Raw genomic sequence first — 60,948 nt, 5'->3', positions numbered from 1 at the left:
CGAGTATAAAATTCATAGCATTTTGGTGAAATATATACTGAATTCAGTCCTTTTAGTGTAATGTTGTATAAATAAATTTATGTGTAAAAAATTATTATGGTTAGTATGCTAATCTTTTTGTTGCTTTTATTATTTATCATTATTGATATATTAGCTGTAATAATGGTCGATTATATTTAAACATTCACTTATTATACACATATGCTAGCTTTATTTATCATTATAGTTAAGTTTCCTGTTGTATTCTCTATAATTTTTTTTCTTATAACGATAGTACAATGTTTGTATTCAAAAAAATATTTTAATGCAATGAATAAGTTGAATATGAATACAACACTTTATAAAATGACATTTACATTTGAGTTTCATTGTTGCTATCATCATCTATAGCAGTGCTGGTCGTTCTACCAAATCCAGGCTGTTTCTTCTGCTTTGCTAGGTTTCGAAAAGAATACTGTGCTGAGGAAAGTGAACTTCTTCGCCTTGAATCTGCATAACAGTCTCGAATTTCAATGCTAATTCTATTAACATTAGTGCTTTCTAGTTCTCCTCTGCATAAGTGATGAATGATTCCTGCTCCAAATGCATCACCCAAAACATTTATTGAAGTCCTTACTCTGTCCCTATTTTTAAAAAAAATGAAAAAGAAAGACGGAAATTAAAGAATTTAAGCATTAGCGACTTGATAAATGGGATGCATAATGTCATGTAAATTTCGAGTGCATCAAAATTTGAGGGAGAAAACTGTATACGTATGAAAATGTAAATAGTTACAACTTAATAAAAGGAGCGAATTAGGCAGCTGGAACTACCCTGGCGTTATATTTCTTTGAGACCCTCTTGAAGTGTAACTAACACATATTGCTGTATATTTCGATTTGCCACTCATTACATTCTATAATAATATAGTTTTGAGTTAATTTTTATTTGACGAGTGTAATTACATTTTTATTATTAATAACTGATCTTTTAATTGTGATATTATGTAATTTTTAATTAATTTCTTTAAATTGACATAAGTATTATCGAAAGAACTTTTAGGATTTCGCTGTAAAATATAAAATGTAAAATAATTTTTCTTTTCAAAATTGCTTTGGATATTTTTATTAAATTATTTATTTATAAATTTTCTATTAAACGTTCAGAAAGGTAGAAAGTTCAAATGAGAATTAATACATAGCTAAATATTACAGTATTATGATATGTAAATGAAAAAAAAATAATGAATGTTATTTTTAATATTCGAACTAATGTAATTTATTTTCATTTTTTAAAATTCATTTTCCTGCATTTGCGAAAACCAGTTTTTTACAAATTATTTTATATTTTAATCTTGCAGCTTAAAGGAAAACTTTTTGAGATGAGAATTCATGTCTTTAGTGAAAATGTTCCGAATAATATTTCAAAATTGTACTTTTAAACTGAATATCGACACCAAATCAGTCTGAGTCTGAAATTTTTTTCTGATTTCATAATTCAACTAAAGTATAGAGTCAGATAACTTATTAATAGTTGAGTTAGAAGTTCCTTTCTCCAGCATTTAAACTTAAAATTCGAGATTTAAAAAACTCGGAGCAGTATTTGAATAGAACATGAATGTGACTTTAATAAAAATATACAAATTATGAAAGGCATATATATATATATATATAGAGAGAGAGAGAGTTAGATTCAACAACCTTGATTATATACACTTGTAACTAACGCAATGCTTTGAGGAATTCATAAAAATTAATGTTGTAAATAAATTCTAAATTGTTAAGAATTAGTTATAGTTTTGGAAATGACCTCATAATTCAGAATCCTAATCAGGTGATGGAGACGATGCATTAGCCGGTACCCATTCTTCTCCAACTTCAGTGCCGCATCAGTTTCTAGGACATTTACTTATACGTGACTGCTTAGTGCATAAGAGAAAGTAAGTTCTTTTTACTGAGATATTATTTGTTTATTTTCGGTCAAGTAAATTTTTACAATTAAACATTGGAATAAATGTAGAAGATAGGCTTTCCAAAACCAGTTGTAAATGACTCAAGTTGTAGAATACGATTTAGAAGAAATTAATACCATTGTAATACTAGACACGAATCGTTTCTATATTTGTTTACTGTATGTTTATTTTGATCAACTTGTTTATGACTTTGATATCAGGAATGCAGAAATGCGTATTTTTATCTGTTTATTTTGTTATACTTTCAGAATCTTATCTTATTAGTCACCCAAATTTGTGAATCGCGTTATATTTCCATGAAGAGCGATTGTTCTCTATATTCTTATTAATAATCTGATAAATATCAATCTAAGATATGTCTTTCAAAATCTCTTGTATTAAGATAGCAATACACCATACCAATGTGGTATGGTGTATTTAAATGGTTTGGGTTTTATATAGTATAATAAAATCCTTTCCCAGTGATTTTTTTAAATTTTTTTTTTTTTTTTTTTTTTTTTACATCTCGTGCATACTTAAAAATTTTATGAGTATTATAACATAAAATAATGAAGAAAATTATATTCACAATAACCAATCAACAGCAACAATCATGGAGATATCTTCAGTTGGTAATCCTACAGATGTAAGTACAAATTTAAATTCGGCATTGAATGTCGACGATGATGATGATTTGAGCATAAGTATCATTCTGAGTTTTACAATTTTGTGCATTATGTATTACATCATACGAAAAAATACATTGTGTAGGTTTAACTTATGTTATGTAGTTGTATACATTTTAAAAAGGTAAAAGAAAAATTTTCGTTGCAATTCTTCGTACTTTATTTCACCCTTTAATCTTCAATCAGATCGGAAAGTAAGCTTTTTTTTCTTCAGAATTTGATGTTATTTAATGTATGAAAAATGTTAACTAGTTCAAAATTTTTATCTTCAGTTTTCTCAACAGTTTTCTTAAGATTATTTCAACATTTATTTCATCGCAGATAAAGTTTTGAAGTTTACGGTTGTGTTATAATATCTTTTTCCAAAGTACAGGGAAAGCACACACCAAAAAAACGAAATTTTCATTCCCTGGTACCTAGAACACCAAAAATGCTTCAAAAGGGTCATAATTAAATTAACTATAAAAGATATCAATACTGAGAATTGATAGAACTAAGTTTTCAAAATGATTAAGGGCAGGTAGCATTTTCCCTCCTTTTTTTTTCTCTGCTAGCCGAAACAAAATGATAAATGGTGCCGATCTTAATCACGAGAAAAGTCATATAGTAAAAGCGAAAAATGCCTGTTCTGTTGTCAGGAGGTACTTACTGAGAATGATTGAATTTGAGATTTAAATTATTGTCTTCAGTTATATTGTTGAGGGAATATTTAATTAACTCCATTACAATATTATTATGGCATACATTTAAAAATCAGCAGATCACTTACCTTACATATATAACTTGTCCAGCTGTCAAGTCAATACCATTCATCAGAGCAATAAAAATAGCAGCCACAGCTTCATAAAGGGCCGTACCGTCCATATTTACTGTGGCTCCAACTGGTAAAAAAAATCTAGTTACTCTCTTATCTATACCATTATTTCCTTCCAAGCATCGGAAAGTTACTGGTAGTGTTGCTGCACTAGAAAAATAAACATGTTGATAAAATCATCAATATAAGCAACACAGGAAAATTAATAAATTGAGTGATTCTTCAATAAACTTGCATGGAAGCCGTGCCGAGGGCAGTTACCCAAGCTTGTAACATGCCTTTAAAAAAAGTGAATGGATTTTTATGTGTTACAGCAAAATACAAAAATTGTAGTGTTACACAGGTATGAATCGCGAGTCCAGCTACAACGGTCAGCATATATAAACCTAATTGCTCGGCAGTCTTTGCTAAGTCGTTAATAGCCATGATTTTGCCATCTATCAAGGACATAATGCCAAAAGGAGAATACCTGCAAAATAAACCATAACAATGTAATTTGTCATCATTATTAAGATTCAAATTAGAGAGCAGTATATACACATTTAGGGTTTGATACAATATAAAATATTACTACCACATAATTATAATGACGATCCTCATTATAATTTCATTTAGAATGACGAAGAAACGAACCATTGGAGCTCCGAATTCTCCTAGTTGCCCACCAATTATCCCAAACGCAATGCAGAAGACAATGAGGCCTGCAAAACAAAATCGATTGCTTTAATTATTAACAAGCATTTGAAGCCTAAAAATATTTTGTTTGAGATAATATCAATTTGATTATATAAAATATATTCCATGAAAAATCATATTACGCTAAACTTAATTCCATTGAAACCTAATGAATCTGTCTTTTGTAGTACAAGAATTTTTGTGGGCTTAACTATTATTTGTCCTGCAAAATTTCAAAATGAACAATTGTAAAATATAGTGGTCTATTACATAAATATAAAAGACAAAATGTAAGTTTAAATGAAAAATATAAGTAATAAATGGCCACAAAAATTAATAAATTTTTTAACAAATTTTGGTAAATAAAATATTTCATATGGATTAACATTTTTTTAATGACTATGTTATTAACACACAAAGATAAAATCCCTATTCATGTACGTGTACAGTATCGGAAGATATCGTGGCTGGCGAGCGAAGCCTTTTAATTATGAAGAGAAAATATTTAATGTAAAGCTCTTATATTTCAAACATATAATTGCTATAGTTAGTGGAAGGGAGAAGGGAAGAAAGCTACGTAAATGCATGACTTACCTAAAACATTAGTGCCGTCTTTGTATACTTGCTCTCTCTCGAAATATGTAATGATCTGAGAATCGTTTGCAATAGTAACCTCGCCATCAATATTTTCCATTGGCGCCACAGTAACATTCTTAGAAATTTTTCTAAACACAGTTTCAACTTGTTGAAAACAAGCTGTCAACAAATTCTCTGGGAACATATTTCTGGAAGATGAAATAATTATAATAATAAAAGAATAGATGTATATGTTAAAAAGGTACGTAATTTCTAAATAGCATCGTCATTTAATTCGGTATCTTTTAATTCGAAACTCGTGAAAAAGAAGGTAGAAAGCATTTATAAGTGTTTCAAGTAATTAAAAGGCTCACGAAGTTTATATGGAGAATGCGCAAGTGAACTGTCATAAATTTTGGTTCAACATTTCCATAAACCAAAATATTTTAATTAAACTTTTGTATAAAGTGTATAAAAGTATTTTAGTCATATATTTAGGATGGCTTTAAAAATTTCTCAAATGTACTGGAAGTAGAACATTTGTGAAATTCTTCCTGAAAATTTGTGCACATGGAGAAAGGATGTATAAAACTTTTATGAATAACGTTTTCTGAATTTGGTACAGATATAAATCGCAGTAAGTGTGACTCTTTTAATTTAGTCAATTTAAGATCTTAAGTTCTTTGCAGGAGCATTAGAGAAAAAGAGAAATTTCCATCGCCAGAGTGTGAAAATTTTTCTATATCCATAAAAGTGTTTTTTTTCTTCAGAGTTATAAAGAATGAAGTTATTCATATGACTATTATAAACTAGCATATCATCTAATATGTAACTGTACTTTTCTTCTGCTTTGCTCTGTCATCATTTTCTTCCTGAAAAATGCATACTGTATTACGTAATTAAATCGGCGCTGAGCGTATGGCATGTATAATGTAAGCATGGATGTTCATTAAATCAGTATACATAAACAGTGCAGTCAAACAAATGTCTTACCTTTTCTTGTAGAAAACACAACAGTTTACATGTTAATTATTACATACACGAATTTCCGTTTACTGTTTTAAGCAAAAGCAGAAAATCATATATAATTTAAATAAAAAGAATTTATTTTAAACGAAGAAACTCATTAATTACTTTCTAAAGCACATGAAATGAAATTAGAATGATGGTGTAGAAACGGCAGTCTTCTTCTATAGAAAATATTAAACACTTTTCTTTAAATTTCAATTGATCAATTTTCTTTTGTTTTATTAGACGTCAAATTAAATAAAATAGCTTGAGTCACTCGTGTAAATTAAAATTTTAGAGAAATAACCACAATAATTAAAAATGTTGAAAAAATTGACTTATGTTTCAGCACCTCATTGACTTATTGACTGAGCAGCATTGACTTATGTTCAGCAGTTTAGTTCTAAATAGATTTTGATAACAAAAACAATTTTCCTATAAAAATTCTAAAGTTTCTACGAAAATATGTTTTAAATTTAAAGATGTGCTGTTTAGATTCATCGCCCTCACGACATGTCTGAAATTGATTGATAACGACACTCAATGAACAGATATATCTGGACAATCTTTAAAAAAATAAGAAATAATGAAAACGAAATATTTAACAATTAAAATGTATTATTTTAAACTCCGCATTATAAATAAATAGAGTAACTGAAAATATAAGCTTTAAATTAAAAGGGGAAATTAGAGATAAAGGGGAAATTAGAGAGCAATATTTATTAGAAGCAATATTTTCCCTTAGAGGATGTAACCTTGTATTGTGTCTTATCTACTAATTCACCTCGTCCGTACATTCCAAATTCTTTTCGTTCAATAGTTTTTGAAAATATTAACAATCTTTCTCACCCTGGCATTCGAGCAACAACAAAGCTGATTACTAAACGTTATTTTTGGACAAACATGAATTCATTTATTAAAAATTCTGTTCAATCTTGTCATAATGGCCAACATTCTAAAATTCCAAAACATACAAAATGTCCTATAGGCACTTTCGCTTTGACAGATGCTCGATTTGCCCATATAAATATCGATTTCATAGGACCACTCCCAGTATCTGAAGCTTATTAATATTTTATGACAATAGTTGACCGATTTACCAGATGGCCGGAAGCTATTCCTACTTCAGATATAACTGCTGAAACAACATGTAAAGCTCTAATTCATAATTGGATATCTCTTTTCGGTTGTCCAGTAACTATAACTACAGATCAAGGTAAAAATTTTGATTCACATCTATTTAGACATTTGAATAATATTTTGGGTACAAATCGAATTCGCACAACGTCCTACCATCCCCAATCCAATGGACTTGTAGAACGTTTCCACAGGGATCTTAAGAGTTCTATTATAGCCCATTGTCAACCAAACCGGACTGAAACTATTCCCATAGTTTTACTCGGAATTCGATCTGTAATTAAACCAGACATAAATGCCACATGTGCTGAATTAGTCTTTGGTACAACCCTCAGATTGCCTTCTGACATTTTAACCTCAAAAGTAGATCTATCAATACCAACAGATACTTATGGATCAAAATTCAAAGCACTAATGCAATCTATAAATCCTATCTCTACGTCTAGACACTCGGTTAAGCCTATTTATATTAATCCATCCTTAAGTACTTGCTCTCATTAATTTTTGAGAGTGGACAGTGTTAAACCTCCTCTTTCACCTCCTTACACTGGTCCACACCTTGTAATCAGCAGGAAAGATAAAACTTTTGTATTAAAAGTTATTAATAAAAATGTCACAGTTTCCCTAGACCGTGTCAAACCTGCATATGTGTTGACAGGATCTAATGACTCGTTACCTTCTATAAATGCATCTATTCATAAAACTGAAGCTGAACTTTCTTCTAAAAATGAACAATTACCGACAAAACCAACTACCACTCGTAGTGGACGTCATGTCCATTCTCCAACGAGATTAATTACTGAGATATAAATTGTCGTGTATATATATATATATATATATATATATATATATATATATTGTAACTGTAATTTTATGTATTTCATATATTATTGCATCAATTTCTATTTTCCATTTGAAATCATTATCCTATATTATACTTATTGTATTATGTGATGTTTTTTTATGCACGTATACTATCTTGTACTATCACATTTGTCGTTCTCCTTATTCACTAGTAGGGATGACGAATATTTTACGAGCGGTTATTACGTAACTGATATCAAAAAGTCACAAATACAACTGATCAATACTTTTCAAAGAGGGGTGTGATTCAAATCCTGGATACGATCTTACTGGTGATATTTCAATTACAGGTTTTGGATCACGATAGAAAGTATCAATCGATACGATATCACTGAAATTTGCCGTAGTGGTGACTTCACTGGAAAGTAACAATCAATACGATCTGTCCAATCGAATCTCTCGAAAGAAATCTGTGATTGAATTGAAAAGTGAACGAACCGCTTATTGGAATTATCGTATCGTATCATTGAATTGCATATCACCGAAATTTTCGGAGCAGTGATTTCACCGGAAAGTGCGAAGTTACCGCTCTACTTTACAGGAGTGACCGATATTCGTATTTGATGATACACTATTCCATACAGATCATTTTTAATTGCTCGTGACATGATTGACTTTGATTACATGTATTCTGTTTACTGCTGGCGCCATCTATTGGTAGAATATAGGACTGAAGTAAACATTTTAAATAAATGACATACATTTTTAACTCACCTTTTCCAGAAAATGGTTCAATCTAATAAATAAATTAAAAAAATAGTTTTGAGAAAAAAAATAAAATTTAAGAAGTAAGCTGAAACAGATAAATTAATTCAATCACACGTTACTTAAATTAGTAAATTAAGTATTAATTACAATTAATAAATTTTATATTTAATATTAAGTAATAATTTTTAATTAATAATATGATTGAAATAACAGATATTTGGAACGCATATTTAAAAATAACAATAGCAATATTATTTGTTATTCAAAAGATCTCTACTAGGGGGATACTCATGTAGTGATCGTAGCGCCATCTTTTATAATGTCATTCTAAAGCGCAACCTATCTACTTTCCCTAATACTATCTATGTTAATACTTCGCCCGAGGAATCGCCATTTTGTGTATACGTGCACTAAGTAGCAATGTTTCGATAGTTGTTAAGCCGCGGTCCAACGATCGGAGGATCATCACAGATGTGGTCGCATAACTTTCACCCTTCCGGACCCATGACCGGAGAAATCTTCAGACGGCACGCGATCCCCTTTCGACCGCTCAAAACCCTCAGTTTCTCTGACCCCCCCCCCCCCATAGCTCAAACAAATTTTCTGGTGCTTTGATGTTTATCCATTTACTGACATTTTGCGTGAAGCTACAGGCGTACCACGGGGAAGTGTGATCCCCCAGTGGGTCAGATGTCATATTTATGACCGAATCCGTGAGGTAGCAGGTCGTTGGACCGCCCCTTTAGTGTAATAAAGACTTTATTTTTCTAATAGCGATGAAATGCTTTATACAACACTCTACATGAACATCACCACAAAAGCTTTAATTAAAATATTATTAATATAAATGAGCAGGAAAATATGCAAGAAGTAGATTGGAGTAAAGATAAACAAAATATAAGTTTAGATTATTTTATTTTAGTTCATATTTTAACAAAATAGAAATCTGTTATTTGCTATATTGAAATAGTTGAGAGAAAATATGAGGAAGCTTTGAATATTTTTAAGATATAATTTATAAGGAGAAATGAAAAAGGAAATTTTATTTTCCCACAAGAAACTGTCTGTTATGTCATTGATGAAATAAACATAATTGCGACGCTGCATCCAATAGTTAGATATAAGTATATATTTTTTTATTTGATTTGGTTTTTATGAATATAAAATAAAACAAATGTTGTAATTTTCTGTGAGCCTTAGGTATGTAAGTATATTTATTAACTTTTTGCAACGTTTTGAAAATTAAATCTGAATTTTCATTTTCAAAAACATACCATATCCTTAATTCATGTGAAGGAGGGCATTTTTCTTGCTAATGTAATTGGTTTACAATCCAAAAATTTTAATTATTGCTGTCAAATTTTTGTTTTTTTTAATTTGTTAAAATGTTATTCTGAAAATTCCCATATTGTTCCTGTGGAAAATAATTTATGAGAAATATTTTTGTTAAAATTGTGCCATATTTCCCTTACATGTTGTTCAAAATATAATTACTCTTTAACGGCAGAAATAATATCATGTTTGTGATCTCACATATTCAATTAAATGATAATATTTACTCCTTCAACTAAAATACTTTTGTATTTAAAAGAAAGATTTAGATTCATATAAAAGTTTGTATTCTCCATTTCTTATTTTTTCTACGAGTTTTTATATACAAATATTTGTACATTTTCTGATTTTAAGAGTAGCATTTTGTGTCTTAATTTAGTTCATTATGGGGGGGGGGTATTGTTGTTTTCTATGCATGCTACTTTTTCACCTTTTTGACTTTTTTGAAAATACAGTTACTTTACATTAGCTTTTTCTTCTGATCATTATTTAATCATGAATATCCTTTATTATGTACACATTTATAATTTTGCATCTAAACTAAATAAGATTTCATAATGTTGCTTGCTTTGAAAATTGCTGTCATCCTTATTATTTTTTAAAGCATAGTTATTTAGAAATGTTATTGTATATTCTTAATTTAAGTAGCTAATGAATTCGACATTTTATTTTATTGTTGAAAGACATATTTAACCTATTACATGTCAATAACATTTAATAAATGGGTTAATAATGTATAGGAGGTTTCCTCAGATTCTACAAAATGTATTTGAACAAACTAGCTATTGTTAGTAGTTGACTCTGCAGGGATGAAACCAAGGAATGATGAATGCAAGGTCTATATAGCTTAGATATGTTTAGTTATACAGTGATTTCTTTATTTTCAAATTAAAATAAATAGTCGGTATTCTGTTTCTCTATCATGAAATTAGCATTTAATTAATGAGAACTTCAAAATTAATTTCTAACTTTTTAATTTAAAATATCTTATAACTTGATAAAATCATATGCTGGGTGATTCAAAACTCCGTTAACATTTGAAAATTCACCCTATCCTTTCGAATGCCCTTCTTATGGTGATAGGATCATAAAACTGCCATAGCAGATGCTCGATTCTGAAGTACAACTTCATTAACAGAGCCTTTTTGGGTAAAGGCGTGATTTCTAGTGTACCATATTTCCTTACTCACTGCAGCTCATTATCTCATACCGCATCACTGACATTTTCCTATCCAGTGCTCTTTTTTCCACTTTTTTTTTGTTTGTTTGTTTCAATAAAACCCAATAGCATTCCAAGCATGTGTCAATTTTTACCTAAATACTATTGTTATTTCTTAAATTATTAAATTTTCATATGTTAACAAACTTTAGAATCACTTGTTGTAGCTGTCTTGGAGATTCTGTTTTACTTGCAAACTCTTTCACTTAATAAAATTGAAATTCTCTTATTTGTTTTAATGCATTTAATACAATTTTGTTTACAGTGATGAAAAAAATATGATATTTTATAAAGATATTTTTCCCTGTTGTTAAAATAAAAACTTTATGTATCATTATTTGTCAAACTGATATAATTTTGTTGTATACATACATATATATGTTAATGTACGTTTTCAGCCTCTCCTCCTTTACCTCCACCACCTACTGAAGATGATAGTTTGTATAATCAAAATTATAATCCTCCATCTCCGCCTTTTCTTCACCGAAATCATGATCCTGATTGGGTTCCAAAGAACTATCTTGAAAAGGGTAATATCTTTTTTTCAGATTATTAGTAAACATTGTTGGAAACTATCAGTGTTATTTTTAATTTATGTGATAGATTTCATTGTAAGAATTATCTGATATCATTAATTTTTAAAATTTCATAATTTGGAGGATTTTTTAAAAATATTTGTTGTTTGTTCAGCTGTAATAAAAGTGCAATTTTTTTATACTCTCAATTTTATTTTATTTATCTAGATAAATAAAATTTTTAAAAAATGTATCAGTAGCATTAATTTAAGAATCTTCGTTCAGAGACATCAGCTAAAGAAAAATATTTTTCTTTAAATTAATATCCATACCTTTTTTATATTATTTCATAATAATGCTGTAAATAGGGTATTTTCTATACTAAACATTTTTATATTTGCTTTATGTACTTTCATTAAGAGACAGTGACCTACAAATTTCAAAATCTTTAGATCTTATTGTATAATTTAGAATCCATGTTAAAAATTGATTCTCATGATTACTCTGATAACTCTTTGACTTTTTTTGTTGCTGATTTAGGTTTCTCAATTTTTATTGAAAATGAATAAGAAAATATGAACTTCATGCTTACCTAATGATGTTTACTAATAATTTTCTCGCCAAATATCATTTCCACATCTTCAAATGTAGATATTAAAGTGAAGAATTGTTGGGATGTATTATGAAAAGTTTCTTTTAATAATGTAAACTAAAAAGAAAAAATCCTGTTTCTCATTCTTGATATCAGTTTTATCTAATATTTTGTTGTCTTTTATTTTTAAATATAATTTAACATAATCTTCATTTTTGTCCTTTTTTAATATAATATTAAAAAAGTAATGTACAATCCACAACCTTTACAATAAATCTGCAATGATTGAAAATAAAATTAGAAATGTATTGTTATTAGATTAGGGCTTAGACCTTATAGTTATTTTATGTGTTAAACAGAATAAATGATAACAAACCTCATAATAGATAACTTTTTTTTCTTTTGTGTTGATATGAAAGGATTTTTTATTTTCGCGAAAACAAAGAACACTCAACAATAGCATGACTAAAAATAGAATAAATTTCAAAATTTTCAATATGAGTATCGTATGCTTTTCAGAAACGAGTCGTTTTTCACATATGTGAACAATGAAACATATTATCGGAAACTAGACTCTTGAAAATCGAATCATGAATATTAGAAAGTATATTTATGATTGATATGACCAAGGTATATATTTCAAAATGTGCTGAGTGGGACTTACTCATAATAAAACTAAATTTCCTAGCTTTTCCTATTTGGAATATTAAAGGAAGAAAGACCAGATTAATTTTCATTTATTGAAACTTTATTATTCAGCAAAAAATATCAACGATATTCTGTACGACTGAACTTGTGGAATTCGAGCTAGTGTTTTGAGTGAATATCCGGACATAATTTTCATAAAATATACAAGTGCTTATCATGGAAAGTATATACAACAAAAATCTATATTACGATTTAAGATCCTGTAGATATAATTACTAAATATCAGTCTGATTTTTTTACCACATAAACACATCTATGAATTTCTTTGTTTGTAGTTTATTTGAACCAACTCTGCTGATACTTTTGATGATAACAATGTCAAGTACAAGCTGAGAACGATCTTTTAATCTATGGAAGATACTTAATTTGTTGTAAATCTCACATTATACGTACAACAACAAAAAATAAAAAAGCATTGTGATTTAGTTTTTATGAACTGACTTCAATGAAATCATAAATACTTTCGCACCGATAAAAACGAGGAAGCGGAATTTATAATATTTCTGAAGTTTAAAGCCTTCAGAATTTTCAGAAGTAATATCTCCCTTTTTATATGTAAGATAATTTTTACTAAAATATTAGAAAAGTGCAATTTTATGTATTATAGACAAGTTACCAATTCATATTTGAATCAGATCTTTCATATTTTGTATAATTTCATACTTTTTTTTTATTTCATGCAATGCATTTTAATTTTGTGACAGGGTACTAGATATATTATTAAAAGTTATTAATTGTAAATTTTAATCGATAAATTTAAGATTATGCTTGAATTAATTCTATATAATATTGTAAATATTAACGTAATTACTAAAGCTTTTGAATGGTTTTATAACAAAGGATTTATTTCAATATTCAGAGTTTCCATATAAAGGTAAAAAGGTAATATAAGTTTTTCATTATTACTTTCATGTATATTCCTTTTCAATGTATTAAGAGATCTGTATGAAAAGATATTAAGAGATCTTTGGGAACGCTATGTATTTTTTTAAAATATGATATAAAAAGAAATCCTTTTAATTTGTATTTTTCTTATGCATTAAAACTTCTTCTCTAACAATTATTTGATTTTTTTATTTGGGGCTTATTTGAATTATCAGAATTCGAATGGATTAAATTCTCTGTTAATTTTAGCATTAAACTTCGGAAATAATTTTATAAAATTTGTTTCACATGCAGTTAAAAAAAAATTTCATGATATATTTTATTTTCAAGGGCTGCCCATATATAACGATCATTGTGAAGTTATTTGTTTAGATAATGTTAATTACAAAATATTTTATATATTATTATTTAGTTGCACTATTTTTTATATTATTATGTAGTTGCACTTTCAATCTTAACACTCCTCAATTTAAAGAATCAGAAAAAGAATGAGGGTAGTGTTTCAAATATATATATATATATATGAATAAATATATATATATGTAATATTATTTTATGTGAGCAGAATGCAGTTGTGACCAGCAGTGAAGAGACTTTTTATCTTTTTAACTTCTTTTTAATCCATCGGGAAAGCATAATTATTTACAAGCAGAAACGCGGACAAGACGTCCGCCACAGCGCAGTACAAAAGCCAGAGTGGGGAAAAAAAGGGGCCGAAATAAATTATCCCTCGCCTTATATAACCTTAGATTTTGATAGGGAAAATATTTCTTCACAGTGCCAATATATTAATAAGATTCTCATAGGGATTTCTGATGCATGTCAATCACATGTAAGGGAAACACAGGGATCTTTTAAGAAAGAATGTGCTTACTGGACATTTTTACCCCTTCACGCCGAGCGTGTGAAGATATCGGCGTTTAGCTGACTAAGCAATTTTATGAAGCTTCTCTTGAATTAATTAAGTAGAGAAAGTGGAATTGGATCTCGAAATAAGAGAATATTTTTAGAATGAAGTTACTATGAGCTAAATTAAGATAAAATCTTGGAAATTAATTAAATTGAAATTGAGAGTTTAAAATATCATTACATTTTCCCCCCACTGCATGACGTGAAAGTATGTCGGGCCCTTGACACACAGCCTTATCTTACAGTGGTGGTCAAGTAAGAAAAATTAAAATTTAAAAGCATATTATAACTGATACCAAAGTTTCCCTTACCTTCACATTATATAAACATTAATTCAGAAATCCCATTCATCATTTTACATTAGAAGTATAAAAAGAATTATATTTGTGAAAATAGTATATAAAAATCTTAATAATCATCAGTAATAACAAAAATTAAATGTTATAGTGTACAAATGTATTCTTGTTATTATTCTGCATTTCACTTAATTTGATGAAAATAATATGACAGTCTTGCTTATATTATTCTTAAATTCTAGAAAGTCTGACTCAACAAAATTATTAATTTAGAAATAAAGTATTAAATATAATTTCAATCTTGTTATGATTTCACCCAATTGAAATATCAGTATAGTTATGATTTTAAGTTAAGTATTTTAGCAGGAAATAAAAACACAAGATTCAAAACTTCAGGTAAAACTTGGATATGAAATTAATACTTGCAAAATTGAAATATTTCATATTAAACACTGGGAACTGAAACTATAAATATAAGATTCAAAAATATATAATGAAAATCTTGAAAATGAGAATACTTGTAAAATTGAATGGTTTCATATAAAACTTTTGAAAATGCAAATAAATGTAAGATTCATATATTTCAAATAAATCATTTGGAAATGACAATAATAATAATTGCAAAATTCAAAAATATAAAATGAAAAACTTGAAACTGAAAATAAATGTGAAATTCAAAGAGTTCAAACAAAACACTTGTGAATGAATGTAACAAAAACACAAGACTCAAAATACTCTTATAGTATTTGGAAAAGATAAAAAAAAATATGTAATATAAAAAATATTTGTATTTTGTAAAAAACAAGTATTTGGACACAGTGATAACAGACAGCAGCTCAATAACTGTCAGAGGTGCAAATATTTCCCCTGAGGTATTCACTACATTTGTCTAATCATCATGTGCCATTAATTATTAAGTATATAAGAATCTTGGTATGTTATTTTTTTCCTTCACAAGGTTTGTATGCACAATTTTTAAAAATCTTTCAGTTAGATAAATTTAATTAAATTGGGGAAATCATTTTTTCTTAATTATTAATAGCAAGCATATAAATTTCAAATTCAACAAATTATAATATTATGAATAAATTTTAAATAATAAATATGAAAAAATTAAAAAACTCAATATTTTAAACTAAAACTCATGATATTTTGAATAATAATATAAAAAGATTATTTGCAATTGTATTATAATAGAAAAATGCAATTTAAAATCAAATCAAAAATACAGTATATAAATTTTGAATTTCATTCGTTGAGTCAGTTTATGGATGATTTTTTTTTCTTTAAACACTGATCACTTTTTGAAAAATAATCATTTTTTTTAATTAATTACAAAATGCAATTTTGAGCACTGGAACTGGAGACTGAAGACTACGGCAGGTGACTATTATTTTGGCAATGGCGTAAAACACGTGATGTTTTGAAAATCTGGTTGATTCAATTTAGCACTGGAAACCACTGGCGAGTAAAGCAGGCGATTATTATTGTGATGATGATGTAATAAGGAAATGATGTTGATATTGGAATTATTCAGCACAGGTAAGGAGCCAGAAAATTTTTACGATGACAAGGAGCCCCAACTCCTTGAGGATATAAGGAGCACTCACATGACGATATGGAGCACAAACACAAGCAGTGTCGGATGAAGTCACAGGTTGTGGAAGGCATAGGATTCAACGGGAACTTGACCGGATCCCGGACTACGGTTTGCGTGAAACGATATGGCCGGCGGCAGCCGAAGGAGACGGCGGTGAAAACATCGCAGCTGGGCGAACCTGGACCGAAGTCATCTTTGGAGCACGGCGAGCGCATTGCAATGTTGAAATCTGGCAAGCGAATTAAATTTTAATTCTTTTAGTTCATTTCATAATTTTTCACAGGAAACTATCCTTGTCGACTTTTTAATATGTAACACTTTTCGAATCCTGTCGGCTTTTTAATATGTAATATTTTATGTGAGCAGAATGCAGTTGTGACCAGCAGTGAAGAGACTTTTTATCTTTTTAACTTCTTTTTAATCCATCGGGAAAGCATAATTATTTACAAGCAGAAACGCGGACAAGATGTCCGCCACAGCGCAGTACAAAAGCCAGAGTGGGGAAAAAAAGGGGCCGAAATAAATTATCCCTCGCCTTATATAACCTTAGATTTTGATAGGGAAAATATTTCTTCACAGTGCCAATATATTAATAAGATTCTCATAGGGATTTCTGATGCATGTCAATCACATGTAAGGGAAACACAGGGATCTTTTAAGAAAGAATGTGCTTACTGGACATTTTTACCCCTTCACGCCGAGCGTGTGAAGATATCGGCGTTTAGCTGACTAAGCAATTTTATGAAGCTTCTCTTGAATTAATTAAGTAGAGAAAGTGGAATTGGATCACGAAATAAGAGAATATTTTTAGAATGAAGTTACTATGAGCTAAATTAAGATAAAATCTTGGAAATTAATTGAATTGAAATTGAGAGTTTAAAATATCATTACATATATATATATATATATATATATATATATATATATATATGAAATTTATTAAAGTGATTAAATGATTTGCTAGAAAATAAATACCCTGTAAAACGAATCTAAAATGTTATTGTTTTTTGCATGCAATCTTGCGTAAAATCTTGCCAAATCTATCCTATTCTTTTATTTTGATAAATGTGTTTTACTTATTTTGTATAATTCTTTTAATTCTACATGTCAGTGATGAGCACATTACAGCCCACAAAACAAATATGTAATACTTCGAATATTTAAAACTAATAGTATAATAATTTAAAAAATCTCATCTTGATTTGGGCCAGATTATGAGGAACTTTTAGAAATGCTTCATGCATCGCAACAGTGTTAAAGAATTTTTTTTAAACCCTACTTTTATTTTGTCCTTATTAGGTTTTATGACAAATTATATTGACTTAAAAAATTAATACATTTTTTAATTTATTATTAATTTTTTTTTTTTGGTGGAGGACACGCCTAAAAAAGCAATCCTGCTCTCTGCTTTGATATTTGTCTTTTGAAGTAGCTTGCACAAGATCTGTTGTGCATGCATTTAAAGTACTAGGGCACCTTTTGTAGATTTTAATTCGACTAAAAACTATATTAAGTGAAAATCTAGTCGGAAACTGCAATGTTTTTTTTTGTTTTTTTTTTTAAATCGTGTACATGCTTTTAATTGCAAAAGAGAAATCTACTGTGATGAGTATTTCATATTTATATAAATAAAATATGTGGCTCAAGCTACAATGAATTCTTTTCAAAAGGTGTTCTTTGTTTATTCTTAAAATGATTGTAGTTTCAAATTTCTAGATGCGATTAAGATTTCTATACTTGAGAAATTTTATTATTAATCAACTCAAAATGCCGATCGTTTTTACTATTTATTGGTGTTTATGTATTTATTTATTTTTTCAGTTGTGGCTATTTATGATTATGCAGCTGATAAAGAAGATGAGCTTTCTTTCTCTGAGAATGCAATTATTTATGTTCTGAAGAAAAATGATGATGGATGGTATAAAGGTGTAATGAATGGAATAACAGGTCTTTTTCCTGGAAACTATGTTGAACCATGCTTATAAAAATATTGATATAATGGAGTGTTTTATAAATGATGAAATTGGAGAAATTTCTGATACCAAAGGAACATTTGCATATATTTGAAAAAGAAATTTTGAGTTTATGAAAAATTATATATTATTCTACATATTCAATATATAGTAATTTTTCATATTATTCAAAGAATAAGACATAAAATAATTCACATTATTTTCATTTGCAGATTTATGAATAAATCATTCATAAACTTCCCCACATCACCAAGTTTGGATATTTAAGCTGTCTAAAATAATTTGAAAATTTTCATATAGGTTGACTTTAATATACTGTATAATCTTTCAGATTGGCACTTTTCTTGATAATATAAAAAAATAGATAATTCTGAGATTACTTGAAAAGTAATATCTTGATTAATTGTGATTGTAAATTTATGTAATGTTCAAAACATTGTCTTTTCAAAAAGACACTTTTCCATGTATGAGGCTTATCAGAGGAAGAGTTTTTTGAAACTCAACTTCATTTCACTTCTCTAATATCTCTTGAACGATTAAGAATTCGTGTCATATTTCAATATGTCATTTTCCTGTTTTACCAAAGTTTTTAGTTTTTTCCATTCAATTAATTGGTTTTCAATTTATATAAAACGAATGCATATGAATATTTTACAAAAAGTCATGTTTGTAGTATTAAATACTTCACAATGGATATTGTTTCACTCAGTCGCTCTTTACTAGATTATCTTGTTGGCTCAATGAAAGGTATTTTTAATATTTTATGCAAGATTTAATTATGACTGTAATTTATATGTGTGAAAATTTTAAGATTAATTGTTGTACCGCCTTATTCTTTAAAATTGTATTTGTTATCTCAAAGTTAGCTGCAGATTTTCAAAATTACGTTTTTAGAAAATATTTAATATTGATTTTTTTTTATGATTATGTTAATACAAGGTTTTTGAATTTTTAGAAATAACCTGTAAGTTTCAAGAAATTCTTGTTTTAAAATTTGACTAATTTTAGATTTTTTTAAAAATATATTTTAATATCTTAGTTTAAAATAGGATAGTCTTTTAGGGAATGTGAGAGAGAAGGATCTCATATGTTATATTGTGCATTATTATTTTTTTAATCAAAAAGAATATAGCTTTTAATATACTGATGCGCTTTTTCAATCTAAAAATTTGCTAGTAATTGAAATTAATTTTATGTCTTGAAAAGAAAGTGGTCTTGCTTCCTTTCAGTTTAACTAATCCATTTTTTTGTTGTTCTTGCATAGTGTATGGTTATATTTCTTTTGCATGTCTGTGTTCATTGCCGAAGTATTGTAAATTTAAAAATGGTTTTGTATGTATTTTGAATTTTTCTGGTTTTTAACTTGCTTTATTCTAAGATTATTGAATGATATTCAGATTATTATGGAACCATGATTATTATATTTTCTGCTGCTTTATATGTGGAACTACTACTTCATTATAGCAAAATACTTATGGGTTTTTTAGAATTGTGCCTCATGGTAAACAATATGAAAAAAAAAAACAGGATTTCCAATAAAAGAAACCAAAATAATACTGATTGATTTTAAGGATAAGATCAGGTGTCATTTGAAGCCACATTAAAAGCAGATTTAAAGTTTTTGTTACGAACATTTCCTTCTGTGATGCTCCCTTTTTTATATTTGTAATTTTAAGAGCACAAATTGTGTATTCAAAAATAATAAGTTTAATTTGAGAACTGCTTTAGTATGCACTATGAATCTGGCAACTCTAACAATCAAATGGAGTATTTTCTCTAGCAAATTTCCAGCTTATGTTTTTTGTTTAACTGTGCACCTACTACATGAATTTTAAGAGAATTGAAAATTAAAACTAATTAGAAAAACATTATTTATCCAAAAATTAAAATATGAATTTAATTTCGAGGCAATTTCATTACTATGCCAAAAATTTAAGAACATACATTTCGTGAGGCATCCATTGTGGAAATAAATTAATAAGAAACGATATCAACATTTTAAAATTTCAGTAATATCCTCATCCTAGTAAAGAGTGATTGGTTCAGTTTTTGAAAATAAACCATTTCTGTGGTAAGAAATCTGTTTCTGAAAAGAGAAATTCAAACTTTTTCTTGATATCTCGAGGACTTTTCATTAGTTTGATAAACATTTAACAACAGAAATTTCATGTGCATGTATTGTGGATATAAATTAAGAACAAGCTGTATCTGTATATTTCCACTTTAATCATGATATCATCGTCCTAATCGAAAATGATTGGTGCAGTATTTGAGGACAACAATCCATTTCTTTAGTGAAAAACAGGTTTCTCAAAACAGAAATTCGCACCTTTTCTTGATATCTCGAGGACATTTTATTAGAGGGTCAAACATTTAACCACATATATTTCGTGTGGCATCTATTATGTATATAGATTAAGAAAAAGCGATATCTGCACCTGTCCATTTCAATGATATCATAATCGAAGGTGAAAACGATTGATTCAGTTTTTGAGAAGAAGAAGCCGTTTCTCTGGACAGAAACAAATTTCGCAAAGTAGATATTCGAACTTCTTGATATCTCGAGTAGATTTTATTAGTATGCCAAATATTTCGTGTGTCATCTATTGTGGATATATATTAAGAAAAAGCCATATCTGCGCCTTTGCATTTCAGTGATATCATCATCCAAGTTGAAAATAATTGGCTGAGTTTTTGCTTGAATAGAAAGCGGTTCTCTTGTAAGGAACAGGTTTCGCAAAGCAGAAATTTGAACTTTTCTTGATATCTCGAGGTCATTTTATTAGTATGCCAAACATTTAACAACATACATTTCGTGTGGCATCTATTGTGGATGTAATTTAAGAAAAGGCGATATCTGCAGCTGTCCATTTCAATGATACCATAATCCAAGGTGAAAACGATTGGTTCAGTTTTTGAGAAGAAGAAGCCGTTTTTCTGGCCAGAAACAAATTTCGCAAAGTAGATATTTGAACTTTTTCTTGATATCTGGAGGACATTTTATTAGTATGCCAAATATTTCGTGTGTCATCTATTGTGGATATATATTAAGAAAACGCCATTTCTGCGCCTTTGCATTTCAGTGATATCATCATCGAAAATGAAAATAATTGGCTCAGTTTTTGATTGAATAGAAGGCGGTTCTCTTGTAAGGAACAGGTTTCGCAAAGCAGAAATTTGAACTTTTCTTGATATCTAGAGATCATTTTATTAGTATGCCAAACATTTACCAACATACAATTCGTGTGGCATCTATTGTGGATGTAATTTAAGAAAAGGCGATATCTGCACCTGTCCATTTAAGTGATATCATCATCCAAGTTGAAAATAATTGGCTCAGTTTTTGCTTGAATAGAAGGCAGTTCTCTTGTAAGGAACAGGTTTCGCAAAGCAGAAATTTGAACTTTTCTTGATATCTCGAGGTCATTTTATTAGTATGCCAAACATTTAACAACATACATTTCGTGTGGCATCTATTGTGGATGTAAATTAAGAAAAAGCATCTGCACCTGTCCATTTCAATGATATCGTTAGACAAGTTGAAAATGATTGGTTCTAAATTTGAGGAGTAGAGGCCGTTTCTCTAATAAAGAACAAGTTTCGAAAATCAGAAATTCGATCTTTTTCTGGATATCTCGAGGACATTTTATTAGTGGTGATTCGAAGTGAGAAGTAGACTGTACTTTTGCTTGAACTTCTTTATTTACACTATATACACTCCTTTTGCGGTGAGTAGATCATATAATACATGGCTGATTGCGGTATTGCATTGCGGTGCGCTTTGTTAAGCCTAACAAACTGAAGTTTTCAGCTTCTGAGGGGGCTGAGGAGCCGATGCGGGTCAACGTTCTAATGCACCCCTTAAAGACTCGACCGGAAGGGCGAGTAAAGGGGTTGCCGTAATTTTAACATTGCCAAGTTTGGCGTTAAGCGACATTCGCGTGAACAATTAGTATGCCAAATATTTCGTGTGTCATCTATTGTGAATATATATGAAGAAAAAGCTATATCTACGCCTTTGCATTTCAGTGATATCATCATCCAAGTTGAAAATAATTGGCTCAGTTTTTGCTTGAATAGAAGGCAGTTCTCTTGTAAGGAACAAGTTTCGCAAAGGAGAAATTCGCACTTTTTCTTGATATCTCGAGGACATTTTATTAGTGCGCCAAACATTTAACAACATATATTTCGTGTGGCATCTATTGTGTATATAGATTAAGAAAAGGCATCTGCACCTGTCCATTTCAATGATATCATAATCCAAGGTGAACACGATTGATTCAGTTTTTGAGAAGAAGAAGCCGTTTCTCTGGACAGAAACAAATTTCGCAAGGTAGATATTCGAACTTTTTCTTGATATCTCGAGGACATTTTATTAGTATGCCAAATATTTCGTGGGTCATCTATTATGGATATATATTAAGAAAAAGACATATCTGCGCCTTTGCATTTCAGTGATATCATCATCGAAGTTGAAAATAATTGGCTCAGTTTTTGATTGAATAGAAGGCGGTTCTCTTGTAAGGAACAGGTTTCACAAAGCAGAAATTTGAACTTTTCTTGATATCTAGAGGTCATTTTATTAGTATGCCAAACATTTAACAACATACATTTCGTGTGGCATCTATTGTGGATGTAAATTAAGAAAAAGCATCTGCACCTGTCCATTTCAATGATATCGTCAGACAAGTTGAAAATGATTGGTTCTAAATTTGAGGAGTAGAGGCCGTTTCTCTAATAAAGAACAAGTTTCGAAAATCAGAAATTCGATCTTTTTCTGGATATCTCGAGGACATTTTATTAGTGGTGATTCGAAGTGAGCAGTGAACTGTACTTTTGCTTAAACTTCTTTATTTACACTATATACACTCCTTTTGTGGTGAGTAGATCATATAATACATGGCTGATTGCGGTATTGCATTGCGGTGCGCTTTGTTAAGCCTAACAAACTGAAGTTTACAGCTTCTGAGGGGGCTGAGGAGCCGATGCGGGTCAACGTTCTAATGCACCCCTTAAAGACTCGACCGGAAGGGCGTGTAAAGGGGTTGCCGTACTTTTAACATTGCCAAGTTTGGCGTTAAGCGACATTCGCGTGAACAATTAGTATGCCAAATATTTCGTGTGTCATCTATTGTGAATATATATGAAGAAAAAGCTATATCTACGCCTTTGCATTTCAGTGATATCATCATCCAAGTTGAAAATAATTGGCTCAGTTTTTGCTTGAATAGAAGGCAGTTTTGTAAGGAACAAGTTTCGCAAAGCAGAAATTCGCATTTTTTCTTGATATCACGAGGACATTTTATTAGTGCGCCAAATATTTAACAATATATATTTCGTGTGGCATCTATTGTGTATATAGATTAAGAAAAGGCATCTGCACCTGTCCATTTCAATGATATCATAATCCAAGGTGAAAACGATTGATTCAGTTTTTGAGAAGAAGAAGCCGTTTCTCTGGACAGAAACAAATTTCGCAAAGTATATATTCGAACTTTCTCTTGATATCTCGAGGACATTTTATTAGTATGCCAAATATTTCGTGTGTCATCTATTGTGGATATATATTAAGAAAAAGCCATATCTGCGCGTTTGCATTTCCGTGATATCATTATCCAAGATGAAAATAATTGGTTCAAGTTTTGTTTGAAGGCGGTTCTCTTGTAAGGAACAGTTTTGCAAAGCAGAAATTTGAACTTTTCTTGATATCTCGATGTCATTTTATTAGTATGCCCAACATTTAACAACATATATTTCGTGTGGCATCAATTGTGGACGTAAATTAAGAAAAAGCGATATCTGCACCTGTCCATTTAAGTGATATCGTCATCCAAGTTGAAAAGTATTGGTTTTAAATTTGAAAAGATTAGGCCGTTTCTCTAATAAAGAACAAGTTTCGAAAATCAGAAATTCAGTCTTCTTGATATCTCGAGGACATTTTATTAGTATGCCAAATATTTCGTGTGTCATCTATTGTGGATATATATTAAGAAAAAGCCATATCTACGCCTCTGCATTTCAGTGATATCATCATCCACGTTGAAAATAATTGGCTCAGTTTTTGCTTGAATAGAAGACAGTTCTCTTGTAAGGAACAAGTCTCGCAAAGCAGAAATTCGCATTTTTTCTTGATATCTCGAGGACATTTTATTAGTGCGCCAATCATTTAACAACATATATTTCGTGTGACATCTATTGTGTATATAGATTAAGAAAAAGCATCTGCACCTGTCCATTTCAATGATATCATAAACCAAGGTGAAAACGATTGATTCAGTTTTTGAGAAGAAGAAGCCGTTTCTCTGTACAGAAACAAATTTCGCAAGGTAGATATTCGAACTTTTTCTTCATATCTCGAGGACATTTTATTAGTATGCCAAATATTTCGTGTGTCATCTATTGTGGATATATATTACGAAAAAGCAAAATCTGCTCCTTTGCATCTCAGCCACTTTTATAATTAGGAACAGGTTTCGCAAAGCAGAAATTCGAACATTTTCTTGATATCTCGAGGACATTTTATTAGTATGGCAAACAGTTAACAACATGTATATTGTGTGGCATCTATTGTGGATCTAAATTAAGAAAAAGCAATATCTGCAGCTTTCTATTTCAGTGATATCCTCATAATAGTGAAATATGATTGGTTCAGTTTTTGAGTAGTAGAAGCCATTTTTCTGGTGAGAAACTGGCCTCCCAAAACAGTAATTCGAACTTTGTGTTGGTATCTCTCAACAAAATAAAAGCTGAAATTACCTTCAATTTAACATAAAATAATAAGCAGATTGTTGAAATGCTTTTTTTGTTACATTAATTTTGAAACTGTAAGTCGAATAATTTCTGAAAATATTTTTAGACATCTATCATAAAATGTTTATCTGGATTTAAATTTTAATAGATTTGTTTAATTTTTAATAGATTTAAGAAAAGTTCAAAAATGCGGTTTGTTCATTGAATTTTAATCATCTCAAATTTAGTAATTGTAGATGAAAATCAAATTAATGTAGAATATTTTTTAAATTAAGATGTAGAATAATTTTAATTATGAGGAATTCGATTAATATTAATACTTTTTTTTATAAATGTTTATCTGATTAAGAAATATCTTATTCATATTCAGTATGTGAAATATGTTTGTGTTTTTTATATATGGTTCCCATAATTACAATTGTCTGTGGGCTGTTTTTTTTTCCTCCGCAAGAAAATTTGCAAAACTATTTTTTAATAGTTTAATTTAGCAAAAATTGTTTTTAAAGGATGCAGCTTGAATCTTTTTATTTCAAACTCCTATTATTATTTGTATCGTATTCGTATTATAATATTACGATATCGAATAATAATCGAGTTTAATATTTGTAATAATCGTAATATTATTTGTGTAACTTTTTTCTATTTAATTTTGAAGAAAATATTTTGCTGTCATCTAAAAAGGGTTTGAAACATATGTATTATTATTGTAATTTCGCAGCTATATGTTGACCGTGCTATTTGTTATAAATATACCTATATTTCTCTGAGGATATGAAATATGTGTAATGTTAGTCTATGCTTACTGTATAATTGAAAATTCAAATAAAAAAGTAGTCTTGCCTATTGTTTGTTTCATGATTTTTAGGGTATTTTGTCTGAAACTTAAATATAGTTTATTTTTATAATGACTAATGTTTCCACGTTTTTTCCTAAAGCAAGCTTAAAAAAAATAATATAATTGAAAGTACAAAAGCATTTTATATGAACATTACTGGTAGATTTCGTGTATAGAAATATTTTTAATTCTTTGTTTTTAAATCGTTAAAAATTATGAAATATGATGTAGAGTTTCTGAAAATAAGCTTTGGTAGAACTATAAATAAATTTTGCTGTATGAAGCCGTATGCTGTAATACTGGAATTTATAATTTTATTCTAAAAGTCTCTAATGATTGTTATGAAATCCTAAGCATTGAATTGTTTATAAAAGTTTTTAACAGACTTTTCATTGTTTTGTCTTATACAGTTAATTAGATGTGCAAATAACTGTTTTGTGTTATACGTGTTGAATGTTTTGATGGCTCATTGGATTATCAGTTAAAGTAACAGATGTGTTTCATGGCAAAAAAGTTATAATAATACACTTGATTCAAAATCAAAATGGCAGGAGGTTACCGAGTATATTGTCGGTAAGAAGCATTACTTTAAACAGGATTTGTTTCGACTGGCAATAGCATTCGTCTTCGAGTATAAAATTCATAGCATTTTGGGGAAATTTATACTGAATTCTGTCCTTTTAGTGTAATGTTGTATAAATAAATTTCTGTGTAAAAAATTATGGTTAGTATGCTAATCTTTTGTTGCTTTTATTATTTATCATTGTTGATATATTAGCTGTAATAATGGTCGATTATATTTAAACATTCACTTATTATACACATATGCTAGCTTACTTTATTTATCATTATAGTTAAGTTTCCTGTTGTATTCTCTATAATTTTTTTTTTCTTATAACGATAGTACAATGTTTGTATTGAAAAAATATTTTAATGCAATTAATAAGTTGAATATGAATACAACACTTTATAAAATGACATTTACATTTGAGTTTCATTGTTGCTATCATCATCTATAGCAGTGCTGGTCGTTCTACCAAATCCAGGCTGTTTCTTCTGCTTTGCTAGGTTTCGAAAAGAATACTGTGCTGAGGAAAGTGAACTTCTTCGCCTTGAATCTGCATAACAGTCTCGAATTTCAATGCTAATTCTATTAACATTAGTGCTTTCTAGTTCTCCTCTGCATAAGTGATGAATGATTCCTGCTCCAAATGCATCACCCAAAACATTTATTGAAGTCCTTACTCTGTCCCTATTTTTAAAAAAATGAAAAAGAAAGACGGAAATTAAAGAATTTAAGCATTAGCGACTTGATAAATGGGATGCATAATGTCATGTAAATTTCGAGTGCATCAAAATTTGAGGGAGAAAACTGTATACGTATGAAAATGTAAATAGTTACAACTTAATAAAAGGAGCGAATTAGGCATCTGGAACTACCCTGGCGTTATATTTCTTTGAGACCCTCTTGAAGTGTAACTAACACTTATTGCTGTATATTTCGTTTTGCCACTCATTACATTCTATAATAATATAGTTTTGAGTTAATTTTTATTTGACGAGTGTAATTACATTTTTATTATTAATAACTGATCTTTTAATTGTGATATTATGTAATTTTTAATTAATTTCTTTAAATTGACATAAGTATTATCGAAAGAACTTTTAGGATTTCGCTGTAAAATATAAAATGTAAAATAATTTTTCTCTTCAAAATTGCTTTGGATATTTCTATTAAATTATTTACTTATAAATTTTCTTTTAAACGTTCAGAAAGGTAGAAAGTTCAAATGAGAATTAATACATAGCTAAATATTGCAGTATTATGGGATGTAAATGAAAAAAAAAATAATGAATGTTATTTTTAATATTTGAACTAATGTAATTTATTTTCATTTTTTAAAATTCATTTTCCTGCATTTGCGAAAACCAGTTTTTTACAAATTATTTTATATTTTAATCTTGCAGCTTAAAGAAAAACGCTTTGAGATGAGAATTCATGTCTTTAGTGAAAATGTTCCGAATAATATTTCAAAATTGTACTTTTAAACTGAATATCGACACCAAATCAGTCTCAGTCTGAAATTTTTTTCTGATTTCATAATTCAACTAAAGTATAGAGTCAGATAACTTATTAATAGTTGAGTTAGAAGTTCCTTTCTCCAGCATTTAAACTTAAAATCTGAGATTTAAAAAACTCGGAGCAGTATTTGCATAGAACATGAATGTGACTTTAATAAAAATATACAAATTATGAAAGGCATATATATATATATATAGAGAGAGAGAGAGAGTTAGATTCAACAACCTTGATTATATACACTTGTAACTAACGCAATGCTTTGAGGAATTCATAAAAATTAATGTTGTAGATAAATTCTAAATTGTTCAGAATTAGTTATAGTTTTGGAAATGACCTCATAACTCAGAATCCTAATCAGGTGATGGAGACGATGCATTAGCCGGTACCCATTCTTCTCCAACTTCAGTGCCGCATCAGTTTCTAGGACATTTACTTATACGTGACTGCTTAGTGCATAAGAGAAAGTAAGTTCTTTTTACTGAGATATTATTTGTTTATTTTCGGTCAAGTAAATTTTTACAATTAAACATTGGAATAAATGTAGAAGATAGGCTTTCCAAAAACCAGTTGTAAATGACTCAAGTTGTAGAATACGATTTAGAAGAAATTAATACCATTGTAATACTAGACACGAATCGTTTCTATATTTGTTTACTGTATGTTTATTTTGATCAACTTGTTTATGACTTTGATATCAGGAATGCAGAAATGCGTATTTTTATCTGTTTATTTTGTTATACTTTCAGAATCTTATCTTATTAGTCACCCAAATTTGTGAATCGCGTTATATTTCCATGAAGAGCGATTGTTCTCTCTATTCTTATTAATAATCTGATAAATATCAATCTAAAACATGTCTTTCAAAATCTCTTGTATTAAGATAGCAATACACCATACCAATGTGAAGTGACATTCTTCTACATCCTTATTAATCATCTCCCAAACAACAATCTCTGATTCGCGTCGCATAGAATTCCTTTAGAGAATTAGAAATTGCCTGTTGAAATGGAGTTTATTCATGATCACATGTAAAATGTGGGGCTTTTTTTTACTGCCTTTGATTTTATTGCAATGCAGTGCAAGACAATATGCACTTCAGTGTTACATGATGAGCATAATTATTTTGTGACATCATGGGGATTGATTCCATTGAAATAAAAGTAGTAAGTGACAGAGATTTTTGAGATTAATACTAATTAATTAATGAATCATGAACTTACTTTAGTGCATGAAACTTGTACTTTTTAAACGGAAACACATTTCGCACATATGTATTACGATATTATGTATATTTGGGACCATTTTTCTAATTTTAATTGTTTAGCGTTCTACTAAAGGTTGGCAAATTTACTTAATGCATGTTTAAATGGTTTGGGTTTTATATAGTATAATAAAATCCTTTCCCAGTGATTTTTTTAATTTTTTTTTTTTTTTTTTTACATCTCGTGCATACTTAAAAATTTTATGAGTATTATAACATAAAATAATGAAGAAAATTATATTCACAATAACCAATCAACAGCAACAATCATGGAGATATCTTCAGTTGGTAATCCTACAGATGTAAGTACCAATAACATTGTAACCAGACCAGCGCTTGGAACACTAGCTGCACCTATGCTAGCGGCGGTCGCTGTCAAACTGAAAGAGAAAATGAAAAAAAAAAAAAAAAATCAAAAATGTATAACTTTTTTTATATTTTCAGTTTATACACATTTACAAACATTTATCGGCCCCTCGTGTTTGTCAATGAAACCTCGCATTCTTTAAATACAAAGGAATGTAATTTATTTAATGAAAATAACTTCCCTATTTATTTAATAGTTTTATTTGTTACAACGGCTTTTCAATAGTGTTGAAATTTAAGTCTCACATATTATGTCTCTTTATTATTAGATTAAACATAATGATATATGAGGTATATAATAATATTCTCACAACATTTTGATAGATTATACAGTGCCGGATTTAAATATAAGCTACACAAGCTATAATTTAAGCTATCACTTTTGGGGGCTCCAAAAAAATGTTTAAGTGAACACATGCCAATATAATTGATGTTTTACTTAAATGGACTTATAAAAGACTTCATACTTCATATGGTCTCGTCAAATTTAAATTCGGCATTGAATGTAGATGATGATTTGTCCAGAAATATTCCTCTACAGCAGTGGTTCTTAACCTTTTTAAGCCGCGACCCAAATTTGAGAAATATATATAAAAAAATCTTCAATCCTACGATGATGATTTTTTTTTAACTTACAAATTTTTTATTTATTTTTTTAATAATAAACAAAAGTACTTTTCGATCCAAGGAAAATTTAATTAATAATCAAGTGTTTTTAATAATTTTTATTGACCAAATTAAAATATATTTATAATTTTTTGAAAATAATTAACTTATTCCTAAAAAAAAAGAAATATCAATACATATGTTAAGTCTTTTAAATTTTAAATGCAAGTCTTACAGTTTTAATGAGAACCTTGTGCTTGAATACATTTTGAAAGATCTTCAAACCTCGGTTGAATGCTTGTCAAGGAGCACCTTATATCTGTTTCAGGATTTAACTTGTTCCGGTAATTGTTTTGCTGCCATGTCAATGGCAGCAGGTTTTATAAGTTTTTCAGCAATATTATGGGGTTTCTTTTGTCTTGCAATATGCCAAGCCACATGAAAAGAAGCAAGTGTAGCGTGTTTGGCAGAATTTATAAAACCACTACTACTTGGTGCATCCAAACGCTGTCTTTTTAAATGGGCTTCTTTTCTTTCAAAAAAAGTACGATCTTTTCCCTCAAAGGAAAAATTTTCATGTTTTGCATCAAAATGTCTTTTAAGTTTGTTCGGTTTCATCGATTCATTACTTAATATTTCACTGCACAACACGCATTGCGGCTTGTTCACTCCTCGATCATAAATGCAAGTAAAACCTAATTCTAAAAATGCATCCTTGTATTCACGTTTTGCCATTATTAGAGTGATTACAATTTTTTTTTGATCTTGTTAATCACATTCATTTTCGATTGTTGATATTTATTCAAGTCGTCATTTCTAAAATGTCTGAAATTTGGTGTATTACTAACTTTTTTGGTTCGACTCAGCGCGACCCAAGAAATATGCTTCGCGACCCAATTTTGGGTCGCGACCCATAGGTTAAGAACCGCTGCTCTACAGCATAAATATCATTCTGAGTTTTACAATTTTGTGTTTTATGTATTACATAATACGAACATCAGACGAAAAAATACATTGTGTAGGCTTAACTTATGTTATGTAATTATATACATTATAAAAAGGTAAAAGAAAAATTTTCGTTGCAGTTCTTCGTACTTTATTTCACCCTTTAATCTTCAATCGGATCGGAAAGTAAGCTTTTTTTTCTTCAGAATTTGATGTTATTTAATGTATGAAAAATGTTAACTAGTTCAAAATTTTTATCTTCAGTTTTCTCAACAGTTTTCTTAAGATTATTTCAACATTTATTTCATCGCAGATAAAGTTTTGAAGTTTACGGTTGTGTTATAATATCTTTTTCCAAAGTACAGGGAAAGCACACACCAAAAAAACGAAATTTTCATTCCCTGGTACCTAGAACACCAAAAATGCTTCAAAAGGGTCATAATTAAATTAACTATAAAAGATATCAATACTGAGAATTGATAGAACTAAGTTTTCAAAATGATGAAGGGCAGGTAGCATTTTCCCTCCTTTTTTTTTTTTTTTCTCTGCTAGCCGAAACAAAATGATAAATGGTGCCGATCTTAATCACGAGAAAAGTCATATAGTAAAAGCGAAAAATGCCTGTTCTGTTGTCAGGAGGTACTTACTGAGAATGATTGAATTTGAGATTTAAATTATTGTCTTCAGTTATATTGTTGAGGGAATATTTAATTAACTCCATTACAATATTATTATGGCATACATTTAAAAATCAGCAGATCACTTACCTTACAGATATAACTTGTCCAGCTGTCAAGTCAATACCATTCATCTGAGCAATAAAAATAGCAGCCACAGCTTCATAAAGGGCCGTACCGTCCATATTTACTGTGGCTCCAACTGGTAAAACAAATCTAGTTACTCTCTTATCTATACCATTATTTTCTTCCAAGCATCGGAAAGTTACTGGTAGTGTTGCTGCACTAGAAAAAGAAACATGTTGATAAAATTATCAATATGAGCAACACAGGTAAATTAATAAATTGAGTGATTCTTCAATAAACTTGCCTGGAAGCCGTGCCGAGGGCAGTTACCCAAGCTTGTAACATGCCTTTAAAAAAAGTGAATGGATTTTTATGTGTTACAGCAAAATACAAAAATGGTAGTGTTACACAGGCATGAATCGCGAGTCCAGCTACAACGGTCAGCATATATAAACCTAATTGCTCGGCAGTCTTTGCTAAATCGTTAATAGCCATGATTTTGCCAACTATCAAGGACATAATGCCAAAAGGAGAATACCTGCAAAATAAACCATAACAACGTAATTTGTCATCATTCTTAAGAATCAAATTAGAAAGCAGTATATACCCATTTAGGGTTTGATACAATATAAAATATTACTACCACATAATTATAATGACGATCCTCATTATAATTTCATTTAGAATGACGAAGAAACGAACCATTGGAGCTCCGAATTCTCCTAGTTGCCCACCAATTATCCCAAACGCAATGCAGAAGACAATGAGGCCTGCAAAACAAAATCGATTGCTTTAATTATTAACAAGCATTTGAAGCCTAAAAATATTTTGTTTGAGATAATATCAATTTGATTATATAAAATATATTCCATGAAAAATCATATTACGCTAAACTTAATTCCATTGAAACCTAATGAATCTGTCTTTTGTAGTACAAGAATTTTTGTGGGCTTAACTATTATTTGTCCTGCAAAATTTCAAAATGAACAATTGTAAAATATAGTGGTCTATTACATAAATATAAAAGACAAAATGTAAGTTTAAATGAAAAATATAAGTAATAAATGGCCACAAAAATTAGTCATTTTTTTAACAAATTTTGGTAAATAAAATATTTCATATGGATTAACATTTTTTTAAGGACTATGTTATTAACACACAAAGATAAAATCCCTATTCATGTACGTGTACAGTATCGGAAGATATCGTGGCTGGCGAGCGAAGCCTTTTAATTATGAAGAGAAAATATTTAATGTAAAGCTCTTATATTTCAAACATATAATTGCTATAGTTAGTGGAAGGGAGAAGGGAAGAAAGCTACGTAAATGCATGACTTACCTAAAACATTAGTGCCGTCTTTGTATACTTGCTTTCTATCGAAATATGTAATGATCTGAGAATCGTTTGCAATGGTAACCTCGCCATCAATATATTCCATTGGCGCCACAGTAACATTCTTAGAAATTTTTCTAAACACAGTTTCAACTTGTTGAAAACAAGCTGTCAACAAATTCTCTGGGAACATATTTCTGGAAGATAAAATAATTATAATAATAAAAGAATCGATGTATATGTTAAAAAGGTACGTAATTTCTAAATAGCATCGTCATTTAATTCGGTATCTTTTAATTCGAAACTCGTGAAAAAGAAGGTAGAAAGCATTTATAAGTGTTTCAAGTAATTAAAAGGCTCACGAAGTTTTTATGGAAAATGCGCAAGTGAACTGTCATAAATATTGGTTCAACATTTCCATAAACCAAAATATTTTAATTAAACTTTTGTGTAAAGTGTATAAAAGTATTTTAGTCATATATTTAGGATGGCTTTAAAAATTTCTCAAATGTACTGGAAGTAGAACATTTGTGAAATTCTTCCTGAAAATTTGTGCACATGGAGAAAGGAAGTATAAAACTTTTACGAATAACGTTTTCTGAATTTGGTACAGATATAAATCGCAGTAAGTGTGACTCTTTTAATTTAGTCAATTTAAGATCTTAAGTTCTTTGCAGGAGCATTAGAGAAAAAGAGAAATTTCCATCGCCAGAGTGTGAAAATTTTTCTATATCCATAAAAGTGTTTTTTTTTTTCAGAGTTATAAAGAATGAAGTTATTCATATGACTATTATAAACTAGCATATCATCTAATATGTAACTGTACTTTTCTTCTGCTTTGCTCTGTCATCATTTTCTTCCTGAAAAATGCATACTGTATTACGTAATTAAATCGGCGCTGAGCGTATGGCAGGTATAATGTAAGCATGGATGTTCGTTAAATTATTAAATTATTTATGATTGATCAAAGCTTTTTAAAAAAAGGGTCTCTTGTAATATAATGTAGCATCATAGTATGAAATGTTTCAAAAGTATTCATATAGAATTAAAGAGCTACTATGTCCTTTAAATGTGCATCCTCACACATAACTGAATAACTTGTATAAATGAATTCAATATTCTTAACAAAATAGATCCTATTTTAAGGTGCATCTCAGATAGTAAGCCTAGCCGTGGCCAGGTGATACTATCTATCACTCCGTTAATCAGTTGCTAGAGGAAACGAGAACTCACTTACATGATGACTCATCCTCCAATTTTTACTCTATTTTCCAATATCATGGAATTTTTTGCATTTAAAAAATGATAAAGGATTTTCCCTCGTAATGCAGCATATACTGGAGATTTAGACGTAATCAAAATTCTACAGCTAAATATAAATAATGCTTGCTGCATCTCATTGAAGATAATAAATTGATGGTAAAGTCCTGGCATGCATATGATTCATCTTTTTCAAAGATAAATTTTCTGCTTCCATAATATTTAAGAAACTTAGGAATTCAGTGTCAGGAAAATGTTTCGAAGAGAATCTAAGCAAGTTGTTGCAAAGGTTAAATAGTTTTTCTTTCTACTTCAATACTTACAGAAATGTTACAATTTCTTTCTTTCTTAAGGAGAAGCTTTGTATTGCAGTAAAAATTAGATCTTTAAAAAAGGAATGATAATGAAAGCCAAAGAAAAAGATTCTCTGTTGCACTGACTTGGAATGAACTTTTGCGGGAAACTCCAATGACAAATGATGTCAACATGACTCTTTGCAGAGGTATTTGCTTCTCTGCAATACAAAGCTGTTTCATTCAGAGTAAACAAATTTTATTCAAAAAAATTAAAGAAAAAAAGAATTTTTATCTGGACCATATTTTTTACGGTTTTATAATAACATTTGCAGAAACCCGAAGAAAATGCCCTTTTAACTATTTTAAAGTTACAAAAAAAACCCCCTCTTTTTATTGATATTTACTTGATTTTTAAATACATTAAATCGATTTTAGGACAAAAAATTAAACAGGAATATAATGCAAATTTTATTATAAAGTTTCCTTTAATTTCTTATCGATTGAAAAAAAACTTAAAATATTAGCAAATATCCATATAATATTTATTTCATTAAAGGAAATCATAAGAACATATTAATACATAATTATTAAGTATAATAATTAATCATCATCATTTCAAGAATTTAAAAAACAAAAATAGACATTTATGTGCTTAAAGAAAATGGAGGGCCCTCGTATGCATTTCTTTGAGTTGCTTGTAAACACTCTGACTTTAAAACTAATTATTTAATAATTAAATGATATAATTTGACGTTTTTAATTTTATTTCTTTTACAAACCTTATCAAATCCAGAAAGGCATCCAGGGTGGAAACATGCCTGGAATCTCCTCTGTAATCGATCATCTCTTTTATGGTAGGATCACCTGGTTGTATAGCAAGAACCAAAATAATACCCAAAACTGCGGCAAATATCGTTGTAGATATATAGTACAGAAGGGCCCAGGAACCCATTTTCCCACAAGCTTTTGCATCTAGTTGCGCTAAGCCTTTGAAAGAAAAATAATTGTCATAAATTTCAAGCAAAAACCTAATGTATTGTTTAAAAGAAGATATTTGTTACGTAAGCATATTATTAAAATCTCTTAAATAAAAAAAAAATTTGAAAAATTATTCTTAGAATAAACTTGTGTTCAGTAAGAATTTAAAGGATTTGAGTCTAGAGAGTAATGAATCATATAAAAACCAATGGATTATTAAAACGTTAGTGTCTGGACCATAAATGGCACAAAATAACATTCCAGAATTTAATACGTCTGGCTTATTTTATAATACTCAGCTCAAAAAATATAGATTTGCATTTTTTCCCCCTCACTATTCTTTATACATCAGTATTTTAAACTCAAAACCATGATTAATGGCAAGACTTTCTTCTTTATTCTTCAGACTCTGTTTTCAATATAATGGGAAAGAAAGTATGGTTTTCCTTGTTCTTTATTATTCACCCTAGGATCTTCATCTAGACAGTTTAATTCTTGATAAAATAGTTATTCATAACAACTATAAACTAATTAATGTCAGTAAAAATTAAAATATGAAGTTTGTTTCTTATTTTAAAAAGGATATTTAAATTTTTAAAACAAATTTCGAAAATAATATTTAATTTCTGTATCACGTAACGATTTTTTTTTTTTTTTTTTTTTTTTTACAATTCTGAAATAAAAATTTCTAATATGAGTATTTTAAAAAAATGTATGTATAAGTTTCACAAATCATTCAACATTAAAAAAAATACTTGAAAAATCAACTAAATAATAATTAATTAAAATATATATCTTTAAAAATCGGTTTTTGAAAACTATACAAATTTATTTTACTTTTTCCTGAAAAGAATGCTTGTATTCTTTAGACTTTCGAACTGATTCAATGTTTCATTTTAACCGTCTGAAGTAATAAGCCGTCATATTCAGACTCTAGTGTCTTTGACACTAGAGTTTTATTTCTCTATCTTGGTGAAATCTCTCACTTCATTGCTCATTCAACGCACCAAGAGTTTCAGGAAAGTACTCAAAATGAGCAAAAATGTATTTTTAAGCTCATATTAAAATAGTGCTTTAAAGTGTTGTGACTTTTTTCCTACTATCTTATCATAGTTATGATCCTTGTAATTGTCTAAAAATTTCTGAGAGATATCTTTTGAAACTAACCCATACTTTTGACGCAAACGATTTTATTTTCTTCAATTTTTTTATATTTTACTAACCGACTTTTATCTAAGCCGATAAACACGCATTCTTTGATTTTACCTTCCGATTAAGCGTGGAAAATAAAACAAATACCCAAAACGATCACTATTTTTATCCAAACTTTTGACAATTTGTTTCATGAACTCTAATTTTATGCAAGAGTGAGAAGTTTTGGACCACTAAGTTGTACTAAATCAGATTTTTTGATCACGGATTTAAGTCTTCCTTAAGGGCCCTTCTTTCTTTATCCATAGTTAGTTCTTAGATCTATTGCCCCATTCACATCGGAAACAGAAAAATTTTGTATAGCCAACTTGCTGACCTTAACATTTTAAAATCCCACAAATTTGCATTTAAATTCTTGATATCTTAATCTAATAAGGATAAAATCAAGATTTTTTTATGCATGTTTTAAAGTTACTTAAGAAGCTACAAAACTGAACCAAAACCATTACCAATATGCAATAAGTATAAATCGTATAAATTTTTGTGTTTCAATATTCATCTAAATTTGTGCACACGAATTCGGTTTCATTACTGTTTAATTCTTCAGAATTATATTGTAAATCGAAGTATATAGAAGGTACAGGCGCAAATAAATCTGGGCTATGCAATACATGTCAAATAAGCTGAAATTATTTCTGAGTACACAATTTTTTCTTTGTTTTTGTTATTGTAAACATTTATTTTGGGTTTTTTTATATGTCTTATTATCATTTTACTCGGAAAATAATTTTTAATTTTGTTAATAATGTATTTTATTCGCTAATATTTTACATTATTTTTTTAAATATATTCCTTTCTTTCTTCTCTTTATTTGTCGAAAATCTGTGGGTGATAGAGGGGAAAAAACATTTTTATGATTAGCGTTCTGATTTACTAAAAAACATCTAACGTTCCCCTAGTTTCGTCTAGATTTGTGTAATCAAAATACAATCTATATTCCTACTTTCTTTTATTCATTTATAATTATACAAATTCAATTGGTACGACGATTTTTTTTTTTTTTTTTTTTTTGCCATGTGTGTGTGTGTGCATTTATGTATGTATGTATATATGAAATTGAAATAATGATTTTTTCATGACTGCTACGAAAGTTCTGTAGATTTAAAACTTCCATCAAATATTTTCAGCACACAAAGTACAATGGTATGCCTTAACTGGCAGTGACTGGATTTCGAAGATATCAAATAAGATATTTTTCTTGACTGCAGAATATGTTTCTAGAACTTACCTGTTGAGATTTTGAGAAGCCATTCGTAGAAACTGCCACATTGAAATCTGTTGGCTCTGTTTTTTTATCTATCGGCGAATCATAATAAATAATATCGATAATCATATAGATTATTTAAAATTAAGACACGTTCGTTTAATATTATATTCCAAGATAAGTAAATTAAACTGTATCCTAAAAATATATACAGTGGCGTAATTCAAAATGGAAGGCAGAAAATAGATAAAAGAGACCGTGGAAAAGTATTCTGAACTTATGAAGCTTTCAATGAGAATTTTGCTGGGTCAGCATTTTGGTTTTAGCGCGCTTATAATCGGAGGATGGGAACTGAAAAGCCCCGCAACTCAGAAAATAAGTCAAGTTTGAATTCAAATGAATAGCAATATAAGATTATAAGAACACAGATAAATTGAAATTACTACATTATATTTATATATAATTTTAATTCATTCACGTTGTAAAAATAATTATTTTTTAATCGCTTGAATTCTTGTTTCACTTTAAAGTTTCAGTTGCGCAGGCTTTTATTTTTCTCACGATGACACTGCATATGCTGAAATCAAAAATGCTTCTTGCTCTGCGATATTCCATTCTAAAACTATACAAGTTCAAAATATATATGACATTTCTTAATCTAGTGTAAATATTTATTGATTTTCTCATTTTTATCTTAAATTAGTAAATATTACTTTATTCTAAAATTTTCTCTTATTTCCTGATCCGAATCTCACTTTTTTTATTCAATTTTTTTTCTAATACAGGTTCTAAAAAGTTGATGCCTTTGGCAATTTCTCACGCTCCGAATGACGGGATAAAAATCCCTAACACCTAACTATTTCTTTCAAAGATACCTAAGATTCTCTTTCCTAAGTTCACATATGTCAAAGAAATCCTTATCAGAATTTCTTAATAAAATCACTCAGGGTAAAATTTCTTTCTCTTTTGCTCTTGCGTCGCGTTTGAATAGACTCTTACTCGGACATAATTGCTTATCACTCTTATTCGTACATAATTTGTGCAAAAGTTAGAATAAAATAAATAGTAAGTAAATAAAATAAACTAAGTTCATTTCAAAAGTTTCTTTTCGACCACGCATGTGCACAAATTATGTTTACACATACATTCTGCTTTTTTGAAGAATGCTTTCCCACGATCTCTTTTATCTGTTTTCTGCTTTCCTTTTCGAAATACGCTACTGTGTATAATTTTAATATACAGTTTAATTTTGTTTTCTTGGAATATAATATTAAATATATGCGTTTTAATTCTAAATAATCTGTATGACTATCGATATTATTCATTTTAAATGAGGCCGATAGATAGAGAAACAGGACCAATAGATTAGATTTCACATATGGCATTTTCTACAAATAACATCACAATATTATATATATATATATATATATATAATATATATATATATATATATATATATATATATATATATATATATATATATATATATAATGATATTTTAAACTCTTAATTTTAATTTAATTAATTTCCAAGCTTTTATCTTAATTTAGTAACTTTATTCTAAAATATTCTCTTATTTCGTCATCCAATTCCACTTTCTCTACTTAATTAATTCAAGAGAAGCTTTATAAAATTGCTTAGTCAGCTAAACGCCGATATTTTCACACGCTCGGCGTGAAGGGGTAAAAATGTCCAGTAAGCACATTCTTTCTTAAAAGATCCCTGTATTTCCCTTACATGTGATTGACATGTGTCAGAAATCCCTATCAGAATCTTAATAAGATATTAGCACTGTGGAGAAATATTTTCCCTATCAAAATCTAATGTTATATAAGGCGAGGGATAATTTATTTCGGCCCTTTTTCCCAACTTTTCCGGCTTTTTGTACTGCGCTGTGGCGGACGTCTTGTCCGCGTCTCTGCTTATAAATAATTATGCTGTCCCGATGGATATTAAAAAGAATTTAAAAATGATAAAAAGTCTCTTCACTGTCTTCAAAACTGCATCCTGCTTCACAACAAATAATATTACATATTAAAAAGCCGACAGGATTCCGAAAATTGTTACATATTATATATATATATATATATATATATATATATATATATATATATATATATATATATATATATACACACATTGTGCTATATGCTAAAACGCCTTGATACATCATCCACGGTCGCTTAACCAACACTTTCATCTTCAAGACATATCTCAAAATAAAATTTTAATGTAGCCCCTAGCTTCAACAACTGATCAAATGACCACCATAGTTAACAAAAAATGCTCAACGTTTATTGTGCAAGTATAATTTAAAATATCGCTTTCGTTAGTTGTGATAAGATGTAGTTCAACATAATTGGTTCTCATTATTAAATTGATGCTTTGAATATGGTGGGAGAATAATTGGTTGCTGAAGGCAGTTAGATTATACTGTGCATAATAATTTTTTTTACTTTTATCTTCTCCTTTAAAAATATTATTCACTATCTGAACATGGTCGACTGTTCACAGTGGACTTTGTCAACCTCTTTAAAATGTTGAAGTAGCAGTTTCTTATCTATTGCATTCCAAATAAATGATACTGGTGTGGTGAGGAAGTTTGGAGAGGGGCTGCCAGCTCAGGTGTCGTCCTCGTCATCTTTCTGACCGCGGTTCAAAATTACGAGGTCCGTTCCAAAATAATCCTAGTGTTGCTTTAAAACGGTACGTTATTACAACTAAACTAAACTAAACTGAAAAAAAAATGATAGTCATTTCGAAATTGTACTAATTACTGCTCCTCATTCTGAGATTTGATCTCACTAGTTTCGCATCCAACATTCCAAAGAGATCATGAACTAGAATAATCTAAATCTTTGTTTTAAAAGTTTTACCCAATTCTCCCGATATTTAAAAGTGATGCAAAACCTACAATAAAAATTTTTTAATGCTTTTTGAGGACATTTTATGTTTTAGAGACGATTCTTTTAAAAATTGTCAATACTACGAGATTATATGTAATATATATTATAAATCGATAAAAATTAAGTCTTACCTGAAATCATTGAAGATATTATAAGAGGGAGAATCAACATTTTGAGCATTCGCATGAGTAATTCCCCTGGGAAAGCTACTACAGTAACTGTTTCTGTTGTATATGAGAACATTCTCGCAAAGAATCCTAATGCGATTCCCACAAGGACCGCAAGGACCGTCAGGACTAAAAGTAGATTCTTTTTCATCCACCTATGTACCTTTAAGAAACATCCTCCAGCTTAGTAAATGTATAATACCTCTGAACTATAATACAGGATGTAAGAAGAAAGATTGACTTAATATTAACAGAAGTGGTAGAACATGGCAAATGTTAAAAAATTTCACGGGAAAAGGCAAGCAAATTGTCGTACAAACAACTTATAAAAGAAGCTACATAAATGATCCATTTTTTAACTGATAGATTAAGATCGATGGACCCATTCTTTTTTGATCTCCGGATTTGTCCTGTCTGATTTCTTCCGGTGCAAACATCTGAAAAGCCCCATTTTCGAAACAGCCATCTAATCTCCTGAAGACGTTGTCGTCAGAATTACTTTTGCTTTTAAAGACGCATGTGACATGCCGGATACCTTCCTAAGTATGCAAATCACTGAATTGCAGTTGCGATGCATGTAAAATAGTTGATGGTCATTTATTTGAATAATTCTGCAAATTATTTGCGATTAAAACGAATTTTCGTTTTCCATGACTTTATTATTGAATGTGTTTCAGCGTCGAAATGTGACCTCGAAATCCTCAAAATGTATTGCAATAAGTTTTACTTTTGCCATGTTTTATCACCCCTTAAATCTCTACGGCCATCTTTTCCGTTATATTTTGTATGTATTAATACTTAAGGCATTGCCTTATATTATATATTACACTAGATTACAAGATAATTTTTTTTTCTAATTAAAGAAGTTAAGGAGATACTTTACTGTCAGTTTTCTGAAATAAAATAATAAATAACAGTACCGCATCTTTGCATTTGTTGGAGTCACTGGATATTCTGATGACAGTTGAATCGGGAATCATCGGCGTCCTGACATTAGTGTCTGGGGGAAGCGGGTCCATGGAAATAGCCAATCAGCGATGTTTCTAATCATAATTCATGTTCATTAGTACTTATAAAAAAATTAGGATGCCAGAGAAACCATGAAGAAAAGATCTATTGCGATGACAAAATATATACAAAATTTCATTAATTTCTTACTAGTTGTTACTATACAAATGTCAATTAACATTAACTGTTAATTTGTGAAATGATAATATTAAAAATAAAAGATACGGAAGCTACGAATACACAAAAATAGTGGAAGCTCAATACAATACGTCAATTACACACTAAAAATATGTTTTAAAAATATTCCAAAGGAATAGAAATTGTTGTTGGGTTGGGATATTTATTTAAAGCATAATCTTCCTGCATTTATAAAATTAGTGGTTGAATCGGGATATGAAACTTCTTTTAAAGATCGTTATTTTGTAAGATTCTATGAATTAGAATATTAGTTTTTTAGATTTATCATAAGAAGAAATGTTTTAGAATTTTTTTTAAAGGAAAATTTATTACACGTGGTTATGTTTCTTAAGATTACAAAAATTATAAGCTTGCGCGATTTTTTTCCCCCAATTCGGCTTTCTGGTAAATGAATTGTGGTGCAAGTAAGGAATTCTTAGTGTCAAGAAGACTTACACTGGTGCAAAGTGACAGCTATAAAATTTCAAAAATTGTTCAATTAATAGAGGAGTTTAGTTTCATAATTTACATTGATTAATATTCAATTGTAAATTTAACTAATATGGTGAAAAATTTTAGAAATTTCTATTTTTTGTATGCTTTACTCTTCTTATTTATATATATTTTTCAGCTAATATTACTTTCATAAAAATTATTGTATTGAATTTCTGGTAAAATTATCTTTATACTAATATATTATACACAAACCATCACAAAATAGAACTATCAAATATTAAAATCCCATTTTTGACAAAGACCTAGTCTAGTTGTATTTAGAACTTTCAACGACAAGTGATCCTTTCGTTAGAAACTGATTCTACTTCGTTTTAAAACTTACATTGAAGAGCAACAACGATCATTTCTGAAGATAAACTTTCTAAAAAGTAACTTTACAGAATATTTTACACCAGAAAAATATTCATGAAAATGTTTGTTCTTTCCTTTGGAACATTTTTAACAAAGTCGTTTGACAGAATAAAAGTCATTTTATGAGTGATTTAACTTTTTTTTTTTTAAAAAAAAAGAAGCAATCTAATCAGTTTACTGCATTGTATTAAGATAAACAAATTATTATATAATTCTTTATCGCCCTATTGAGCGATGTTAAAATTCTTAAAATTAAATTTATTTTTGCAGTCCAAATAAAACTTTTTAGAAATTATAATTGACAAATAATAGAGTTTCATTCTATCTCTTTGATAGAATAAAATAATAAGTTTCAATAACTTCTTAGTATTTCTGATACAGATTGAAAAACATTGCAGAAAGATCTTAAAATTTATCTCCAGGAATATTTTGTTTATCCAGTTATACAAGAATTATATTCTTTCCAAAGGTTTTGACACTTGCCATTTTGCCATCTTTCAATTAATTTTGTTTAATTTAATAATTTATTATCGAGGTCGTTTATTTGGATCACTTTTTACTTGAAAAGGAAAATAGTTTTTAATACAGAAATTTTTTGAAACAATAAATTTATTTAATTAATAACAAAATATTTTGAATATTTTTGTCGCATTCCTTGCACTTACTTTCATAGATCTGAACTGTTTCTATTTGAAAAAATTGTGCTGTGTTGAATTGACGTAGAACTGTGAGAAAGGAATTAAGTGTTACAAAAAGTGCTTATAAATTTAATGAACTTAATGAAATAGAATTAATATATCAGAAAAGATGTAGAAAGCTTCTATATTTCACGAGCACATAGAACGAAAAATAGTGGTCTAAATCAAAATTCTTTTGAATTTTTAACTTTTCAAACACCAGCTGTTAATGTTTCTAAAACATATTTAAGTACAATGCAACGAATTCGAAAATAAGTTGCTCTTCCACAGCTTTTAAGTTATAACCATTAACTAATCAACGAAAAGAAATATAAAAGAATTTTCATTTGAAATAAAAAGATGTGTGCTATTCTTTCAAGAACGAAGCAAAGCATAATTTTAATTGTTTTTTTATTTATTTATCTTTATGATCCGTAAGCGCGTTGAAAAGTGAGTAATACGGCACAAGCATTGATTTTATTTATTGAGCATTAAATTTTGAATTACAGTACCGCTTAAGAAATAAATGCTTATAAGCAAAGAAAAATTAAAGTAGAGAAATTAATGGAGGAAACTCTTACTTTTCTCACGGTTAGATTCTTTGGATTATTAAGGTTGATTTTCCTAGTAAATAAATTTCGAATTTTTTAAAAAAAATATTACACCTTAAGTGTTTCAAGTACAAAAAACAGATTAATATTGAAGAACACGCCATTAATATTTTTTCTGAAATCAAAAGAATTAAAATTTCTTTAGCATTATTTTAAGAATATTTACAAGAAATGAATTAAAACTAAGTTCATATCCTGGAGACAAAAAAAAAAAAAAAACACTTATATTTATGAATCATTTGAAAACTTTTCAAAACTATAAATAAATGCATTTAGATTCTTCAAACCACTTACCTGTAAAAGATTCCCACTAGAAACACGATCTTCATATCCTCAATCATTACTGTTACATTATTTTTGATTCTGAAAGACCAAGCTTTCAGGTGCGTTGGAAATACTTGTTACTTTCTCACGGATTTCTAAGACATGAAGCGATGTTTCGCTTTCGCAAAATATTTTCGTAGTACAACATAGCAGTCTAGGTCGGCATGCGGGGTCATCTTTCGAGTCACGCTCGCGTGATGTGACCACCTGCGCTCGATGCAAGTGAAGCCTTGCTTTAAAAAGGCGAGGAAAAATTATTTCCCGATAATATAATACAAAATTTTTGCAATCATCATTGTTACAGAAAGAAATCTAAGATTTTTAATTTTGAAGTAGATTCTTTTAATATCTTGACGTATTAAGGCCAGTTAGACACGTGCATCGAATTTTAAACTTGCATGGTAAGGGAAAGAAATAGATATCCTGAAATTGCAACATAAAATTCTTGATATTGCCATTGCTGTATAAGAATAATTCAGTAGTTATTTATTTTAGAGTATGATCCCTTAAGAACTTTCGTCAAATTAAGCACATCCATCCCATTATAAGGATTTTGAATTTGTAAACACAGAGGAATAGGTATACTGATATAATAATAGCAAAAACTCTGAGTTGCAGTGACATAATCTCAGTTTTGGAATCAGAGGATTTCAGGTAGAAAACTAAATTTCATTGAAGATCAACCGTATACATATCTCTTATGCAAGCTAAATCCATCAGGACAAAACGTAACTTCCTACTTGTGCAGCATAGAAGTTTAAAGATGAGGATGCTAGCTTGGGTGTCACCTCCCTCATCAAACTACGTTTCAGAATTAAAATGTTCGTTCCCAAATAGCCGTAATTTTGTTTGAAAATGGAATGCTAATTTAACTAAAGTAAGCAATTGTAATTCTTGAAATCAACATTGCCACTATAAGATCTCTTTTTTAATCAGAGATTCTTACACCCTTGGTGGACATTGAATATATAAATTTGATTAGTGAAATCCAGTTTGTTACAGTCATTATAATTTAAAAGCCGAAAAAGAAGTATAATACAAGCATCTGCAAACTAAGTGGAAATCAGTAGATAAAAGAGTATTTTTCTTAAACACACGGGGACTGAATGTTCAATATCAATACATTTTAAATTTTAAAAAATCAGTTTAATCTTTTGGAACAAAATATCAATTCAAACAGAGGAGGAATTACGATTGTAAATAATTTTTTTCAACATTTCCGATTTGATATTTTAAAAATTCCATTTTTACAAAAAATTAGTTGCTTACAGAACAATCAATGGTTAAATAAATAAGTGCTTCAATACTTGAGTTTTAAAACTTTTGACTTCTACAAAAATTAAAGTTTCGATTTCACAATTTGATTTATTCCTGCCGTAGACAATATTAATCTGTCCCAAATTCATATGCATATAATTCGTGCTCATTTCAATTACAGTTTGAAATATTACTCAGAAAAAATAACACAATATAAATAACGGATAAAAAAAGAACTCAGTGAATAAAAGATATCCATAAGCATATGTATTGAAAATAATCTTACATTGGGTGCATTTAAAATGATAACTATCAACAAGGACGAATTCAAAATTATGTATCAAATGACTACAGATAAAGTATCCGTTTTTAGTTTTCTGGTTTTTAAAAGTCTGTTTTAATCAGTCCGATTATTAGAAAATGTACATAAATGCCCATTATCGATTATTACTACATTTTTTTTTATTTCGTCAGAATAAAAAAAGGCTATCAGCCACCAATTTTTTCACTAAGACAAAATTACAGGGTTATTGAAAAAAGAAAGGCTAAACTTGAAGAGGTGGTAGTACACACCAAATTAAGTAAGTTTTTTAATAGTTAACCGGATGAAAAATGAAAACTACAAGCGATAGAGAGCATATGATGCACGTGATAACATAAGTGAAAGCCCAAACATAAAATAAAAGTAATAAATTTAAATTTATTAGGCCACATTCATCACAAGAAGTGTTTATGGCACACCACCAACCACAATGTTCCCTTATTAGCGGCAGTGGAGGCGTTCACGAATTTTTGTACATGTTACGACCAAAGCCCGAAGTTCGGCCAGTTCGCGAATTGGCTGGTCAATTCGCGTTGTGGCCAAAGTCCGAAATACTTGCAATTAATATTGTATATTCTACTTTGGCTGGCCATTTCGCGAAGTAGCTGGGAATCCTTGGCCAAATCCCGATGTGATAATGGTAGATTGACTGGTAGGCGCACATCTGTCGCTTCCGGTGTGACGGCGTGCAAGTGATAGAAAGGAGGGTGCCACGTTCCTGAGAAGATCCTGTCAATAGTTATTCGACAATTCGACTTTGTTCTTCTTGCCGTTAGTTCTTCGACTCAGCGATTTCATTATGAGTATGTATATTCCTCGTATTTGTACTTCTATATGTGAATGCTTTCAGTTGAAATTATATGCGATAGCTGATAAGGGGCCATTCGTGTATTAAGTAAGCATATTTTTAGTCATTTTGTACCCTCGCCCCTTTTGCTTACGTACGATTTTATGATATTTTGTACGTTACAGGACACTCTTTCCCCATTCTTGTTGTTGTTGCAGTGTTACTGCTTCATTATTTAATGCTTACCTAAGAATTGTCGTGACCCCTCTCCCCCTTGTCAGAGAAAATAAGCAGACCTCGAACTCCCCCTTTCTGCTTACGTAATACTTGACCAGCACCAGCTGAAGTTAGGCCTAAGACAGTGTTTCTCAACCTTTCAGTGTTTGCGACGCAAATTTTAATTATAATTATCATTGCGAAACCAAAACTTATGACGAGGGAGGAATTTACTATGTGCTTCCTTCCCCCAGAAAATTTTTAACATGAGTTTGTGCCCTCCCCCATCCCTACCCAAAAACGACAGATGGGCGATCATTAGTTTTTCTACAAACTTCCATAAAGTTTCTACAAAAGCTTATCTCAGAGAAAATCTCCAAGTCAAAATTAATCATGACTACAAAGATAGCTATAAAGTGGTGCTAAGAACCCAAATATAGCAACCTAAATGTAGGCAACACAAGTTTTGGAAGTGGCTTATTGCATGAATAATGTAGACTTGTTTTCGTTTAGAAATTAATTCAAAATCCATTTCTGAATATTTTTTCTTGAAATATACTTTGTTGAAAGCAGAAAGTTTGAGGTTTGTGTAGCTACAAATATTTTTTTTCCCTGCTTCCTTTAGTTGTGTAGAATCGACAATTTAAAAAAAAGAGAAAGCGAAGAGTGGAGATTTGGTGTGTTTTGCGTAGAGTCGGTACGATTAGTCATTTCGAAAATTTTGAGACTATTTTTATTTATTTATTTATTTATTATCATTATTTTCGATCTGCTCGCGCCTCCTTAGGGGGGCGCAACCACAGGTTGAGAATGACTGGCCTAATAGCGACAATACGTAGTCGTGCGCATTAACGTGTTAAATCTGCAAGCGAACACATTTTACTGGGCTTTCTCCCACGTAAAGGCATTTTTGTTTCAAGTATTCAAGTATTCGCAGTCTAAGAAAATATGATATCCTTGATGTTAATAGCAAAGAAAGACTTATTGTGCCAGTAACAGGAGACAACAGCGTTACTTTGTACTATGTGCAAGCAGAAGAATTATTTGACATACTGCATGATAGTCACTTGAAAACTGGATATGGAGATCGCACACGGATGGAAAAGGAGTTGAAAACTAAGTACAAAAATGTCACCAAAGAAGTCATTATATTATATCTTCGCTTATGCAAACCATGTCAGGTCAAGTTGTCTAATCCTAAGAGAGGTTTAGTTTCTAAGTCTTTGATATTTAAAGAATTTAAGATGCCAGGTAGACCTTATTGATATGCAAAGTAGCCCTGACGACGAGATTAAGTTTATACTGAATTATCAGGATCATTTAACCAAGTTTGTATAATTGCGTGCTCTCAAAACCAAAACAGCAGAAGAATGTGCCTACCAGCTACTTGATATCTTCATCACCATAGGGGCTCCAAGCGTACTTCAATCAGACAATGGGAAAGAATTTGCAAACCAAATTAGAAATGAACTAAAGAGCATGTGGCCTGAACTGAAACTGGTATACGAAAAACCTAGGCATAGCCAAAGCCAAGGTTCCGTCGAACAGGCAAATCAGGACGTTCAGAATATGACGAGGACATGGATGCAGATAAAAGAATCAACAGATTGGGCTGAGAGTCTCCGATTTATTCAATTCATGAAAAACCGTTCTTTTCACCAAGGAATTCGGCCGTCACCATTAGAGATGCATAATCCAAGTTTTTTTGAATAACAAATAATATTGCTATTGTTATTTTTAAATATGCGTTCCAAATATCTGTTATTTCAATCATATTATTAATTAAAAATTATTACTTAATATTAAATATAAAATTTATTAATTGTAATTAATACTTAATTTACTAATTTAAGTAACGTGTGATTGAATTAATTTATCTGTTTCAGCTTACTTCTTAAATTTTATTTTTTTTCTCAAAACTATTTATTTAATTTATTTATTAGAGTGAACCATTTTCTGGAAAAGGTGAATTAAAAATATATGTCATTTCTTTAAAAGGTTTACTTTAGTCCTATATTCTACCAATAGATGGCGCCAGCAGTAAACAGAATACATGTAATCAAAGTCAATCATGTCACGAGCAATTAAAAATGACCTGTATGGAATAGTGCATCATCAAATACGAATATCGGTCACTCCCGTGAAGTGGAGTGGTGACTTCGCACTTTCCAGTGAAGCCTCGCACTTTCCGGTGAAATCACAGATCCGATAAGCAGACGAAGGGTATGGAGGAAAAATTACTTGCAGGCTATGTCATAATAAACATGAAATCAGGAAGAAGAGGTCAGCAGCTCAAGTTAATTTGAAAGGCCAAGCTGCGAAGATGCTTCAAAATTCAGATGCAAAATTCCCACCAGCAAAAGTTGGAGATAATGTACGCGTCCGTATACCAGATGTTGACTGAGGTCGAGGTGATCCAAGGAGCATTCTTGCAGTTGTTTTGAAAGTCGAGGACGGCTTCTACAAGTTAGGAACAGCACGTGGGGTACTCAAAACACTATTCCAGAAGTGAGTTTTCCATTGTGCCCGAGAAACTGCTCCCATTGAAATCCGTGGGCACGGAAGAAAAGTCATTAAGAAACATAGCTTGTACCCAATCACTTACCGGCGGCCAAGGTTACGATAGATGTAAGTGCAATACCAAGTGCGAAACAAATATCTGTAAATGTAGGAAGAATTAACGCTTATGCAATTCGAAATGCCATGGAAGTTCAACTTGTTGTAATAAATGACGCTTAACACTATCGTAATCGTTTTCATCATTCGAAATTAGTAAAATTCACTATTAAAAATAAGTAAAATGTACTAATTCTTGAGTACTTCATGTTGTTATAATAGCTCCGAGTATAATAGAGTTAAATTTGAGAAATGCACGTAAACACTTTTTGAATATGTACAGGGATTCGAATTTGAGTATTCGAATTCCAAATCTGCAGAAATTATGCAAACCTAAATTTGCAAAAGGAATTCTCGATTGACATTGTTGTAACCAGAGGGATTCGAACATAAACCGTTCGATCTGCAGCCCAATGCGCTGCCAACTGGGCTAACTCGCACAAGAGCGGTGTATTCCAAGAAATGTTTTAAGGGTTGCCGTCAGTCTTTTTCTGCCCCATGGACCTAATGCTAAATTTTCCAGATTACATTCTCTTCCGAAATATCGATTCCTAAAATACCAATTTTTTTACAAGGGAAAAAACAATATTAAGAGTAAATTAAAATAAATATAATGAATTTATATATAAAATATAAATAAGGACATATTGTAAGTGAAATTCGGCAGATGGCGCCAAAAAAGAAATGTCTTTAAATAATGTTAACAATAAAACTATTTTTCCTTCATATTTGTTTTAATTAGCCCTTATATTTGCCTTAGAAAAAATTTCTTATTTTTTGAAGCGATATTTCGAGAGACAATGTGATCTGGGATCTTTAATATTAGGTCTATGGAGCAGAAAAAGACTAATCACCTTTAAAGGTAGTTGACAAATTGAGTACTGTAGCAGTTGCATTACTCTTATCTTCTCTTTTGGATACTAGATGGCGATGCCTGATTAGGCCATCCCATATGTCATCCCATAGTGCATTGCGATTGTAATTAGAATGAGATGTGACGCTGAACTGAAAGGTCGCGCGCGTGAATGTTTTGTGTTTGTGCTTGTTTAAGTGTGTGAATGTGATTATTAAAGAAAGGTTTCCAACAACATTCGTCCTGTTGCTTCCTGCACAGATCATAATAATCTACATACCACCACAGTACTCAATTTGCCTTTGTATTCATACACGATACGCAATGTATTTACTCAAGATATAATTCGTCAGTTTGAAGAGAGCAAATCTAATCTTCTTCACGCTATCACGTTTTTACAGCATATACGTTAACTGAATAATTTCTATTATGGCTTTAATATGAGAACATAATAACACGAGATCATATTTTTATATATTACAAGCTTATTTTTAACTCAGAGCTGTTATTTATATTTGAACTCGTTTATGAAACAATTGTACTTTAAAAAAACAGTACATAGAAGTACTCATTTTTAAATACTTCCTTTTTAACAGTGTGTAAAACAATCTGCTCTTGATTTCTTTCTTCCTGCTTTGGCCGATCGTCCCAAGCGACTTCGCGAATTGGCCGGCCAAAGCCCGAAATCAAGAAAAGATCAGACATTGGCCGGTAAGTTTACAGCAACGTCGGCCAAAACGCGAACTGGCCGATTTCGGGCTTTGGCCGTAACATATACACCAAACTTCTCGCAGACATCGATAGTTCTGGTTACGAGGTTCACTGTAAATTCAAAGAGAGATTCCTACATAAGAGTCTTAAGGTACCATCTACAAAAAAAGTTGACACAATAAAACGGTCGATCGTCCGAATTAAACACTGTATGGGCCCTTAGTCAAAATAATGCCCATTCTGATCTCCAATTTTCAAAATCAGTTATTCTTTTTATTAGTTTTAATTTTTTCTTCCTGTACGCAATCTTTAAATGGAAAATTGAAATAATAAGGCGTTTAATAGTGAACCACTTTCAACAGAGTTGATTTCACCTCTTAACATATAAGAAAAAGAAAAATTTCTCAGTAATTTTAAACATAATGATAAAATATTTCAAACACTTTTTAATACAATATAAATATTCTAACACAAAGTTTACTAAGGCTGTTGATTTGTGAGTCAGTCAGCCACTTGCAATATAAATTGTACCTCACAGATATAAAAGCGAATTTACAACCATAAAAAAATGTCTCGAATAAGTTAAAGTACACTGTTCATGTGAATCAAACGAAATTGCAAATTTAAACTATCTTGAAAATAAAACTAAAGTAAATCTTGAACTTTCGGGGCGTTGCAAAGGTGTGAGGCCCCTACGCAGTTACCTTCTTTGTCTATTTGATTATCCGGCCTCGATTGTTGGTGAACAAGTTTGAGATTACCTGGCCCAATTCGGTGGAAAAGAAATGTCCAGATAACCATTACGAAAATTTCCGCATCTGAGAATCTTCATTCTTCGTTGCATTTACATATAGCACTTTCTTCTTCAATAGACAAGTAATGAACAAGATAATGGCTCTTTCAGGAATTTCTTCCACAACTTTTATATTTCTTCAATCTGGTAAACTGTTACGAAACTTATTTGGTTTGGTTTTACCAACTCTTCACGTTTGGTCCATCTTTTTTTTTTTTTTTTTAATTATTATTATTACACTGCAGCTGTGACAGTTAAGTCCCGCTTTGAAATAAGACAACAGTTATTTTTTGGAGAACCTTGTAATTTTCAACCATTGATGAAAGGAGAATACATGAATCCAAACTTCCATTTCACATCAACATCAGAGTGTTTGCCTCACAATGACAGATTTAATGTACACTTGTCCGCCTTGCATGATGAATCATCTGAGGAGTAAAATCTCAAACTCATTATCATCAAACAAAGACTTGATCAGTAAGCCATGGCGGTTCAAGAAGAATCTATAGTATTTTTTAAAAAAAATTATTGGAACTTTAAAAAGTTAATCTGAAAAAGCAACTTTAAAAATTAAAATTTACATTTCAGAGAATGTCTATAAATTGAAATTTTTCAACTGAATTCAAAACGACATGAATTCAATGGCACAGAAAGAATTTAAAAGACAACGCATTTAAGTAATTGATAATAAATTTACGAATTTTCTGTAATATGTATCTGTAAATAATACTCGTCTTTGCATATTCTGAATTTTAAATCGTTTTATAAATAACTTTTACAAAAGTGTTTTTAATGAAATCTTGTTATAATATTTGTGAAAACGGTTGATCACCCTCTATTTTCGTAAAGATTGCAAGATTTTAGAATCTAATAAATCCACGATGAAAAAAATTGCCTTAGAATAATTGTTTATTATGGTTTTTAGATGCAGATTGATAAAATTAAAACATTCCATCACGAACAATTTTATCACAAATTTAATGTACACAAAATTTGTATAATTAATAATACTGAAATATTATTTATATAATTTTATTAAATATAATCAAATTTTAAATGAGAATTTGTGATATATAAATTTATCCGAGAAAAAAAGATACTAATAATCTTTTAAGATTTTCCTCTAAATTGGAAAATTATCTGTTAAACACATTAGTAAAGCCAGAGAAACCAAGCTGCAACGACTAACCTGTTGATGCAAGTCTGTCCTCCTCTCTCTCTTTTCACTTTTTGCAGTTTTCCCAACAATATCTTGCTTAGTTTAGTACTGTGTATCCAGTACTATATATATATTTATGAGCTATTGAGTATAACTTTTTATTTTCCTCCTCTTCCAGAGGATAAGTTAATCATTTGATTGCTTTTGCAGTAATAACTACACAGTAAAAGCAACAACAGAAAAGAAATATTTCAAATTTAGTGGAAAATATGTATTTTGATGGGAGAGTAAAACAAACCTAGGGGTCCACTCAAATATTCTAGTTCTGCTTTACTCAGTGTTCTGTGGTTTGGAAAATTTGATCAATTAAAAAAAGACTTTCCTTCCAGTACTTCATATAAAATGAGACTTTATAAAACAATTTGTTAAGGCATTACTGAAGTGAAGAGAATGTTTCAAATGCTTTTGTGAGCAGTTTCCAGGCTGAGGCTTAGGGAAAGAGTATTTATTAGCGTAACTTTAACTGGAAAATAATGAGTGAAAATTTTGAGCTTAAAATAAAAGTAAACGAGCAAACCGCCTAGAAATCTTTCAAACTTTTAGTAACTAGCTTTGTAAGAAACAACATGCTCAATCTACAACTTTACTGCAGAACGAATGTTAGAAAATCTCAGTATGGTGTAGTATTAGCTTAATATCTCATTTTCCTCTTCGCACTTGGAAGAGTAATCTGAAAATTTAAGTGCAATCAGAGAGGAGCAAGGTTAAATATTTCGCCAAGACATAAGGGAAATGCAAAAGGATATCAAAAAACTTTAAACTTCAGCTTGCTTTCCGATAACTGCTGGATGTTGAAAAGAGAAAATCTCGGCAAGTTCGCTAGAAAAGCGGAAACGTTTTGTGTGTGTGTGTATATATATATATATATATATATATTATATATATATATATATATATATATATATATATATATATATATATATATATAAAGCCACACCAATATAAGGAATTGCAACTTTATTAATAAACCCATTTAGAATTTAAATTAGTTATACGCACTTATATTCTGAGATGAGAAAATAAAAAAGTCAATATACTTTGATTTGAATTATTTCCCCTCAAATACAGCCTCTTATGAAAAGAAAAAAAAAATCTTTACATGATTAGAGAAAAAAAGTATTTCATTTCTGGTATCAGTTCTGAAAGTTATATAAAATTCAATTATCAAAATTAAAACAATTTTTAAAAAGTTTTCATTGCAGACCTTTTACACTAACGAAGAATAACAAAATGTTTATAGCTAATAGAATAAAATTATGAGAAATGAAAGTAAAGGCAATTACTATTATTAAAACACAATGAATTTGTAAAGAATATAAAAAGCAAGACTGAAATTAACATTATCATTCTAATGTGCTTTTTTATTCTTTCTTGAATATACACCATTTGTTTGTATGTAGACTTTTCTAGCAAATGTATAAGGATATGGAAGATTTAGATAAAGTAAAAGTGGGGAAAATGGCAAAAGGAATATGGGAGTATATTTTAGGGGAAGAAAGAACAGGCGAAATCTAAGAAGTTTAATATACGACTACAAAAATGCACAATGAAAGGGTGAGATTTAGCTGAACAATTTGAGTCAGGTTTCCTAACCATAGACCGTTCAACTGTGAGCACAGAAATTAAGCGAGAACTTTATATGTATTGAACTCTACATAACATAAGAAAGATTTCTCTGTTAAATGCAATAATTTAAAATAACAGACTTTCTGTTATTCATTTTTTTACAAGTACAGAAAAGAAGTTAAAATAATGCTTAAAAAATTTTAGAAAATGAATACATTTTTTAAAATAGAAGAAGCAATCTGTAAATTGAATTTACTAGTGATTATGAAGAAAACATTGCTTGCAACATATTAATGTATAACGCTTGGAGAAAATTTCTTCAAAGATATGTATCTTATTTTTAAAAATATAGTATATTTTTTTAAATTTTAGAACGTAACACTTTATTGTTCCATTAATACGTTTCGTATAATATGGCATTTTGAAATTCTTATAATTGTTATACGGAAATTACTGGAATCTAAAATGTGATATTTGCTGAATTGATTTTGCATTCAAATACCTTTCCATAGCTATGAAAAATTAAAACTCTGCTTATATTCGCACAAAAATAAGTTAACTTTCCAATAGAAACTAAACCATTGAAAAGAAAATTAATGCACATTTCAATGCCTTTACAAAAAGGATATCACATTTGTGAACCTCCTTATATTTTCATTCATTTTGAAAGGATAATGCACCACAAAACGCCAAAACTATCATCATTATCCCAGCTAAAAATTATTATTTGTCATTTCTTCAATCATTTTATTGTAGAACGAATCACATTTTTATGAGTATTGCCGCTAGTTTAATAATATGATAATGTAGAACTTTTAGCATATTATTAAACTAGCGGCATTTGACGACCAATTTGTTCACCCAAACTATTTTTAATTAATGTTAAACATCACTGTTAAACAATTAATATGGAATGCATTTTTTAAAATTAATCTTTTTACTTGATATGGCAGAAAAACATGAATTCCAATTGAATCAGTTTACTAAAAATTACTGCAAATGCAAATAAAAAAAAAAATTATGTGCTACGAAATAAAAGCGAAAGTGAAAATTCTGCTTCAAACTTTTGTGCAAAGATCCTTTTTGTGATTATAATTTTAGAAAATATGAAATTCCAAAGGCAAGTCATAGAAATTATGCATCTGCGACGATTAAACATATTTTTGAGCTGGATTAAACTTTCAGTTAAACGTCTATTTCAATTATCTTGTTCTTTTACATAATTGTTTGTAACTGCATTAATCAGCTAAGAGAAGCGTTGAATGAAATGCAGCTATAAAAACGTTAAAAAAAGCAATCTGAAATTCGTACAGAGGTTTGTTTATATTTGGCGGCTGCCATTCGACAATAAGTAACAAGAACAATTAGTGTGACGACAAAGCACGTTAGTGTTTTATATAATGCATACCTGCACCACTGTAATTAATCTATTTAAAAAAATCAAATTTACTACTGAAATTACAGTTATCCAAGATTTTATAGCTGTTCTATGCGTGGTTTCCAGCTAAACGGCTAGTGTCTATGCGATGTTCCAGTTCTTGCCACATTCGGGATGGAATATGTCCTGAATTGAACAGGTAAGTTATCCACTGCTTCAGTTGCTGTTAAGTTCAGGGGAAGTGGAGGCAAGAAGACTTAAGCAAAACCCCACAGGAAGAAATCACACTGAGTTAGATCTAGGAATTTTTGTACCAGGAAGGAAAAGGCATATCGTTTGACCCAGCATGGCTAATCCAGCGATGGAGTAGACGATCATTCAGATATTGAGACATATTGTTACGGCAAGGTGATAGAGCACTGTCTTGCTGCAGAATGAAACCGGGAACCGATTTGTCTTAGAGGGAACAACCACTCTAACATGTCATGATAAATAAACATGTTACTTTTCACAAAAGACAAAAAAAAAAAAAAAAAAAAAAAAAAAAAACCATTATTTCTGGTTATAGTGCAGAAAACAATTCATATTTTGAGAATCAGGCCGAGGTTCCATTTTTCTATATAGACTTTCCGTTAACTTTGCCGTGTAAGCGAAAGGTGTTTTCCTCCGTAAACACAAGTCTGTACGCGAAACCATCCATCGCCACCTAATGTTGCAAATCCACAAATAAATCTTTATGCAATAGCTTGTCGGACAGTTTCAAAACTTATACCATTTGAAATGCGTATGGCTTGAATTGTAGACGTCTCCACAACACACGTCGTTGAGGCCCATTCGGCAGTCGCACACTGCGTTAATTTTTCGATACTTCATAAAAAGCGTTTAAACCATTTCGATTTTGTCGGGTGCTCATCTTCGGCTGGTTTTCTTACATAAGCAGCTAGTGTCCTGAAATTATTTCACCGAACTTTCAATATTGTAACGATACATTGGTTCTTTAACAAATGTTGACCAAAAATGCCTTTAAACGATGATAAAAGATTATGTTTAAGGATATTCCAAAACACAGAATGCTTTATACAGCATGGATGGTGCATTTTGATAATTATGGCGGAGAATACTTCCTTCTAGTGGCGGTTTCATTACCAAAATTTTCGCTGCTGCTGTATATTTGAAGTTTCAGAATAAATTTAATTCGGTTAAATAAATCAATTACGGAGTTCGTACTATGCTATTCTTTTTGTCCCATTTAATATGAATCAACCTGCGTATAGATGCTTTTTCTCATAACAGTTAATATATGTAGTTCTTATTTCAAGTAACATCTTAGCCTTTAATAGCTTCATTTTTTAATGAAATCGTATTCTGTAATTTTTCTAATGATCGTAAGAAGGAATCTACATTAAAGAAAACGGTGTTGGTTTGTTTAAAACTTCGTTTCATTGTAGATTTTTTCAGAAAATTAATTCCTTTGATTCAAGCTGATGGTATATGAAACTCGGATGAGTAGCTGATGTGTTAGACTGTGTTCTCTTTCAATGTTTCTTGGCAGGATGAATTGGTCTTTCAGCTTCGCCAATTAAATAATGACTATCATCGAAACGTCTATAAAATATTAAACGTTATAAAATTAAGAAATAATGTTGATATAAGAAAGAAAACATACTATTAACGTTAAGCTGATTTATTTAAAAAAGTACAGCAAACTGTGTTTTTAATTAAAAAAACTGAATATACATAAATCAAGCTGTACATTTCTTACAAGTATCACATGAGGGGAATGCTATAAAAAACTTGGTGCTATATGCATAAAATATGAATCCTTTTGAATAAAAATATCACTGATAAACTAACTATGCTTCCTGCACTAAGTACATGCTAAAAGTAGTTTAAAAAATACAGTCAGCATTACTTATATAACACAGCTTGCAACTAACAAACTCTGAAACTTTTACTGTTTTTCAAAAACTTACAGCAAATATTTTTGTATACAAAATAAAAGCACTAAACAATGATAAAAAATCAGTTTTGGGGGAGAGGCCAAATATTAAAATATCTTAAGTGCATCCACTAAAGGAAATAAAATTTTTCAATCAAAATATTAATTGGGAGCGATTCTTGGAATGAATCAATTCACAGGAACTTGTATGAATCACAACCATAACAATTTTTACAGTAAAAAAGTATTTGTAAAAATTCAATAACAATCAGGATATTCATATTTCAAGAAAAAAACAGAGGAAGTAAAAAAGCAATAAAACTCCTAAATTTTAACAAGTTATCATCTAGAATTTTATAATATCATGTAACGAATTTTTCACCTCATAAAAATTGCAATAAGAATTCAACTTTTTTTTTAAAACTCTATATGGAATTTAATTTCCTTAAAAGTTCGCTTTTTCATCCAACAAAATTTTAAAATGTCAGATAAAAATCACAAGAAATTAAATGCAATTAAATATTCTTGTTGCTTATATATCTCACACTAAAATGAAATATGCTTTACTGTATGTGATTATAATAGTTGAATATACAAAGTGATGCTGACTGCAATATATGAAAATCATGATACTTTAAAACACATCAGATGTTGTCATGCTATTCATTTGAAAACTTGATAGTGTATGAACAATCCAAACAACAATTAAAAATGCAATAAATAGAGCTGAATAACTTGCTTAATAAAGGAAATATAGGAATATTTGTCAAGAGTTTTATAAGCATATGTAATTTACAAATAAATTAAGTATTAATAAATCTGAAGCTCTGAAAAAATGTTTTTTTTTCTAATTAAACGTACATATAATTATTAATGAAAGACTGTTTGTTCATCAGGCACAAGTGTTATATGACTAAACTTTTTCATATATATCATCTTCATCTTCTAGGTCATCATGAGTGAGAGAGATTTTTTCCATTTCTGCATCAAATTTAGCAGCCATATTATTAGGTACTCTCTCATATTTCTGTTCACCAAACTTAAGACGAAACCAACCCATGGAATTTGCCTGAAGAAGTCCGAATAGTATCACATATAATAAAACTACAGATAAACAAATAGCTATCACAACAGGTACAACATGGCTTAGAGGGATAATGACTTCATTAAAGTTTTGACTCGATAAATTAACAGTGATGCTGCGAGGATGATCAGAACTGATGCACACATCTAAAAAGAAAAATATTTTAGTGCAAGCTTTTTGTTAAAATCAATGGTTACATTTAGAGTACAATATTAAAGAATTACCTAAATCTTTGCTACAAGTGCAACATTCTGACTTCTTTAACACTGATCCATCACAACATGGAAAACACATATGCTTCACTTCATCTAGTCTCAATAGAGCAGGACAAGACAAGCAATTTGTTTCTTCAGGTCCAAAACATCTTCCACAATTATCATGACATCTTTCGCATTCCTGTTTAGCAATAGCATTTCACAAAACATATTAATATACAAAAACATTTGTATACTTGGCACATTATTTACACTACTGTAATTAATGTAAGAAAGAAGGTGAAAGCAGCAATCCTAGATAGCTCATAACTAATAACATTTCAATCTTTTTCATATTTTTTTCTCTTTTCAACAGCTATGAAAAAATGTTTTTACAATTTAGTTTATTTTTCATTTAAAAATAATAGACAATATATTATCTATAAAGCCTGCAACTTTCATTTAAATTCAATTTTTCCAGCTGTCAATTTAAATGAAATAAATAAAAAAAATTATTAAAATCAATTTAATGATTAATTTGCCCGTTAGAATACTACTAAGATGTTTTAAGATTCAATGGATCAATGATGCCAGTCTCTGTCATAAAAATAACTGGTAATTTTTCCTTCTTCTTTATAACTTGAAAAGAAAGAAAAAGACATCTCAGTCCTTTTAATTTCTGATGCTTCTACACACATTTTCCTAAGATATTTTTTGAATAATTAAGAATGAATTTATTTTTATAGCTGATAGAAAAAGTTACGGTGTAGATTTCAAAAATGAGAGCTTCCACTCTAAAATTATTAAATATTTTGTTACACTGAAAAGGAAATTTCAAAATTAAATTTTAAATGACATAACTAAAAACGAATCTATCCGATCTTATTTCTACTTATTATTAGTTTATTGTACTAATTGATTAAACTCATGAGGAATCATAGAATTATTTCTATAAACTCATTAATAAACACATTCTTC

The 60,948-nt window shown here is 29.7% G+C and overlaps 4 protein-coding genes across 13 annotated transcripts in view; 1 reads left to right on the top strand and 3 right to left on the bottom strand.

The window, feature by feature from the left end:
- Window positions 1-352: 352 nt before the first annotated feature.
- Window positions 353-6,204, bottom strand: LOC129959804 (excitatory amino acid transporter 2-like). The gene is made up of 7 exons (XM_056072696.1): window positions 6,200-6,204; window positions 4,700-4,890; window positions 4,005-4,131; window positions 3,666-3,899; window positions 3,386-3,580; window positions 2,526-2,642; window positions 353-623 (listed from the first exon to the last, which is right to left on the bottom strand). Exons 1-7 carry the CDS (start codon window positions 6,202-6,204, stop codon window positions 353-355), a joined length of 1,140 nt encoding a protein of 379 aa, XP_055928671.1.
- Window positions 6,205-8,732: 2,528 nt separating this feature from the next.
- Window positions 8,733-26,012, top strand: LOC129959960 (abl interactor 1-like). 7 transcript variants are annotated; one of them, XR_008783492.1, is made up of 3 exons: window positions 8,742-9,511; window positions 11,348-11,479; window positions 16,392-16,682. XR_008783492.1 is itself a non-coding variant. In XM_056072888.1 (3 exons), exons 1-3 carry the CDS (start codon window positions 9,260-9,262, stop codon window positions 16,501-16,503), a joined length of 279 nt encoding a protein of 92 aa, XP_055928863.1. In that variant the 5' UTR covers window positions 8,746-9,259; the 3' UTR covers window positions 16,504-16,682. The 7 variants fall into 7 exon arrangements, 2 of the variants coding, with proteins under 2 accessions (XP_055928863.1, XP_055928865.1); XR_008783489.1 differs by having other exon boundaries at window positions 8,744-9,522; XM_056072888.1 differs by having other exon boundaries at window positions 8,746-9,299; window positions 16,397-16,682.
- Window positions 26,013-26,938: 926 nt separating this feature from the next.
- Window positions 26,939-45,117, bottom strand: LOC129960245 (excitatory amino acid transporter-like). 3 transcript variants are annotated; one of them, XM_056073510.1, is made up of 10 exons: window positions 45,006-45,117; window positions 42,292-42,414; window positions 41,336-41,534; window positions 35,684-35,891; window positions 33,355-33,545; window positions 32,660-32,786; window positions 32,321-32,554; window positions 32,041-32,235; window positions 29,602-29,736; window positions 26,939-27,264 (listed from the first exon to the last, which is right to left on the bottom strand). In XM_056073510.1, the coding sequence occupies exons 2-10, from the start codon at window positions 42,388-42,390 to the stop codon at window positions 26,994-26,996; spliced, it is 1,659 nt and encodes a 552-aa protein (XP_055929485.1). In that variant the 5' UTR covers window positions 42,391-42,414; window positions 45,006-45,117; the 3' UTR covers window positions 26,939-26,993. The 3 variants fall into 3 exon arrangements, with proteins under 3 accessions (XP_055929485.1, XP_055929486.1, XP_055929487.1); XM_056073511.1 differs by having other exon boundaries at window positions 29,608-29,736; XM_056073512.1 differs by lacking the exon at window positions 45,006-45,117 and having other exon boundaries at window positions 41,336-41,526; window positions 42,292-42,408.
- A 13,310-nt stretch (window positions 45,118-58,427) lies between these two features.
- The window catches only part of LOC129960095 (furin-1-like), a 74,008-nt gene continuing 71,487 nt past the window's right edge, over window positions 58,428-60,948 (bottom strand). For both annotated transcript variants that reach the window (XM_056073202.1, XM_056073204.1), the window contains exons 23-24: window positions 60,001-60,172; window positions 58,428-59,922 (exon numbers count right to left, since the gene is read on the bottom strand). In XM_056073202.1, coding sequence (XP_055929177.1) covers window positions 59,606-59,922; window positions 60,001-60,172 — 489 coding nt within the window. In that variant the 3' untranslated portion in view covers window positions 58,428-59,605. The remainder of the gene's footprint in view (window positions 59,923-60,000; window positions 60,173-60,948) is intronic.

The sequence above is a fragment of the Argiope bruennichi genome, chromosome X2 (assembly GCF_947563725.1).
Source record: "Argiope bruennichi chromosome X2, qqArgBrue1.1, whole genome shotgun sequence".
Classification (NCBI taxonomy): Eukaryota; Metazoa; Arthropoda; class Arachnida; order Araneae; family Araneidae; genus Argiope; species Argiope bruennichi.
This window is presented reverse-complemented; position numbering and strand designations above follow the sequence as displayed.

What these genes read in the sequence shown, in the direction of transcription:
- LOC129959804 (XM_056072696.1), bottom strand. An exon ending in GGACAAGTTATATATGTAAG is followed by an intron (nt 2,643 to 3,385) that starts GTAAGTGATCTG and finishes TGTAAAACTCAG; the next exon opens with AATGATACTTATGCTCAAAT. An exon ending in ATGATTGTTGCTGTTGATTG is followed by an intron (nt 624 to 2,525) that starts GTTATTGTGAAT and finishes TTTTAAAAATAG; the next exon opens with GGACAGAGTAAGGACTTCAA.
- LOC129959960 (XM_056072888.1), top strand. Translation starts at nt 9,260, where the DNA reads ATGCAAGAAGTAGATTGGAGTAAAGATAAACAAAATATAA. An exon ending in TAAAGATAAACAAAATATAA is followed by an intron (nt 9,300 to 11,347) that starts GTTTAGATTATT and finishes GTACGTTTTCAG; the next exon opens with CCTCTCCTCCTTTACCTCCA. An exon ending in AAAGAACTATCTTGAAAAGG is followed by an intron (nt 11,480 to 16,396) that starts GTAATATCTTTT and finishes TATTCAGCACAG; the next exon opens with GTAAGGAGCCAGAAAATTTT.
- LOC129960245 (XM_056073510.1), bottom strand. Translation starts at nt 42,390, where the DNA reads ATGGACCCGCTTCCCCCAGACACTAATGTCAGGACGCCGATGATTCCC. An exon ending in CCAACAAATGCAAAGATGCG is followed by an intron (nt 41,535 to 42,291) that starts GTACTGTTATTT and finishes TGTTTCTTAAAG; the next exon opens with GTACATAGGTGGATGAAAAA. An exon ending in ATCGTCATTATAATTATGTG is followed by an intron (nt 32,555 to 32,659) that starts GTAGTAATATTT and finishes TTTATTTTGCAG; the next exon opens with GTATTCTCCTTTTGGCATTA.